The 72,089-nt window shown below is 37.9% G+C and overlaps 1 protein-coding gene across 3 annotated transcripts; it reads right to left on the reverse strand.

Moving 5' to 3' along the window:
* Positions 1 to 7,651: 7,651 nt before the first annotated feature.
* ABHD5 (abhydrolase domain containing 5, lysophosphatidic acid acyltransferase) lies at positions 7,652 to 33,131 on the reverse strand. Of its 3 annotated transcripts, none has more exons than XM_079115859.1 (7): positions 32,984 to 33,131; positions 23,056 to 23,141; positions 20,048 to 20,420; positions 11,627 to 11,781; positions 10,683 to 10,794; positions 8,634 to 8,820; positions 7,652 to 8,009 (listed from the first exon to the last, which is right to left on the reverse strand). In XM_079115859.1, the coding sequence occupies exons 1-7, from the start codon at positions 33,127 to 33,129 to the stop codon at positions 7,920 to 7,922; spliced, it is 1,149 nt and encodes a 382-aa protein (XP_078971985.1). In that variant the 5' UTR covers positions 33,130 to 33,131; the 3' UTR covers positions 7,652 to 7,919. The 3 variants fall into 3 exon arrangements, with proteins under 3 accessions (XP_078971985.1, XP_078971986.1, XP_078971987.1); XM_079115860.1 differs by lacking the exon at positions 32,984 to 33,131 and adding an exon at positions 28,158 to 28,255; XM_079115861.1 differs by lacking the exon at positions 8,634 to 8,820.
* Positions 33,132 to 72,089: the final 38,958 nt, after the last annotated feature.

Genomic DNA, 72,089 nt, shown 5'->3' on the forward strand with positions numbered 1-72,089 from the left:
TCTCAACATTTGTTTTCATTGCTATTAACTTTTGGTTATAAAAACACCCCCAGAAGGCTGGGGATATAACTCAGTTGGTAGAGTGCTTGCCTTGCAAGCACAAGGCCCTGGGTTCAATCCCAAGCACTGCCCAAAAAAAAAAAAAAGACAAAAAACAAACAAACAAACAAACAAAACACCCCCAGGTTAAAAATTAAGAAATAGTACATAATGAACACAACACACATAGCAACAAGGTTTCTAGGGCACTTAACCCTGGCCCTGTTCCTGATGACTCATGTGTTTCTGGGTCTACCAAGGAGGAACTAGAACAGGACATGTAGCTTTTCACACCTGTTTCTATGACCCATGTCCAGGATCAGATATTGCAAACCAGACTGAGAACTCTCTACCCTTATATCTGTCAATGAAGTGATCCTTCTCTCAGAGAATATAATATTTTATAAGAAAAAAGGAGACTCAGGTTAATCTAAATTTGCAAACAATTAAAAGGCACTCATGGAAACCTTTTAAGCCGTATGTAAATATACAGAAATATTTTTAAGGATTAAAATATGTGCTGGAGTAAAATTTCTTACCCATGTAATTTAGAAAATAATTGGTAAGAATGTTTTTAAATTTTAGCTGGGTATGGTAGCACACACCTGAAATCCCAGTGGCTTGGAAGACAGAGGCAGGAGGATCCCAAATTCAAAGTCAGCCTCAGCAATTTAGTGAGACTCTCAGCAACTTAGTGAGGCCCTATGCAATTTGGTGAGACCTTGTCTTAAAATAAAAAATAAGCCAGGCATAGTGGCACATGCCTGTAATCCCAGCAACTCAGGAGGTTGAGGCCAGAGGATCTGAAGTTCAAAGCTAACCTCAGCAATATAGCAAGGACCTAAGCAACTTAACAAGACTCTGTCTCAAAATAAAAAGGGCTGGGGATGTGGCTCAGTGGTTAAGCACCCCTAGGTTCAATCCCCAGTACCAATAAACAAACAAACAAACAAACAAAAAATAAAAATAATAAAATAAAAAAGGACCAGGAATGTAGCTCAGTGGTAAAGCACCTCTGGGTTCCATTTCCAGTACCCCCTCCCCAAGTTTTAAAACTGGGAGTTAATCTAATTGAGTATAAAGCCAGGTTATAACCAGGAAATCAGCAAATAAATTCTAGCCAGTTCTAACTTAATGTTACAATGAAAGAAAATTTTAAATTTTGAGGGGAAATTTAAGAGAAAATAGCAGGAGTGATATGGTAGATGCATATGACATGGAAACAGATATAAAAAGAGATAGAGCATATTATAAAGATACAGAGAAATACATTCTGTAATTCTGGTGCCCCTTTCAATAAGTTTAAGCAAAAAAGGACAAATGAAGAGGGTAGATTTGTGCTGAGACTGTTTCTGAGTTACCGGGAGTAGGATCAGATCAGTTATAACTTCATAGCTCACTTTTCAATAATGAAATCACTGAGACTGACAGCTTTCCATAATTGAACCTCTGTCCCTCTCTGCCTAATCTGGACCTGCATATCCACCCACAGATGGCAGCACAGTCAGTAAGATCCTTCAGTTATTTTCTTACATATTTTATACTAACTAGGATTTTTTTTCTATTTTAGTTGGTTTTTATTAAAACATAGTGAATGCATAAGGCTCCAAAGTTTACAAAAGCTTTTACAACAGAATTGTCCCTCTCCAATGCTAACCGTTAACAAACTCATGTACATATTTATCCTCCCCCAAATGCCTATACATATATATGAGCATATGTGTATATTTAGGAAACTTCAGACACATATTCTGTATGCATGTATATCCTTACGTGTCTGTATATGAAATATTCTGCATTTTAGTATTTTTTCTTAGAGATGTTGGAAACTTTCCAGATAGCCACTTACAGATCTACCTTGTTTGTAAGGTTGCATAATATTCCACTCTATGAATGAACCATAATTTAATCAATCACATTTTGTTCCAGATTTGTAATATTACAATGTTGTGAAATGAACCTTGTTTTTGCAAGCTGATGCTGATGTATTTGTGGGATAGAATCTTGGAAACAAAATTGCTGTGTCAAGTGGTATGCACCACAAACAACTCTGTTACATATTGCTAAATGATGCCAGTCCCATCAACAGGAAATAGGGGCTCCTTTTACCCCTACTCTTGTTTATGCAGCACCCCAGCCTGCTCTTCTGCAGTATCACTTCCTCTTCTTTCTGCTGGGATATTTATAAGGTTCCCCCTTCCATCTAGTTCCCATTTTCTGCTTTTTTTTTAATCCCTAAAAAATGTTGTGCATATTGGCATTCTTCGATCTCTCTTCTCATTCTCTTTTATTCTGTAAATTCCTATTATGGAAATTTTTAATTTTATTTTTGGGGTACCAGGAATTGAACCCAGGGGCACTTAATCACTGAACCACATCCCCAGCCCTTTTTATATTTCATTTAGAGACAGGGCCTTGCTAAATTGTTGAGGCTGGCTTTGAACTCATGATCCTCCTGCCTCAGCCTCCTGAGATGCTGGGATATAAGCCTGTGCCATCGCCCTGGCAATAGAAATTCTTAAACATGCATCAAAGTAGACACATGTTAAGCCCCTATGTGTCTATCCCCCAGCATCAGTAGAACTGCTCATTTTATCTATTTCCTGCCCATGGCCTTTTCCCCTCTGGGTCATTTCCAGGTAAATTCCAGTCATAATTTCAACTACATATACTTCACTATGTATCTCTAAGAAGTAAGGGCTTAAAAAACAAAAAGCCATTATGCCATTATTTCACCTAAAAAAATTAAGAATTCTCAGTTTCATCTTATACTAGTCCATCTTAAACTTTTCTTTCAAAAATGTCATTTGGTTTCCTTCAAATGAGGATCCAAACAAGGTCCTTTAAGTTACGTTGATCTTGGAATTCCATCATCACGTTTATTTTACACCTTCAATTTGCTGAAGACCTCGAATTATTTGTTCTGTGAAAGTTCCCATCTTCTGGAGTTATGATGTTATTGAACGCATTCCTAAATCTCTGGTGTTTTTACAAAGTAGTTAGATGTAGTGGCTTGACTAAAATTTGTGTTCAAATTTGGGGCAAACATTCTTCCTGGCTAGTGTTAGGTTTTTGGTCGTACAGCATATCAGGACAACTGATGTCTGCTTGCTCCTCTTGCTAAGATTCATTCCTGGGTTCAACTGTTACCAAAATGAGTCCAGTAAAATGGTTTCCCTCAACTTTTCACCTAATATTTTTAGCAGCCTAGATCCATTATTTCATTAGAGGTGGAAAAATGATATTTTCCTAATCCTATCATTTCTCTGGTACTTATGATTCGTTTGTTCTGAAACGGGGTCTCGCTATGTTGCTCAGACTGGCCTCAACTTGTGGGCTCAAGCGATTCTCCCACCTCAGCCTCCTGAGTAGCTGGGACTACAGGCACATACCAAAATGTCCAGCTTAGTTAGGATTCTTACATGAAGAACTTTTCTTATCAGGTTAAACCTGATAAAAAAAAAACAAAGTCAGAATAAATACTTTCTTTTTTCCAATTAGCAATTTTAAAACATCGAATTGGTATCCTAATTGCTCCCAAAGGTGAGCACTATCAGTTAGCTCATGGGTCCTTCTGATGTGATCTTCCTCTCTTCCTTGTTTCTCACACTTGTCACCTTCCCATTCCTTTTGGTGGGATGCTGTAGGTGCTAGGGTGGGCCTTCCTACTGGAATGGAATTGCTTCCAGGCTTTTTCAGTGGACATTTGCTTGCTTTTCAGGAAAAGAAAAAGAAATTACAGGGTTTTACTTGCATTTCAATTCAAATACAAAATTACAGGTTTCTTGTTTTGTTTTTTGTATTATACTGTATTGTATTGAATTGATTATATTCTTGAATCTCTTCAGTCTCTTGATTCCACTGACATAGTCAATACTTGCTTTATCATATAGACTCTCACACACAATATCAGAATCACAATATTGTTGCTAAAAAGAAAACTATTGAATGAAGTTTAAGATTTCTTTGTGGTTCTTTGGTGTGTAGGATATACTTCCTGAGGAATGTACAGGTCAAATGCTGGAATTTAAAGTCGCTTGACATATTTGTCTGCATGTGGCTATACCACCACCTTGATAGTTAAATGTTTTAAGAGTTACTTTAAAATTTTTTTTTTAAATGAACACAAAACATTGACAGAATCCTGAAGTAAAAGATATACAGCTCTAGTTATCATCCTTGTCCATTTCCCTGCCAGTACTACCAAGGAAATTGTTTTATTAGTTATTGGTGTAACTAAAACTTCCATTGATAGGAGCAAAAAATGCAGTTGCTTTTTCTTTTCCCATTTATTACTCCCTTTCTGATACAACAGGTAGCAGGCCATGTCCTGGTCTGTTTTTCATTTCCTATCTTCTGGGAATCAGTCCTCACTTCTGTTTACAGGTGTGCCATATTCCCCTGTATGGACATAGAGTGATGCTTCCATCAATCCCCTCTCAATGGGGATGTGGGTGGCTTCCATTCTTCAGCAGTTATCAACAGTGCTTCATATTCTTACAAGTTCACATGGATTTTTCAAACTCCCAGGTTGAAGGATAAACTCATTTTTAATTTTGTTAGTTATTAAAAAAATTCCACCTACAGGGATTTATATTTTTCCGAGTGCCTGTTTTCCACATCGCACTAATAGAATGTATCATCTAACTTGGTTTTCCCCAGTCTGACAAGAAATAGTGTCTTGGTAGTTTTGATTTGCATTTCTCTTATGATGTACATCCTCAGATATTTAAAGGTCATCTGCAGCACCTTATTTTCTGCCTACTGTCTATTTGTAGCTTTTGTTCATTCTTCCATGTTCTTTCCAAAGTACAGAAATTCCTTATACATGGCTAAAATTAGTCTTTTGTGATGTTGTGAATACTTTAGTCAGTTTATTAAATAATAATTTAATTTGCTTATTTTGGACATCTAAAAACTGTTTTAGTTAAAGATAGGAACTTTTAACTGTTTCTAAAATTTCAGTCTTAGGAGAGTCTCTCCCACTTTCAGATCAAATTCATCCATGTTTTTTCATCTGGTAAAGACGTTTTCATTCTTACAGTAGGGTCAGTGATCCATTCTGATTTTATTCTTATGTACAACATGAGAAATGCATTCAATTTTGTTTTTTCCCCACACAGTTAGCCACATTTGCCTCGACACCATTTTTAAGTGTTTCCCTCCACCACTGAGATGCTTCCTTTATCCAATACTAAATTCCTAGACTTTCCCTAATTGTTTACAAAATGTTATAATATCTAATAGGGTTGTCCCTATTTTTCCATTGTGCTTTTCTAGGTTTCTTCTGGCTATTCTTGTTCTTTCTTTCCAATATTTTGGTATAGGACAAAAACTTCTTATTCTGGTGTGGCCTTTAAATACATATATTAAAAAAGAAGACATGAAGACATTTCAAAAGGGTTCTCTAAATAATATTCTGAAACCAAGCCTAGATAGCTTATTTTTTTTTAATTGGTTTTAGGAGAATAAGAAAAAAAACCCAGAAACGGTCTTAACAAAATGTGTGCACATGCAAAAAACCACATATAGCGGCCGTGACACCTGCACACCAGAGTAGCCATCCCTCAGGATAACAGTGTTTACAGAACACTCACTGGATCCAAGGTCCTGTGATAATTATTATAAATGGAATGGCCCATGCTAAACACTCAAGAAAATATACAACTGTCTTATTCCAACTACCACAGTAAAATTTATTCTATGAAATAAAGTACAATGTGCATAACTTAGCAAAGATCAAATAGAGATTTTTTTAAAAAGGAAAACGATTGGTACCCACAGTATTTTAAAGATTCTAGGATTGTAACCTTCTCTGACAGTACAATCTTCACAGAGTTAGATATACCGGACCCCAAGGTTTTCAAATGAAGAAAATTTAAAGTCAGTAGCAAACTTCACCTGATACTTAGATATATTTTTCCTGAATCACTTGGCATGTCTCTAGCCAGAAACCCCACTTTGTAAGGGAACCAGGGACCTTTCCTTCAAGGTGTGGGACCAAGGTTCCTGGACAAAAACCTATTAGAGAAATTGGCATTCACCTGGCAAAGGATAATTAGAAGAGATTAGCATGTCAATCAAAATACACAAATATTACTCAAGTTATTTGTACTACTGTCAGATTTGAGTTTGGCTATCTGAGCTATTGATTAAAAAGTGAAGGCTCCTTTTGTTCTTAAGGCAGAAAAAAATATCCTGGCTCTCATGTTGTCATGCTGAACTAACCTAGCTAAACTGCCGAATGAGATGAATGGTTTCTTGGGAAGCTGTTTCCCATCTTCTGTGTAATACTTTTATAGGAGAATAATATTGAAAATATAATTTTCAGTCCTTCTGGTAGTCTATCAACAGTATACAATCTTACATTTCCTGACAACTACAAATTCCCTAATTAACCATTTACAAAATACAATAACTCAAACCATTATTTGCTCTAGAGTTCACTGTTTTTATTTACACAGCCTGCCTTTCTCCTCCACAAGCAATGTTAGCAAAACATAAGGCAAAGATGCCTTGCTGGTGACAATTATATTCAATTTTCTTTTGTTGAGGGTTTTCTCGGCAGTTAGTTACCACATGGAACTTTTTCACAGTTTCAAAGTTTTCCTCATTTTAAAACTGCAAGAAGGTGCTACACTTGGTGCTAGTCACTGTCAAAGAGTACAATCAACATTATAGAATTTTTGTAATATAAATTCAAGTATGCATGATTAATCAACACAATACTCAATAAAAAACAAACCCAAGTGCGAGCTCATTTTTGGTGCCATGAGACAACAGCACCACCCATTTTCTATTTTAGTGGTAAAAATGCAATCCAGTTTTAGCACCCATCTAAAGAGTCATGAAAATGTTCATGAAAATACGATATGACTTGGCTTACTGGAAGGAAACAATTCTAAAATCCCCCGAAGTGAGGAAATCTGTTCTAGTTGCTGCACCTTGGTTCTGGGAAAAGGATAACATTAACAGGAGAGGAAAGGGTTGGATTTTTGGTTAAGGTTTTTCACTATTTGAATCCCTTAAGCATTAATGTCATTCTTCCTTCGAAGTATAGAACTGTGCTATACATAGAAGTTAACAGGAGTTATGCTGTTACAGATTGCATCACATTTAAAATGCTGAACATGGGTTTGCAGCTTTAAATATAAAAGAGAAAAACCAGAAAAATTAATGCTAGTGATTGAATCCCATCCTTTTAACTAAAAACCTATTTTGTCACTTCATTTAATCTTTAGAAAATCATTATTACAGGTATTTTTCTGTGCTAGGGATTGAACCCAGGGCTTCCTGCATATCAGGCAAGCTCTCTACCACTGAGCTACAAACCCAGCTCTTGTCACTCCATTTAAAATCAGGTGAAGGATTCTAAACAATTGACAAACTTTTACGTAAAAATAAACTGAATTTGAATTAACTTTAAGTTAGTAGATGTGGTAAATACAATCAGACAAAGAATATCAAGTGCACTTCTATAGTACATAACAAAACAGACCCAGAAATCACTTCTTTGAATTTGTAATATAGACTGCATTATAAAAAGTACCTGACTAGCAAAGTTAGGTAAAAAATGAAAAAAAATCTTAGTTGAAAAATTACAGATTTTCAGTACAGAGGGATAAATAACCTTTTATTTAAAACCATTAAATTTAGAGTCTCTTATGTATTTCAATTTTGTGTAGGAGAAAGGAGAGCCAATTCTTCTAGAAGGCACTAAATGGTTTAAATGTGCAAATGACTTCAAAAAGAAATGTGCAAGATGCAGTCAAGGAGACTGCCTGGTTCTTGGGTTGCATTCTTCAATCTTCACGGTACTGTGGATTATTGCTCAAGAATTTTATCAGTCACCAGGTGTTCTTACAAGGACTTCAGTGTGCTCAGTCCACCAAGCTGCAGATCTCCTTTACTTTCTGGTTGAACTCTTCTGGTTGATCTGCATATACATAATGCCCAGCCCCAAGAATAGCCTGGGGAAAGAAAAGCAGTCATGGTCAGTGTGTAGAAGCATTTAATAAAACACAATGATATATAATCAAAGAAGCTTAAAAATAAAAGTGAGAGCCACTATATTAAAAAAAAAATAAGATAAAAGAGTAAGAAAGACTGAGCTATGGTAACTATCAAGTATTGATATCAAAAAGATTTAAGAGTAAGTAGGAAAATCTACTGAACCTTAATAAAATTTTAATATCTACCCTCTCTACCTAAAAAAAACAAAAAACAAAAACCCAAAAAAAAACCCCCAACCCCATTCTCAGTTGACCACTAATGAATGAGCTGACAGAGAAACTGAATAAATGGAGAATGTGCTGTCTTGAGGGTGGAAGTTAGCTGAGATGCTACTTGACCAGTGTTTATTTTAGTCTCTCTATAGAGCCGAGAAAGCCCCTCAGAAAGGTAATTCGCTGTTGGGACATGAAGATCTGTGTGGCTCAAACCCTGCCTCCTTCACACGTGAGATCAGGTCTCTGTCTAAGACTGTAGGTATAGCTTGGTTGTGAAATCATGACAACACAAAAATCTCACTTTAAGGGAGATCATAAGAGGAATTTCACCTCCAATGGTAAACAAAAACCAAGCCACACACTTACTATGGTCTTCACATATGAATGTGGTCGTAATGACTGAATGCTGGTGCCAGAATTGCCATCTATGCAGGATCGGGCGCCGAAGATCACTGAAACTGGAATGTCAGGGTGCATTTTACCAATTCGCTGAAGCATTGGCCTTTTTGCCCATCCATAGGGAATAGTCATATTCTTGAAAGCTGTTTCACCACTTTAAGGGGAAAGAGAAAATCACATTGCTTAACTTTTGGAGATGAATATGCATCACAGTCTCACCTCTATCAAAGCACACCCACATTTAGCTTCTCCAGCATTTAATAAAAATCTTAGCTTAAGTAGAATTTACTAATTAGGAAGAAATATCACAGTTAAATGAAGAACATATTCTTGCAAATTCCAATGATCGGTCCATTTCTGCATTCTTTTTTTTTTTTTTTCTTTTTTAAACCAGAGATTGAACTCAGATATGCTAAACCACTGAGCCACATCCCCAGTCATTTTTTATATTTTGTTTAGAGACAGGGTCTTGCTGATTGCTTAGGGACTTGCCAAATTGCTGAGACTGATTTTAAACTCACAACCTGCCTGCCTCAGCCTCCCAAGTCTCTGGGATTACAGGCATGCACCACCACGCCTGGCCATTTCTGTCATTCTGGAAGGACTAGGCATCATTCTGAATTGCCTTTTACAAACCAAGCTGCATTAGAAGAAAAACAATGAATGAGGACTACACAAGCATAAGTAATCATGAAATGAGAAGTGTAGAGTAAAACACCAAGACCACACAGGAAAATGGATCAATGTTCCTGGAACAGCCCCCTAAAAACTGCTGTAACAACTCAATAAAGTGTGCAGACCTAAATCACCAGACCTGATTGCCCAAAAACTCAATCCCTTGAGGATCTCAAACCTCCAGCCTCCCTCACTGTTAGCAGAAAACTTCTAACCTTCTTTACTGAGAAGATGGAAGCTACAACTATAACTAGCAGTAGCTGCCAAGAGCATTTTACCAATTCTGTTCAATTTACCTCAATCTGTTCAATAAAGTAGGTGGACATATTTTTTTCCGAGGGAGATAAAAAAGGAGGATAAAAAGGGAAGGAGGATGTCTCTGCATTGAACCTCCCAGTCTTGTATCCAGGTCTTAGTTTTAGAAAAAAAAAAAAAAATACTAGAAACTGCTTGAAGTATTTGAACTGTTTGAGATAAATCCCAGAATTGCTGAATCAGTCTTCAAAACAGGTTCCCCAATAATTCTGGTGCACAACAAAGCACAAGAATTGCAGCTCTTCACTCCGTATGCCACTCTAAAAACTCTAGGGCTTTGTCCTCCTACCTGTCCCCTATCTTTCGATTACCTTCTCCACTGGTACCCTGCACCCAACATCCTTAAGTCATATGTTCTAAAAAGATGTCTGGCCTCCTTGCTTTCTCTGGCTACTATGCACACACTTGTATATTTCCTCTCATCTCTTTCAACATATGTGCAGAATCCCTCCTCCACTCCGCCCAACCCTCACTCAGTCCTCACCAACTGCAGCTGTGTTTCTCATGCTGATATTCAGATGTTAAGAGTTGCTCAGTAAAAGAATGGTGCAATCATCAAGTGAACTTGAAAACTGCTGCAAAGCATTTCCCATGTACTTGGGAGGTCCAACACCCTCAGGTATAGTAAAGGTTCTAAGAAGATCCATAGTGCAGAAGACAATTTACTTTTGTTTAAACAGCACCCCTTTGTTTTGGTGAAACATTTATACTCTTTGGGAAATATTGCTTTGTGTGCTTTCTGAACTCACAATCCAATTACCTCCTACAGATTCTTAAGATTGAGACTTCCTCAACTTATGCAAGAAAGCACTTTAGGGGAAGAAAGTACATCTTCGTTTTTTTTTTTAATATCCTATCAGAACTCAGAACAATGTTTTATATAGTGGGCACTCTATTAATATATGAGTAATTAAGAAGTATTAGACATTTGTCCTTTTAAATTTATTTAACTGACAAAAATCTGAACTCACATATTTAAAAAAAAAACGTTTGCATAAACACAGCAAATTTAGAATTGAACCTTACCTTGGAGTCTGTACATTACAGTGGTAGATGTATTCTGTCACAGTATCATCTTCAAACATTGAAGAATACTTCCGTTTAAAATCAGGCCTTAACCGCTGAACTAGACTTAAACCTATTAAATAAGAAATAAAAACATGTATATTTTAAATTATAACTTACACGCTAAATAATACCAAAAATTTTAATGCTTGCTCACATAATAAGTATTTAAGTATTGTGTGTATACACATCTACATGTATTCAAATATACATTTTAGATGTAAAAAAAGCACACATCCTGGCAGTTGTTCTCCTCAATTTCCCTACGGAAGGTTTAAAATAAGAATTAAAGAGTGCAGTATATTGACTTAGAGATGCACTTTAGGAGCTCAAAAACATATATGTTAGTTTCCTAGGACTTGTTTTTGCAGGAAAATGAATTATCTGAACATGACCAATGAACAGAGCCATTGGTACATAAGATTAACTTAATAATTTGTATCCCCTCGATGACTACAACACACTAGCATTTGCATGAGGTCAACTGGGATACATAAATATTTATGTGGGAAAATAAACTCAGAGCTTCTGTTTGGGACAATGCAACACTCTCTGCTCAGGTCATTCCTGATGCCCCACAGCCCCTCTTGAGGAGTGAGGCAGGGGCAAGGCCTCCAGAGAAAGAGGTTGAAGAGCCGATGTCTCTTCCAGCCACAATTTTTCATTCTGGGGCCCTAGCCCCTGGCTAGTTTATCTTTCTGTATCACCACCCACTCTTGAAGGTTTCGCTTCTTTACTGGTTCTTCCTTCCTATCTCTGAAGGAATTATACCATTCCACCAATAATTTTATGGTGCAGTCGATATTCTACATCACCTCTGCCACCCCCAACTACAAGCAAGGGGCACCTGCCTCGTCTACTGTTAATCTGTCAACATTTTGCTTTCCTAGAACATGAGGACTCACCAAAGGGCCCTGCAATCCTGAGTCCAGCTAAAGGGTTAAAGGGGGTCAATGCTGCTCCCAAGGCTCTGATCCAAACTGGAATTGGTCTGTCTTGATCAGCGAGGTCTGGTCGCTCAGGAAAACCCCAAGGCTCCACTAAGATGAGATGACTAACCCTTTTGAAGAAAGAACAGACAAACTCATTTGGCAAATTTACTCTAAGCCTCTTAAAGAATTAACAATTTATACAATAAACGTAGAATGGATCACTTTCAAAAACATTCATGTTAAAGAGAAGACTGATTGCTAAACTCCTAAGACTCAGCAGGATTTGAGAGGTGTATGGTAGAGAGAGGACTTAATTTTAAAATATCTACAAGTAGATAACAAAAGATGTGTGAAAGCAGGGTACAAAATTATTTTTTGAGAAAAGAGATCACCTGTCCAGGCTACATTCTGGCAGATGATACAGATCAATAACCACGCAGAAAAAAATCAAATGATTCCATAGATCTTGACACTGCAGAAATGACTAAAGATCAGTATCACACTATAATAAAATAGCCTCAGATACCAATGATAATCTCCTATGAATCAATCTTCTAACAATTTTAAGAAAAGTTAGGAGTTAAGGTGTGTTCAAAAGAACTTAAAGTGAACTTTCTCACAAATATAAGAATGATGTTACATGAACTAAAAATGTGTCCTTTAGTTTTGAAGTCTAGAATCTTGTGAAAAGGAACAATCTATCTACTCTACTTGTGACACCATGACATACTGGCATTACATTCTGTTCCTAATCCTTTCCCAAATTTCTTTTTTACACAACAGATGTATTAATTTCAACTTCATATAAAATTATCTCATTAATAGTTTTAATTTTTCCATCTTATGAAACTTGTTCCCATTGAAGAAAAACCAGAACTATCAGAGTACTTCCATGTGGCTGTCATGCTTCTACACATCATACAGATTCTAAACTGAGCGCAAAGGTCTTCTGATGCAATACAATGTTCCACTGTAACCAAAAAGCCAATGAATGTCTGCCAAAATTTCTCAAGTATGAATCCATAATGATTCTAAAGTCCTTTTCCTAAGTCATAAGTGAAAATGAAAGGTAAAGAAACTAAAACGTGTATAGATGGCATTATTCCTTATATCAAATCTTTTATTATTTTGTCGGTGCTTATAAGGATCAGATAATGAGTTTTTTACTTTGATTGCATTTTTTCAAATGGAAAGTTTTAAAACAGACTCAGCACAGAGCTCAATGGGTCCTTGGTGAATACTTGGTCCAATCTTTCATCACAGATGGGAAGGAAGCTGAGACATATCATCATGACCTGCCTCAGGATACAAAGCTAGTTAAGGTAGAACTGGGGCTAAAACCATTTTCCCATTCCAGCATACAAACAGATGGCAACAAATTTACTAAGCAGACTTTTTCTACTAAAAATATCCTAAGTACCATATAGCTAAAGGCAAAGCTTAACTTACAAACTCTAGGCCAGCTCTAGCAGGGGACTCAAGATTTCAAAGTATTGAGAAGATTTATGGAATACAATTATGAATCTGAGTGGAGATACAAGAAATGAGAGAGTTCCATATATTTAGTGTGCTTTTACAGCCTAAAAGGTTTTTTGTTTGTTTGTTTGTTTGTGGTACTGGGGACTGAGTTCAGTGGTGCTCTATCATTGAGCTATACCCCCAATTCTTTTAATTTTATATTTTGGGACACGGTTTAGCTAAGTTGCCCAGGTGTGCCTCTAACTTGTGATTCTTATGTCTCAATCTCCTGAGTAGCTAGGATTATAAGCATGTGCCACCAGTTTACAGCCTTAAAATTTTATGAGAATATTTTCTACTAATATATAGGAAAGAGGTTGGAAGTGAGTTTTTCTTTTTATGATAAAGACTGTCTTATATTTTGGCCACCTCCCAAATTTATTTTATTATACCACACACTGATATTCAGGAGGGGGAAGCATCCCAGAGGGGCAAATGGAATTGATAAACAGCCACTTAGCTGAAAGAAGCAAGGATTCATATTAGGAAATAGCCAGTATTAGTCATCATTGAATTATCTCCTAAAAAAGATGAACTCTTTATTAAACATACCCTACCCTAAAAGATTAAGTTTTTGTTACAAATTTGTTAAGGGATTCTGTCCAGTCTTTTCTATGCTCTTTCTGGCCTACTGACCCAAGAAGTAGGACGACAGAGGAAAACTTGAGGGAGGAAAGTCTCATTTTCCTCTAGACAAATGATATTTCTGTTTTTGCTTTACTTTTTGCTTCCCTTGCTTAATATAATCTTCAAAATATCACCCCTATGTAAAAATGTCAGTTTAATAAAGTACGCAAACCACACATATACTAGGGCAAATAATCTCTTTTTGTTTTTGGAAAGGAGTAAATTGGCCCAAGAATTGTTGAATTCTGTGTCTTCAGAACCTAGCATGGTGCTTTAGCACATGGCAGATGCTCAGTCAATGTGGATTACTATGCTTTCCCATATTTCCTTTTGCTCCTTATCCATAACAATATACACATCTTTATAATTATAGAGTAAGCCTAGGAGTTGGTTCAGCCTGGATTGATCTGGTTCCCCAGATGACATTAGAACATTACTGGTGGTATTTGTTTTATTAATCTCACAGGCCATTACTTATTTGTGGTTAATAAAATCCATTTAGAAGGTAAAGAACCAGTCTGGTATTTTTTTTTTAAATAAAACTGTATTATCTGGAATAGAAAAGAATAACAGCATAAGTATTGTCCCATAAAATTTTTGTTTACACACACACACACAATATGTACTGAGGGTTGTGGTCAAAATGTTTAAAAATAATTTTTAAAAACTCTACAACTACAATCTAAACTATACTTACTTTCCTGTTATCTGCTTTGACTACAAGTAAAAGACCTCACAAAATAATTGATTTTTTTATTGAAAGATTTTTAAATAAGATAGACCATACAAAGCACTTAGATTGGTGGCAATCAAATAAGTATCCAGTAAATGTAAACTAGTTATAGTAGCAAAAATAGAAAAAACTACTATAGTAAAATTTATTCCAGGGGGCACAAGAAGACAGTGGCCAGCCTGGTGAGCAACAAGTCACTTGACCTCATTGTTCAGGAAAGCCTGATCGCAGGTTTTGGCTCACGCTTATTATGTACTGGACAGAGTTCCCAGGCTGTCTTCTCCTTTACCTGCTCCTAATGAAAAGATTAAGTCCTCACTTGATAAGAGTTACTTGGTTTTAATGCACACCTAAACTATGATAATTATCCATACCCTATACTCTAATATTCTACAGAGGACACCCTGATGGGATTGTTAGTTCACATTTAGGGTAAAGAATGGATCTAATAAGACAGGGTATGTGAGTCATCCTATCTAGACATCTTGGTCAAGAACTAGAGACCGAGTTAAACTACAGGAAAAACAATGAACCAGCAGGGCAGGAAAGAGAACAACCCATCCCTTTTGAAACACAGAAAGGCATTCTTCTCAATATTAGTCACTAGGGTTTTGCCTTGAGTTCGAAGATGATGAGCAAGTTATAGCTTTAACGACAAAGCTGTGGATAATGCCTGCACCAAAACACTGGGATGAGATTTGATTTTGTCTAAATGCTAACAAGGGTATATACACCTGAACTTCAAGAAATTCAACAGCCAACTGGACATAATGTGACAAAACCAATTAATTCCCAAACCGACTAATGGAACAAGGAAAGGAACAGGAAATAATCAGAAAGAACTCAAGTCAGTGCACGAAGGCAGCATTCTCAAAGAGAAGTTAGCCCAGATATCCCCACGGGCTCTACTCCACTGGGGGTAGGGCGACAGGGAAGGTCTGCAGAGATCGACCTAAGTTCCTCCAACACCAGGTCAAATGGAACAGCTTTTCTTCTCAAGAGGACCCAGCAAGAATTGCTAGCCCAGGTCTGCATAATCAGGAGGCAGAGCCAGGCCACATCAATGGGAAACTATTCAAGATAAAATTATCTGAAAACCTTTCATTAGTGAATAATAGTTATAACCTACTCATTTTAACTTCAGACTGGATCTCTGCTAAACATTTTCTAAGTTAAAAGTTTCTATAATCTCCTTTTCCCTAGTTTATAACAAATCCCTATAAAACACCAACAGTCTTTGTATGAGGTCCTAAGCAGCAGGAGTAGGAAGAAAGGGAAAAGGAAAAAAGGAAAGAAAAGTGATGGTTATCTTTGGCTACTACTGTTGATTTACTCTACTCTCTTATGAAGCAGGTTTTACCAAATCGCAGCCCAAAACACCTCATACAGAGAGTGGCCCTACTGTTTGTGACCAGCACATTAATCTGATAATGAAATTACAGATGGCATCTCTAGTTATTAGACATTGTAGCAAGACAAATGAGATGAACTAAGATTGTTTTGGGGTAGGAGCATGGGTGTGTGCCCTCATTTGGAGTCACTTCCTAAGCAACTCATAACTTCTCTGCCCATCAGTCACACTGGCCTTTGCAGAATAATTCAGGTATCTGCCTAGTATAAGCCTTCTGGAATTTGTCACATTGCCTAGAATATTGCCACCCAATTTCCCCTTGAGACTTCAGATCAGGCAGTACTTCTGCAGAGAACCACTGCTGGACCTCAAGAGCAGGTCAGGTTCACGACACTGCCCACCTCCCTACACAGCACTCATTGCAGCTGTTATTGCTACTATGTGGATGTTTAATGCACATCTCTTTCCCAGCATATGGTAAACCTTATGGTAAACACACATTGGGATTCTGGGCTTTGTTCCCTTGTGCTCACTAGCCACTCCACCACATAGCATAATACCTGGCATATGCCTGATGGATGAATAAATGAAAGACAAGATGAAACACAGAGATATTCTTTTAATTAGATACGATTAATACCATCTATTATAAAAAGATAGATGTGACTTAAAGCAACATTTTTTGGGGGGGGGGTTCTGGAGATTACACCCAGGGATGCTTAACTACTGAGCCACATCCCTAACCCTTTTTATTTTTAATTTTGCTAAGGGTCTTGCTAAGTTGCTAAATTGCCTAGTGCTTTGTTAAACTGCTAAGGCTGACTTTGAACTAGGGATCCTCCTCCCTCAGCTTCCTGAGTTGCTGGGATTATAGGCATGCACTATTGCACCCAGCAAAACAAATGTGTAATATGAATGGAGCTCAGCTAACTCTTCAGACATTTTCTTTTTAAAGAAAAAGAATTGAAGCAAAATGGCTCAAAACACAAAATCACTCAACACTATTTAAACACAGCCAACCTGCTGGAATATTAGAGTATTTCATTCATGAAAGAACCATCAGGTACTTCTATATAAAGTATCATAAGTGCTTAATACTCAGTTTTTTTGTTTTGATACTGGGGATTGGATTCAGGGGCACTCAACCACTGAGTCACATCTCCAGCTCTATTTTTTATTTTATTTAGAGACAGGGGCTCACTGAGTTGCTTAGCACCTTGCTTTTTCTGGGGTTGGCTTTGAACTAGCAATCCTCCTGCCTCAGTCTCCTGAGTTGCTGGGATTACAGGTGTGCTCTACCATAATCAGCAATACTCAGTTTTTAATCGGCATCAAGAATCTTGGGGGAATATGGGATCATTATGCAAGTGAGGCTATAAAACACACAGAGGCACTTAGCTGCTCATATAAATGAGCCACCCACATTGAGCTAATGCACTCAAATAATCAGTAAATATTGATTAGTTTTATTTGCTCTCTATCGTAAGAATCCTTTTTCTGATATTCAACTGCATTTTCTGATCATATTAATTGTACAAATAAGTGGATTTCACTGTGATATTCCCATGCATGCATATATTATTCTTCGACAGAATTCATCTCCCTACTGCTCTTTCTCCTCCTTCCCTTTACCCTGGCTCCCATCATAATAATTCCTCCTAAGCAAACACAGTAAACTAGGTTTTTTCACTCTTCTGTTCAAACTGTCCTTTAAAAACAAAGAATGAAAGAATGGGTTGCCCATAAAAGATAAGGAGGGGAACAGGTATGGATTGGGACACTAAATGTCAACAATGAAAATAATGTTGCCTTTTTCCCCCTCCATGCATGGAACAACAGAAATTAAGATGTCCTTTTACCTAAAAGAAAAAAAATAAAGGTTATTATATTTGTCATATCTGAAAAGTCTAAAAATAAAGTATAATGTCTCAAAGTTCACTGGGAAAGGGAAAGGAAGAATAGGAATGAGAGGAAGAAGAATGGAAGAGGGGGTCGGGGAGGAAGGGAGAGGGAGAGAAGGAGAGAGACAGACACAAAAAAGGCACCATGAACAAAAGAAGTTATCTGAATTTCACTGACCTCCAAACCCCTTTCCCTCCTCTCCCTCAGATCTTTCTGGAAACTCAAAGATTCATTTTAATCTTATGACAGCATAATAAAAAAGCTACCTGGACCAAGAAAAAGTGGGATGAGACATTTAGAGTAGTTGGTTCTGCACTTGCTTTGTTGATACAAAGTCAACTGCTTGATAACAGTAGAGAGATTGTGTGTGTGCTAGAGAAGCAGTCAACTGTGTACTCAGTAGTGGGGCCAACCTGAAGGAACACCAAATGCTTAACCCCACTTCCAGGTTAACTTGAACACATACACTCGTAGTAATCATGATTGGGATAGAGGATGTCACTATTTTGAAATTAACTTGTGTTTAATAATTTAAGTTTTATGCAGTTAAGGATATTGTCTGGAATGTCCAACACACTCTAATTGAGTATAATATTTTGGTGGCAACCACAGGAATTTAGACATGCTAATTATTCTAAGCATTGTCACATCTATTCCTACTACTTAGTGGTTCTTGTTCCTCACACAGTACTCAAGTTTTATTTCTAGCATTAAGTACAACAATCCAAAAATCATTTTCTAAAATGTAGTCAGTCTAATGCAGGGATCACTGGCCTTGATTTAGATACCTGTAGCTATTCTTCTTTTAATGATGGTTTTAAAGTGTTCACTCTGTTCTGGAGCCCTGCAGTCTCCCTATTTCAAAAGAGCATTTCATAACTGCACAAGAAAATCTTAACAAATGATCTAATCAGTAGATTACTATGAAAGGCCAGGATTCTAAGAATTAATGACCAGTGTCTGAACTCTCCACAGATACCACATGACAAATACTACAAGAGACATAACAAACACCTAATAAAAAACAAAGGAAGACCAACTCCCACAAAAAGCTCTGCTGTCTTATACCAGGAAATCATTCACTTCCTTCTCCTTTCCAAAAACACAGCGAGGTATCTATCACTAAGACAGAATTAGAGAATAAGCCCAAAATGCTAACTAGGAGAACAACTGTGTTTCTTTTGAAAGAGAACAGAGCTGCCAGTTGACAAGACTATTACTACCTAGCATATACAGAACTCTAATCTCTCCACCAGGTATTATTGCTGAAGTTTAGATAATGCATCTGGGGAGAAAAAGTATCTCTGCCAAGAGGAAGAAAACTTTGGCACACAGGGCTGCTGCCCAGCATGCCAAATGCTGTGTAGAACGACACACCTGGAATTATGCAATAGGGTGGCCTCATACGAAGTGCATATAGGCACTGTGAAAATGACTATCATCCCATGTTTCACTCACAGATCTCAATGTCAAAGTCTGTTGCAATTCTACATTTAAAAATTAAAATAAATGGAAAAATACATTGGCAATATACAAAAATACTGCTATTCATTTTTTTGTTTCTTTCCAAAAGATAAGCAAAACAATGATGTTTTTCTTTGATTTTCTTATATCCTAATGCAAATTCCTCTCAGAGTAGCAACATGAATAGGAAATAGCATAAAAAACTAAGGTAAAGAAAGGAAATAATGCTAGAAAAGTTCTGAAGCAAATATTCATTAATTCAATGACTGCAATACAGTTCTATAATGAGAAAGGTCAGGGAATTATATAATCAAAAACCATGCCAGATACCCTATGAAGGAAACTAAAGTTTAGAGGTTATATGATTTGCTCCAGTCACAAAGATAGCACTAGTTCCTAGATCTTCAAATTCTAACCTTGTGGTTCCCATTACAATTTACTATAATTCAGAAATGGTTAAGAAAAGCCTGCTAGATCCACAGGCCTAATAATGATAATAATACCAGAATAATTTTGACTTGTGGCTTAAAAATTATACACTAAATTTTATACATTTCTAAATAACAACTATAAAGTCCTTTATCAAACTTACTAATGTATAGCTTGTATACCAGGAAGTCTGATGTCATTATTTCAACTACTAAACTGGCCATTGGTTGTGGATATTTGGCCTATAGGGTCCTTCAAGAGAATGTCCATCTTGAAAGGCTTGGACAACAATAATCATCAAACATGGAAACCAGAGACCAGCACTTGGAAATCAAGGTTATGATCCATCTCTTCTGTCACCACCACTTACCTTGATGGGTACTTTAGTGAGTAAGCAGCAGCCAAGAACCCACCCAGGTTGTGTCCAAGCAGGATCATTTTGTCCAATCCTAAGGCACATCTCCATTCTTCAATAGAATCCACAAACTGGTTCTCCACTTCCTCTGCATCACTGTCAAACCTGGGTCTACTACTTCGTCCAAAGCCCAAGAGGTCAAAAGCATAGACTGGTCTATCAGTGCAAAGATCTCCAAAATTTAGTGCCCACAGTCCAAGACCTCCGCCAAAACCATGGAGGAGAACAAGTGGAGTCTTATTTGAAATACTGTGAGAGAACTTCAGTGTCCATATTCTATTTCCATTAGATATACGAACAGGTTCCTTTTTGTAAGTGCAGGGGACACCTAATGAAAACATAAGAGAAATTCTGCTTAGTTTCATCTCTTCTAAGAAGGAGATACTCAAAGCAATAAAAAAATTAGTAATCTAGAAACCATATGGTATTTAACCATATGATTTTAGCCTTTACTCTTTCAGCCCTAAAAAAGAAAGAAGACATATTTTATTGAAACAAGTAATTCTAAATGATCAGACAAGCCCCAAGATCTGTGGTCAGTTTTTGGCAAATCACATTACCTCCTGAATTCTTTCTACTCTATCATATAAGGGTATTCCATGCAAAGAACTTGGTGGTCACTGAGCCCATTATTTTTAGGATACTAGCTTAGCAGACAATAATAAAAGAATTCCACCTTGAATTTGTAGAACACTTGATGGATTAAGCATTGAATGTTGAAGTCAGGTTTGAAGGAATCATGAAAAGATTCATGAATTTAGAGAATGATTAAAGATGTCCATTAGCTGGGAGGGTGGCTCACACCTGTAATCCCAGCTACTCTGGAGACTAAGGCAGAAAGACTCAATGTTTGAGGTCAGCCTAGCCAATTTAGTGAGACAAAAAGTCAAAAAGGGCTAGACGCAGCTCAGTGGTAGATATACCCAGTTCTGTTATTTAAAAAAAAAAAAAAAAGATATCCATATTAAACACAAAGCTGAAATTTTAAGTCATTCAATGCTTTGTAGAAAAATGGTGACAGGGTATGTATGGTAGGAACTCCTTAGCATGAGGCACCAGGCAACCTGAGTTCAAGTCTAGCATGGTCCAGAAAATGTAAATAATTATGATTTTACAGATCAAAACTCTTACTTTTGTTCAATGCCACAAGACTAAAGACCATGAACACCCTCTAAAGTTAACTATACTTGAAACTAAATCTGAGATTCATTTACATTAAATTAGCAACTTTATACCACTTATTTGTGTGTATTTGTCTATAGTGGACAAAACAAGAAGAACTGGGTATTTCTGCTCTTTAATCAAACAAATAGTTTCAGGTTTTGTATTCACAGAGCAGTGGCAAAGAAGAAATCCAGCATTCATTCAGAATATTCCCAACTCCCATGACCCTAAGGGGTGGGTGCCACTAATTTAGATAATGAGGTGATCTGGCATTAGTACCCAACCCAATCACTTCATCATTTTGAACACAGTTGCCTGAGTATTCCCATAAAAATGATCTGTAATGTCTAGCAGACAGCTTGTCCTACTGCATTAGTTGCTTGCTTTCATGTCTGATACTGGAGCAGGGACCAATTCTCATTCCTACTAGCACCCCTAGTACTAGGAATAGGGAATCAATGTTTGTTAAATGCATGATTGAATGTTTACCACCCTTTTTTTAACCTCCTTACAACAATTCCTTATTTTTATAAACCATAATGACAACTTTCACAGTTTTGTAGAAACATATGGAGTAAGTAGAAATTAATTTTTATGTTAAAAAATCCATGTAAAATGACTAATTATCCTTTCCTAGGTGACTTTAACTAGGCACTGAATCCTCAAATACACATGAAGAAAATTCATTAATGGTAAAGAGGATGAAAAATAGGTGTGAACGAACATCTACACATATGTACAAAATAATCGTGCATATGATTCACATTATGTAATCCAGTCAACAAAACGGAACAATAAATACCAGTACTTAAAACTACACCCCCCCCCCCAAAAAAAAAAAAAACAAAAAAAACAAAAACTACACCCACCTGGGAATGCCTTAACAGAAGTTTGGATAAAATTTCAGTGCTTATAAGAAACAAACAAACAACAACAAAAAGAAAGGTTTCCGTACCAGCATAAACATAGAACTAAAGCATCCTAGAATGCTAGAGCTGTAAGAAACTCTGTGGATCATCCTACCCTCTCTCTTTACAGGTTAAGAAATGAAAAGCTGAGCAAAGTGGCCAGTCCAAGATCCTGAGGCCAGCTGGTGACTGATGTAGGTTATGTAGTTCCAATCTAGTATTTGTTTTACTATACCAGGCTCTGTAACATCTAGAATGTTTTTTGAAGTATATAGGGGTCCTTGAGACCCTCTGAGGAGGTCAAAACTGTTTTCACAATTAATAGCAAATTTTTATTTGCCTTTTCAGTCTCATTCTCTGAGAACAGAGTTTTCCAGAGATCACATGATAAATTATTACCCAAGGGACTGAATGTAGAAGCAGATATGAGAATACAGATGTCTTATGTCGAGCCAGACAGTAAAGAGACTTGCAAACATATAAAACAACATTACTTTCTTCACTACATTTTTGTTTGGAGAGTATCTAATCTTTTTTTTTTTTTTTTTTTTACAAACATGTTACTTATTTTAACTTGCAACAGATTTATTATTATTTTCAAATAAATTAATGAATTAACATTTTCAATTATTCAATTTTAATTTCTGTTATGGTAAATATTGATAACAATAACCTGTAAACAAAGCTGCTTGGGATCCTTACTAATTTAAGAGTTTAAAGTTGAGAATCTCTGGCCCACCATATTTTGGCACTTCATGACACAGAAGAGGAAAAAGTTCTTTTGCCAATAGCTAACACACCACGGAATCTTATCTCCAGTTTCAGGGCAATGCAATATAATAGATCTATTTTAGTAAATAGTTCTGGTAACTTACAAGAAGAAAACCTTACATTTTAACATTTTCTCTTCAGCTTCTTTAAGGTGTGATGTCGATGTAGGGCACCAGGTGGGAAGCCAACCAGTTAGCCATCCTGACCTAGAGAACCAAAAGCAAAATGCAAATGGGTAAGTTCATGGTCTCCTCAACTCCCAACTATTAAACACCCAGAAGAAAAGCAGCAGTGGAACCTATTACCTGTGTGACAGTGAGCTACAAGTGACACGAGTGATTCAACAGGTCTAAAGCACTGTAGGAAGTACTGGGAAACAGATATTCAACTTCAGCCTGTGTACCTACAAGTACATATCAAAGTCCATCTTATCTTCATGGACAGTCAGATTCCAAATAATAAAGTCGAGGCTAAAAATGGGCAGGACAAGAAAAAACAAAAAAGCATTCTTCCTTGAATCCAAGACAGCCTCTTATCAGGAGAGAAATACAAAAAAGTTAAAGTAGATTCATTTGTATGGCAGGTTCACAGCAAGTACAAAAGGCAATTGCCATGGGGGTTGAGAGAAGAGAGCCCTTATTAAAAATCAAAGTTAAAAGAAAGAAGTCCAAATCTCATGAGGAAAAAGTAGTAACATACCCCCAGTATGAATGTAAGGAGATGCCTGCGTAAAATCTGCTTAGGGTAAACTAGTTAACTGTTAATAGAAAAACAAAACAGCTTTGGCTTTTAGTAAACAGTAGATGAAAAAACCACCCAACCATGTTTCAGAAGATAGCCAAAGAAAGAAAACAAGGAAGCAGGTCTGAGGCAACAGGTGAAGAAAGATGCAGAGCGGCTAGAACCTACACACTTTGCTAGGAGAGGGTGAGCCTTCAACTCCTGGCCTGGCAGCAGCAGTTGAATAATCTGAGACCAGGTAAAGCTTCAATAGTCATCTATCTGACAGTTGAAAAGGGTTGGGTACATGTTGGCAAAATAAGAACTTTCTAGTGAAAGAAAAATTAAATAGAAGAGGAAAAGTGACCAACTACTAGAGATTCCAGATGAGAGGTTAAGAGCCTGAAACAAAATCTTGGCAACAGTGATACAACAAGAACATATGGCCAAGGAATGTTTAAAAGCAAAACACACTGGATTTGGTAATTAGTTGGATATAACGGTGTAATAAGGATCCTCAGTATTCTTAGGGTGTCACTATAATGACAGAGAACACATGGATAAGAATAGGTGTGAGCAGAGAAACATGACAAATTTTGGAAAGGCTGATCCAAAACCCAGCTTTTTCTAAGTTGTGAATGTTCATCCTACATCACTTCCTTCCCTGTAGTAATTCTCTGGATATTAATACAATAGGTGCTCAATAAGCAATGCTTGTTGAATGATCAATGTTACAATCTGGTACTCCCAGTATGCCTTATCCCCCTCTCACAGATGTGAAAACACTTGGTCTAAGGGTATACAATTAGTAAATGACACAGTAGAGACTTCAAGGTCAATTCTGAGTGACTCCAAAGCCCTTTTTTTCTCAGGTGATTACTGTCCTTGAACTGTCTTGAGGAGTTGTCCATTATGCACAAGACAAGGTCCACATTCCTTAGGCCAGCACAGATCATTCTTGACAATCCATACTTTCTCAGTACTTCATTACTCCCAAAGCTTCATAATACTACATGTCTCTTTGTCCAGCTCTTACCTCTGCCCAGAATGACTCACCTGTTCTGAGACATCATCCCTGACTCTGATACCAAGGGCAGAGGTTCGGCCCCTGTTACAGATTCAGTTACTAGTGCTATGGTTATTTAAATATTTATCTGCCTACCGCATTGACGGCTAAGTCAATCTGAAAAGTCATCCATTCAGCCCCCGTGCCAAACACATTAACTAGCTGATGGTCATGTAAAGACTTGAGAACTGTGGGTCTCTGGCATAAGAAAATAAGAAATATCAGAAGTGTGAAAAGAAAGGCAGATGGGTTTCATTTCTATAAGCAGAGTACTTAAAGTACCACAGGTTCTTTAACATAAGCTGGCATATGGACAGGGCAAGGACCTGAACCCGCTAAAAAAGAACCAAAAAAAAAAAAAAAGTGTAGCTATTAGGTTTCTGATCACCTTACTTTACATAACGCGCGCGTGCACACACACACACACACACACACACACACACACACAGGGTCAAAGGACAGCACTATAAGTAGTGTACTTCGTCAGGCTTTTATAGCCAAGTAATTATATTATGGCAACAGTATGTACAGAATCGGTCTAAAGAAATGTAACAGTCTCCATTATAATGAGGCTCTAATGTTCTATGCTGTCAGTTTCAAACCTCCTGCAGTAAAATGACAAGATGCAAAGACCTCTAGGCATCCTTTGCAAATGTTACCTGTAACTTATTCTCAATGTATAAATACAATAGAAAACATTACTATTGGTCTATATGTAAACCTATTTACAAATTAGGAAAAAGAGTTGAGGCTCGAGCAATTAATTTCTCAATTTATTCAACAATTTTTCAGTTATTGAACAAAGTGTTTAATAAGCAATTAACATTTTAAAAATCTCATGACCTTCAGTCGTTTTGTTATGTTTTTTAAGTAACCTATCATTGAGCTAAAGCTCCTTTGTCTTTGACCAGTCATTAGGTCTCTGACTGTAACAATATAACTTAGCACCACCAGGAAAATTACTTAAAACCCAATCTCATCAACTTTCTTAAGTAAATATCCCTCAAAATCATCTCTTTGCTGGAGAGAATCAGAGGTCAGTTAAGAAAAAAAAAAAAATGAAATGAACTGTAATCCACTATTGCTCCAATTGACATCATAAACAAGTTGGGGCAAAGAAAACACAACCATAATCTTTGTTTCAGTCTTTTAACAAAATTACATTAAAAAAAAATTCAGACTCTATATCCTAATGATGTACAAGGTACTTGAATTTAAAAAGTTATATACCAGTCTATAACATGGCAATTAGGCCTGCCTTCACAAACTTACCATTTATCCCAAAATGAATTTTCAAAGGATAGGACTATCTGCCCATGAATTCTGCTTCCTAATGATCAGTTCAACTCAGTGTTTGTAAATCTAGTGCATTAATTTAAAAAAATTAGGGCTCTTCAACTACAAGAAGACAGGCAATCTCTCTTCATGTGTTCACAGAAGTCTTTCCATCAAAGCACTTTAAGTGTGTGTGTGTGTTTTGCTAAAGTATATTTAAACTAAAAAATCTATACTTAGCAAAATATAATAAAACATTGTTTTTTTCATCTGTAATGGAACACTTTTCCCCTAAGCCCTGACAATGTTTCTGTCCAGGTTTACTTTAACCAGATTATAGACATTATATAGAAATGTCCTTTACTTCTGTCTTAGAGGTAGTCTGCAGGATATGCCGTATGCATAATTGGCTCAAAGGAACACTTCAAAAGAGTGAAAAGCAAGGATCTATCTTATTCACCTGTTAACTCACTGTCCTTTGTTTAAAACTTCCCACCCCTTATTTTCCCACCTCTGTTGATTCAACCCTCTAAAACGAACCCATCTAACCCTGCCTTCTGTCCTGTGGGTAAGTTAACCTCATTTTCAAAGAGACCCTGCCCCTTTTCACAGAATTTTCTATGCCATTTGATGTTATTCCTCAGTCCCTAGACTGAGCATGTGGAAGACTGGAAGTAAGGACAGAGTCTATCAGATTTCTAGCCATTCTTCTGAGGTCACAAAACTTAAAGTAAAAATTTGCATGGCCCATCTATAAAACAGTGAACTAGACACAGGGCTGCCTCTTAGAAAATAAATAGAAAAGCAAAACCTAACTCCTCTATTTTATTTAAGCAAATAATCAGTAAGCACTATCATCCACTGCAGAGACCCTGATTTCAGGAGATCAAAGTATCCATTGTAATACCAAAAAACAAACGAACAAGCAAACAAACAAAAAAAGTCATTCACCACAGGGACTGCAACTTTCCAAAAGTAAATATCTGTTAACCCCAGGATGGGTTAGGAATGTGTCCCAAAGGATTCCTACACAGCCCCATCAGATGGCCCCAAACTAGTATTACTAGCAAGGCAAAGGACCCAAGCCTTAAAGCATTCAATCAAAAACCAAATAAAAGTATTCTTGCTCCATTACCACTGTAGCTGGAAATAGAGGGGAAAAAAAAATTAATGAGCAGACTTCTGAGTAAGAAAAACTTCAAAAGACCACATTAGAAGAAGCAATTCTAAGGAAAGTCAAATGAGATGTGCTAAACATAATAGAGTGTATTTATCCTGAGTTTGAGAGATGAACATTAGTTTTTCCCTTTAACTTTCTACCTAATCTTCTGTTTTTCAATATTATTAACACTGTACCCCATGCCATGAACATTTAAGTTTCCTGGTAATCCCTGTTTTGTTCTCCAAGACATTTGACTATCTATAGTATTACTAAACCTGCATTGCACAACCTATAAATATTGTGAAATAGTGAGAGAGGTTTCAAAGTATTCTGAAGAAAATATACAGAAGTCTGGTCAATTTCCACACACTCTTGGCCACTCAAAATAACATCTCTAATTAGGTTATAAGTAAAAAGGATTTCATTAGATTATAGTTTTCTTTAAAATAGTCTCCATCCCTAAACTGGTACAGTCAAGAAAAAAACATGTAAGTTTATTATTGCTATCTATAAATTAAACTAAGCAAGCACACTAATTCTCTCATTTAAAGAAACCATGAGGTTTTAATTTTTATTATCAATATACAGATTAACAGAGTTGTTTACATATGTATTCTGAAACAATCCCTCAACCAATAAATAATTGAAAACTTCCAAATTGGAAACTATAACACAACTAAAAGCCTTCTTTCTTGGGAACTGACTTCTTAAACCCTATTCTTGGGAAAGAGAAAAAGACTGTCTCATATAACTACAATTTAAGTGACTAATACACCATTTTATTTTAGATAAATGATACTTAAATGACTCAAGTTATCACTGACCATCATATCAATGTCAACACAGACCCTCTAATTTTAACACATTACTTAAGAGTTTTCCCTCTCCACCCCCACCCCCACTTCTAGTTTATAATTTTTTAAAGACTTGTTGCTGGTGAATCAGTGTTTTAGACAAGCCATGTGCTAGTAAAATCCCTCCCACCCAATTGTTTCCTACCTTCTCTCACACAGCAAAACACACCATTCAAAAGTCAGACCCTTCCATGACCTCACCTTCAAACAAACCTGAAGAAGCGACATGTGTACATTTAAATTCACATTGCTTAACAAGTCAGAGTAACATTTCGTTGTTAGTTCTGAAATATAAACTTATCCATTAGATAATAAATAAAATAACAATTTAAATCCTATGCCTCAAACTGAACAGTTATTTTTAATAAAATCATGTCTCCATTTACTTTAATAACTCACAATCAAGAATGAGGAATTACAAAACCATGCAGTTAGACTAAAACTCTATCAGTTAGTAAAGGCTATTTTAAGACAATATACTGTTTCAGAACAGCTATTATAAATACTATAGTTCAAGTCTTTAAAAACTCCTTCAGAATTTCAAGTGTCTCTGAAATACTTATCCGGTGTTGTTTTCTATTAAGTGGATCACCTCTGGGACTTTACAATCTTTTGTTACAGGACTTTCGTCACAGGACTGAAATTTGCATTTGCTGGCTTGTGATTGACATTTTGGAGAGCAGGCACAACAGTGAGGCATGGGATGGTTCATATAAGGTCAAGAAATAGAATCCTATTCCCATTTGCCCCAGTACAATTTAAGTTCATGATCCTAATTGTTGTCCTCTGAAAATTCAAACTTTTCTGAATATCTTATGATGAAAAAACTTAATTCACACAGCTGCAAAATGTATTATCAACCCCTAGGTTTTTGATCTTAATGTTTGTGTCAGTATAAATTTACAATAGTTGAAGTGCTTAATTTAACAAAAATGTATTGAAGCTTAAAGCCCATTTAGGGTTTATCACTTTTAAGTAAGACAAAACCCTTGTTCTCACTAAGCTGATAAAACAAATATACAAAATCTATACTAGGAAATATTGATATAAGTGCCATAAATAAAGTTTAGAAAAATACCATGGACTTTAGAGAAGGGGCTCACAATCTGTTTTGGGTTAGAACAATGTGAATCAAACCACAGAAAAATGAGAGGGGAACAAGGAACATTTTTAAGAAACCAGAAGGCTAAAGCTTAGCTAGAGTACCGTGCTCAGGGAAGAAGTAAGACTCAAAAGCCAGGTGGGAGCTGCACTGCCTACAAAGAGCTCTATGGTCAGGTTGAGGAGGTATACTAAAGCCACTGTATATGAGGACATATAATAAAGCCACATGGTATGCTACTGTGCTGCAAACAGGACAAGTCCTTTTGGACATGTAGAAGTAATGAATGAAATGAGCTATGCTAAAAGCCATGTTACCAGGCTTGCAATAATCCAGAGGAGGAAATGAGAAAGGTCTGAACCAGGTGGCTCCCAGTGAACAGTGGAACTAGAAAGGAAACACAGTTAGAATCCAGGGGACTTGGTAAGAGATTTGGTATTCAGGGGCAAGGGAAGGGGTGAAGGAGAATCAAACAATAATGTCACCTTTGTGATTCTGGATGATCAGAAGAATGCAATCGCCCTAAATACATAAACAAAACAAAACAATAAACAAAAGAATGTAATTGCCCTGATAAAAGTAGGGAAGTCAAGAGTCTTGCTGGTTTTGTATTATCTAGTTTAAGGGAAGTACTGTATGAGTAAGGTCCTGATCTGAACATGTTAAATTTAATGAATCAGATATAAACATCCAACAGTTAGAAGCAACACTGGAATATAGAAGACAGATCTGTCTCCTCCACAGATGAGACGGTTCACAGAATGAGTAAACAAAGCACAAAGTAAAAACAAAGATGAAGACAGACTCTTGGAGAATCACTACATTTGACTACATTTAGAAAATAGTTAAGAGAACCTAATAAAAGTTGACTGTTCATGGCAGGTAAGACAAGGAGCAAAATGTCATAAGAGGTAGAATGTCTAATGAGAGTTTCAAAAAGAAGTAGCTATCAAGTTTGTATCAAACATTGAAAAGGATCTGAGAAGTGCTGAGAAAAATAAAATGCTAGTGGGAGGTGGCACTGAGGAGTTTCTTGATTTTTGAAGAAGCCAGGTGGCAAGGGTTATAAAAGGGGAGATGGCAGCAAGGTGGAAGGCACAGATTGAAGTAGGTTTTTGTTGTTGTTGTTGTTGTTTTTAAGACAAAAGAAACCCACTCTTCTAGTTCCAACACAAAGAACTGTGTTCAAATTCTGATGGAAATGCAGTATGATGTTTGCAAGCCAACTAAGGCATGGAGTAGAGAGAAAAATCTTTTATTAAATCTTATTTATAGTATTTGATGATTTTCATGGTGTAAATACTCCTACCACAGCCAATTTCAAGTTACTGATGGTAAAATTCCCGAGAATTTAGCAACTGGTTGCTGCAAAACTCTTGAAAATTTAGCAATAGCTTACTGGTACAAATCAACTCCAGTACATCGCTGCAAACCACCCATTTTATAGTCTATTCTGCAAATGAGCTATTTTGTGACAACTTTCCTCTAACTTCACTGATATTTAATCATTCTCTGAGATAACCTTATAGCCATTCACAGAAGTCTTTCCCACTCTTGCTACATTTCACTTTCTCAACTGTATTGCAACTGAAAAGGTTTGATGTTGAAAGCAAAATGGCTCCCCAGCAAGCCTATCCTCACTTCAGGTCACAAAGGAAAAGATAAGACTTATATACTTAAAAAAAACTGTCAGATGAGTGTTTTAAAATTCTTTCACTTGTTAATGTTATCTCCCCATCTGTACTGGTCTGTTTTCTGTTGTCCGTAAGATAACATCACAGACAAAGTTATCAGAAAAGAGGTATTTTGGTTCACAATTCAGGAGACACGAGATTAAGAGGCTACATTGGGGTTTAACTTGCCGGCAAAGTCTGAGGTGGCATATGAATCACACTGCAAAAGTCAGGGAGCATTAGAGTATACAGTATGTATATGTGTCTGATCTCTCTCTCTCTTCTTATGAAACTACAAGGACACACATTGGGACCCCACACTAAAGACCTTATCCGATCCTAATCACTTCCCAAAGGCCCTACTTCTAAATATCATAGACTGATTAAGTTTCCACTCTCTTAATATCTCATGATGCAGACAGATTAAATTTCAACATAGCCAAACCAAGGCACCGCCTAAACCCTAAACATCTTAAGTCTAGGGAACTTGACTCAAAACAAGAGTCAAACATTCCATCAGTCCCAATCTAAGTAAGAAGCAGCAGAAATATGGGGAAAATGCCTTAGCAATTTCCAGACAGCTGGGGGGAAAGGGGTCCATCCTAGCCCTCCTACTTGTTGGTGGCAAATTCAACTGCAAAATAGGAACAGGAATACCTAGGACCTTAGGTTTAGTATGACCACACCCAGCAGGAACAGAAACATAGTCTTCTCTGCTCGCTTGGTACAGTTCACCAGAATGGACACTGGACACTGCTCAAGTGTACTTCCAAGAATACCAGGGAGACCCACCTCTATTCAGGGACTATGGCTGGTCAGTCACTAATGATTTTTAATGATGTGCCCTCAATGACCTCCAGCTATCATCAAAGCCATAAACTCCTTTTTCATGGTTGTGCCCTAGACTCTCAAACCCTACAATAACAAGACCAGAAGATTCCACCTGCAAGTAGTCTCATAAAGAGTCAAAAATGTTCCACAAACCTGATAGGAATACAAGGTACCAGACAGGTTCCTACTTGCCACCATGTGACATTCAGCAACTCATCTCGATGTATCAAGGAAGTTCATCAATAAACCAAAACAGTGAACTCTTTCATTATATAAACAAAACTCAGAAGAACAACCTAGTTTCTAATATTTCACAATTTCCCCCTTCTGGAATCTTTCCAAATACCCTCGTCTCCATAATACTTCATATTCTATCATTTAGGTTAGGTTTCCTATTAAAAAAAACTTCCCCACACACATCTGAAGTAAAACTATCGTCAAAATATTTAATTTATAAGAGAAAAGTAGAGAACTTTACTTTCCAACATAAAGTGCCAATCTGGAGAAGCAATCTTTATGGCAATTTAACTTTTCCACCAACTAATTACTCTTCTATTCGCAACTGCATGAAGTTAGTTGCGGATATAAAAGAATATTTAAACTCAGTCTACCTCAATCAGAAAAACTTCACATTTTTTCACCTTCCAGGTTCCTACACGTGCCTCTTTTCAGAGGCAAGGCAAGCGCACGCACACACGCAAACACACTTCTCCCGTAAAGAGTGCAGCTTGGCAGTAAAGGATCTACATTTGAAAGATGAATTTTCACTTTCGAAACTTCCACATCTGAAGGGTTAACCTCTTTCCATAAAGTCTGTAAGTCAGAACTCAGAGCCACACGCCCACCTCCCAGACCCCTTTCCCTCGACACCCCAACTCCCCGCTTCTCTCGGGCTCTCCCTCCCGGGACTCCTGGGGAGGCGCCGCCCCTTTTCCCTCGGGTTCTGGGAAGGAATCACCCGCAGCACTTTCCGTCTCCGTCTAGCCTAGGCGCAGCGCGAACTTCAAGACCCAGCGGCGCTAGGAGGTGGACAGTGACTCCAGGACAGGTGCGTGGACAGCCGGTCACCGCCGTCCATGCCCGGGCAGAGCCAGGTCCCTTTGCGGGTCCGGAAACGCGGCCACCCAACCGCCAGGCTGAGCCACTTACACAACAGCAAGCGGTCCTCGGCGCTGAGGGTCACCTCGGACGCCCCGGGGGCTGGTGCTGACCGCGCCCGCCGGGCAGAGCTGCGCGGGTTTTCACGTCAGGGCACCGCGCGGACGCGCACCGGGCCGGACAAGGCCGCTGCCCGACGTTGCCAAGCTGGGCACAAATCCTGGGCGCTGCCCGAGAATCACGCACCCCTCTGCCGGCCGCACTCACCCCTGGCTGCTGTCTGCGGAGTCCACCTCCTCCTCCTCCGCCGCCATATCCGCAGCGCAAACACCCGGACGCGCCCGGAAGCCGGCTGACAGGCCGACTGCGCCGCCCCGGCCGCAGCCGCTCTTAAGGCCGCTCTGCTCGCGCATGCGCCACTCACCCGCCGGCATGCCCGCGCTTGCGCGTGCCCGGGGGCCTCGCCCCCGCCCACCAGCTGCGCATGCGTTTTCCAGTCCGACGCGCTGGGGCAGTCAACCTGGGGGAACTGGTGAGACTCACCCGACAGAGTTAGGTAGTAACTCATTCGAATAATGAGTACATTCGTAGGTCACCCGGTGGCACTGATTGTTAGGAGCAGCATACTGTGCAAGCACCTGGTAGTCTGGGGATTGAGGTGCATCCCTTCCCTGAAAGAATCCTTTTCTTGTGTTTGGTCTTGCGTCAGAGGGTCCCGGCTGGTGGGTGGTCCCCCGGAAAGGATGACTCACAGCACCCTTCACCAGTGGCTCTGGGTGCTGGTGTTACAGTAGTGACCCAAACCAGCAACCCCCACCGCAGGCTTTAAATACACAGGAGGGATGGAAGGAACTTAGGAGTTTAGGAACTTAGGGTTCCTGAAGGAGAAAATCGCCAATGTAAATGTCAACATTTTTTACCTATTTTGAAGCCTAAATAGCTTTCAGATACAAATTACTTTTATAATTATACCATTCCCAACCATTTATCCATTTGTGTTTAGTGTGGGCGTACTATGTGCCCACTCCTTTCTAGGTGCTGGGAAAGGACGGGTTAAATAGAACTCCTGCCTTCACAGAGCCTAGACTACCATTTATTTAAAACTCAGTTCATCACATTCTATCTTAGTCCATTCTGTGCTACTATAAAATAATACCTGAGCCTGAGTCATTTATAATAAACCTCACAATTCTAGAGACTGTGAGAAAAAGGCAGTGGCATGTGATGAGGACCTTACTGCTTTATCTCCTTTTTCTCTCTTAAGATCCCCCTTGTAAATCTGATGTGTCTGTCACCCATCAGGCATTCACATTCTCAGTCTTGTATAATTGTTACAGCTTTTAAAAGGACACTGTTGAATATTCTTCCAACTACACTTAAAGTTCCTCAAAGATAGTGGTGTGTTCTGTGATTTAAAGGGGTGGGTGGAGTCACTCATAACCTATTGAGCATAGTAATAATTAATAAATATTTCTTACTGTATTTGATCCAATTCACAAAATATTTTAGGGATGATCAGAACATATAAAAACACTTACAGGAATTCATGGCATTGTCAGACTTGTAATATGTCTGCAGAAACCAGCCCTCTACAACCTCCAGCTCTCAGGGCATATCTGGACAGGGAGACTCTAGCCTAGTTGGGGATTCTACTGTATGGAACACAGTCCCAGCCCAGTGGTACTCAACCTAGCAACACGACCCTAGGATGTGACAGCAGTTCATATGGCACTTTCAGAAAGTTGGGCTGGCTAGCATGCACTCTCAGAGGTCTTTGAGGACCTGGAACTCACTTTCATAGATGTATCTGGCTACTACACAATTTAAAAAAGAGATTATTGATCCAATGCTGGAGTTTATCCATAAACTCACAGAACTTTGCACAGGGCTATAGGCTTTGATGATCTCCCCCAACTCTGGAGGTACTATTGGCTTAGGCTTCACCTTGATGCCAATAAAAGAACTGTCTTTGACTATGGCAAGAATACCAAGCTGGAATTAGCCATCCACATAGCCACTGGGTGTAGGCAGCAGCATTGAGCCTGAACCCCATCCTAACTACCACGCCATGTCTTCTTCAAAGACAAGAAAGATAACCATCTGTCACTTGAGGGCACCACCAAAACCAATCTCAACCACTGCCCAGGCCACAACTTTTCCATCATTACTTCCCTGCACTTTGGTGATGCCCTGAAAGTATATCTCCCAGAGTTTAAGGCAAACCTGTTCCCCTACCTCCAAATCACTTCCTTTTGGTGACCTACTAGGCAGTTAGCAGTGCTTATGTTGGGAGATCATCAATAGCTACTTTGCATTTTCCAATTAGATGATCAGGACACCAGTCAAAGAAATTATGTAACCTGCTCTGCATGTTCTACCCTAAGACTATGACTGAAAGTATGAATACTGTCATTGTATAAGCAAGATCAAATATACTATAGAGGTTGATGACTAATGCCCCACTGGTTTCAAGGTTAGTTTTAATTTCTAGCCTCTCACCAGTGGTTCCTGTGGGGAAAATGCTGAGCAACATCACAGGGACCAGGGATCTTTACCACAGGTCTGCCAAGTAAGCACTCGCAAACCAGGAAGGGGGTGAGGGCATGGAAAAGGGGAAATATTCTAAGACCCTCGATAATTGCTCTATAAAAATTTATAAAGAAGTGGTATATAATTAAATATGGTGAAAAAGCAAGTGTGGCCAGGAGATAATAGGAAGGAGACAGGATGGTAATGGAAAGTGATAGCTTGATTAGGGGAAGGGCCTGCACTAGTCACCTGTAAGACCTTGAAAAGCAGTCATAGAACCAGAACTTCTCAGACTCTAATCTCCATTGAAACTTATATGGATCTTGTTTAATTTGCAGATTCTGACTGTAGATCTGGGATGGGAGTCTCTGTTTCTAACCAGCTCCCAGAATGCCCGTGTTCCTGCTGCCAGCTCATGGACTATATGAACTCTAGGGCAGCCCTGTCCACTAGAAACGTCTGCAGTAATGAAAATGTTCTGGACCCACACCATCCAATACAGTTGCCTTTAGCCACATGTGACTATGGAGCATTTGACTGATTTTTTTTCCATTTTCATTTTAATTAAAATTTAAAAGCTACTTGTGCTTATGACTATCAAGTCTGACATTAAGTCCAGATCCCACAGTCTTCATCTGTAAAAATGAGTTTGAGACTAGACAATAACCAGATTCCCTTATACCATTATGCCGTTCCAAGTTGTTGTCAAAGATGTGTATGGGATGGGTGTTGAGCGATCCACCATGATTTGTGGAGGAAGAAGGGGAGTATGGTTCCCTAGGAGTTGGGTTCTAGAACTGAGTGGTAGAGCTATCCCCCAGAGTCAATAAACTGACTAGCCACTGAGTATTAATCAAACTCTCAAAACTATTCAGAAGGCTTTGTTCAGCCAGACATAACCCCCAGGCTGTAAAGGAAAAGAGTGATTAACTTTGCCATATTCAAATTCGAAACATCTGTGTGAAAAAGCACAATAAAACACAGTGAAAGATAAGAAACAGACAACTATTTTGGACATGGTAAGAAACCCAGGTTTTATATCTTCAGTACATAAAGAAAACAATAAGAACAAAATAGAAAATAGGTTAAAAAATTAGAAGAAAATAGCCTCAAGACATAAGCAGCCACAAAATGCTCAGACTCAGTGGTGATTGGGGAAATGCAGATTCAGATCATGATGACATCCATGAAAATAAAAAGGCTAAATATTGGCAAGGATTTGGACCAGTGGGGAATGTTTCTATCCAGTTTGTGGGAGTGCAAATTGGTACAGCCATTTGGAGTGGTTTTGGAGTTATCTGCTTAAAAATGTAAAATTAATGAATGTAACCCCTGGCCCCAAAATTTAACTTCTGGAGTTCTAGTCTTTCTCATGTCCACATAAAGATATAAAATCTTTGCTTCAGTATTCTAAAGGAGAAAAGAAATTAGTTAAGAAGGCCCGTGATTATGCCGGTGTTTGAATAAGTCCTTGCACCATCGTTATATAAAATACTATGGCAGTAATTAAGAAAATCTTACTAATGTGGAAGTACTCCAAAGCATACTGATATGTAGAAAAAGAAGAATCCAAATCTGATCCAAAAGTTGGTTCTTCAAGATTAACAGAATCAACAAAGTCCTAGATAACTGATGAAGGGGAAAAAAGAGAAAACATAAACTAACATTATCAGGAGTGGAAAAATAGATCACTACAGATTTTGCCCACATTAAAAATAAAGTTAGGCAAAGTCAGGCGCAGTGATGCACAATCATAATCCCAGTGTCTGAGGCTGAGGCAGGAGGACTGCAAGTTGGCAATTTAGCAAGACCTTGTCTCAAAATAAAACATAAAAAGAGTTCAGTAGTAGAGCCAGTAATCCTGCCCCCCTTGTGTGTGTTTGTGTGTGTGTGTATATACACACACACATATATATGTAAGCAATATTACAGATAACTTTTATTCAGTGAACTCAACAATGTACATGAAACAGACAAAATACTTAGAAAGCAAAACTTACCAAAACTGTCAAGATGAAACAATCTGGATAACTTGATATTTATCTTTAAAAATTGAATATGTAGTGTAAAACACTTCCCACAAAGAGAACTATTTGTTCAAATAATGAATTGCCCCCTATGGTAGAGTAAGTAAGTCACAAGTTCTTCACTACTCCTCACATCATTTGAAGTCTACTTTTTCTTCTCTTGAACTTGATCTTGCGATTTGTTTTGATCAGAAGCCTGTGGCAGAAGTGGTGCTGTGTAATTTCTAAGGCTGGAATTGAAGAGATCTGTAGCTTCAATGTTTGCCAATTCATATACTTCCTCTTGAAAGTCAGCCTCTATAGTAAAAGTCTGACTCCCTGAGTACACCATGCAGTGAGGAAGCTTGCTAGCAAAGTGAAGACCATCTGCGGAGCTCTGAGGTCCCAGACCTGTGAGTGAAGCTTTTGTAGAATTTCCAGACAACCCACCCCACCACTTGAATGCAGCTGAGTGGATGACCCCAACCAACACCATGTGAATGAAAGTACTGGTAGAGATGGCCTTGAATTCCTGACCCTCAGAATTGTGAGAAAATGAAGTGGTGACTGTTTCAAACCACTCTATTTTGAGGTGGTTTATTACATAGCAATATAACATCAAATCGTCCTCATACCTTGTATTGATAGACTTTTACCTCATGCTATGGTTTGAGTGTGTCCCCGAAACTTCATGTTCTGGAAACTTAATCCCCAATGTGGCAGTGTTAGAAGGTGGAGCATTAAGGGGTGTTGAGGTCAGAAGGGCTCCAGCCAACCTCATGAATGGATTAACATCATTATCACAGAGGTGAATTAGTTATCTCAGGAGTGGGTTTGTTATAAAAATCAAGTTCAACTCCCATTTTCCCCCTTCTAACTCACTCTTTCACTCATGAGATACCTTCTTTTATGTTATGATGCAGTGAGAAGACCCTCACCCAATGTGGCCCCTCAATCTGGAACTTTCTAGCCTCTAGAATCATGAGCCAAATCAATTTCTATTCACTATAAATTATCCAGACAGTTGTACTCTGTTATAGCAGCATAAAATGGACTAAGACATTCCACCAATGTATACTGCCATTACTTTATGTAATAAATTATTTAGTTAATTAAATTTTTACAAGTAGTGTTTTTTGTTTTTGTTTTGTGATGCTGGGGATTGAACACAGGGCCTTGGGCACGTGAGGCAGGCACTCTACCAACTGAGCTATATCCCCAGCCTAAAAGTAGGGTTTTTTTTTTTTTTAAGTTCTTATTTTGAGTTAATTAGATATGCATATGCAGCTTAAGAAAAGTGCAGTGAGATGGGCTGAGGTTGTGGCTTAGTGGTAGAGCGCTTGCCTAGCACGTGCAGGGTACTGGATTCGATTCTCAGCACCACATACAAACAAATAAAGGTCTATTGACAACTAAAAAAAATTAAAAAAAAAAATAGTGAAGTGAGAGATCCTATGTACCCTTTACCAGTTTCCCCTTGTAGTAATGTCTTGCAAAACCATAGTACAATGTCACAACCAGGCTATTAACATTGAAGCAATAAAGATATGGAAGATTTCCATCACCCCAAGAATCCCTCATGTTTCCCTTTGATGGCCACACCCTCTCATCTCTTGCACACACACCCTTAACCTCTTGCAACCACTAATCTGTTCCTATAATTTTGTTATTTCAAGAATGTTATATTAATTGGATCATGCAGTATTATCAACTTTTGGGAAGTAACCTTTGAGATTAATGTTTTTCAGCAAAATTCCTGGAGATTCCTTTCCATTGCTAAGTACTATTCCACAGTTGTATGTACCAATATTTAACCATTCACATGTTAAAGAGTGTCTGAATTATTTCCAGTTTTCAGATATTGCAAATAAAGCTGCCATAAGCATTAGTGTATAGGTTTTTGGTTGAACCTTTTAAAACTTCTCTGGGATAAATGCCAAGAAGTGCAGTTGCTGGATCATATAGTACTTGCTTGTTTTAATAATAATAAAAAAACTTTCAAACTATGTTTCAGACTGTGTCATTTTATACACCCACCAGCAAAGTGTGATTGATGAAGTTTCTCTACATCCTCACTAACTTTTGGTGGTGTCTCTATTCTTTTGTTTAATTTTAGCCATTCTCATAGATCTGTAGTGAAATGCCATTACAGTTTTACTTTGTATTTCCCCAGTGGCTAATGATGTTGTCGTGTTTCTTTTCACATGCTTATTTGCTATCTGTATATTCTCTTCAATGAAATATATGTTGCTGTATTTTGCCCTCCTGTAGAGTTTTGAGAATTCTTTATATTCTGTAGATGTCAGTCCTTTTTCAGATTCATGGTTTGCAAATTTCTGCCACCTGTAGTTTGTTTTTTATACTTTTCACATAGGCTTCTGCAGAGTAAAAGTTTTTTATGAAATCTGTTGTATTGACTTTTTGATGGACTGTGCTTTTGATGTCAAGTCTGAAACCTCTTTGCCTAACCTGAGGTCCCAAAGATTTTCTTCTGTTTTTTCCCCCCTAAAGCTGCATGAGTTTGTTTGTTAAAATTAAGTCCATGATCCATGTTGAGTTAATTTTTGTGTAAGGTGAAAATTTTGGTTGAAGTTTGTTTACTTTTTTGCCTGCTAAATATTATTAAGTTCCAGCACCATTTGTTAAAATTATAAATAGTTTTAAAATAGTTTTAAATGTGTTATTACATAGCCTCTTAGGATCATAAAAGATATGTTATGTAAAAAGGTGATAGGTATTTTTTAGGGTAAGGAGACATTGTGGTAGACACTGAGAGTTGGTACTCAAATTCCCCTCAAAGGAAGGATTTATTTACCCAAATATAATTCACTGGATGAACTTCCAAATGTTAGTTCCACCAGGGAACATCTGCTAGCGAGAGCAGCCTCATCAAGGTCATGACCTTCTGGAGATAGCTCACATCTAATAATGAATGGAAGCAGGGACAAAAAGGACCAGCCATTTCGGCCCAAAGTGGAACAATTCTGCTGAGCCATCTCTGTTTCGGTCCAAAGTGGAATAATTCTGCTGAGCCATCTCTGCTCCATATTCCCTGTGGCTGAGGCTGTTGAGTCTACATTACAGCTCACCTTCTCCCTCCATCTGATCCCACTTTCTCCCCTCCTTCCACAGGTGTTGATCTCAAGGGTACTTCTGAACATTAAACTCTGTCTCAGAGAATACTTTCTGGAGAACCCAAACTTAGACGCTTTTTTGTGTTTTCATTTAATGTTAAGTGTAATGTACAAAGCTGCTCTCCCTGCCCTTTCCGTTGCAGCCATTTCCCCACCTCCCAACTACTGTCAGTTTGTGAATATCCTAGCTAGCTATTGGTTCATCAGTCAGCTTGCAAGTATCTTTCTCCATTATTGGTCCCCTGTTAGCCCAGCAGAATTCAACTGCTTCAGGGTAGCTCCTCCACCATCTTTTCTCCTACACACATCCTACACACTTGCTTTCTTTCTCCTCCTCGCTTTCCGCTCTCTCTAGCACACACCCTTTCTCTTTCCCTTTCTCGTCCTCTCATTTTCTCTCTTACCCTGCCAGGAGACACTTTGTTTGCTTAATAAACTCCCTTATGTGATTTCCCGTGTCTGGCGTGGTTTTCGTGGGATTTCTTACATTAAGTATGATATGTGGTTTAAGTATTGAGAATGATGAGAAGTTCGTAACTTGATATTTTTATACGACTACTAGGAGTCCATCACCTCTGAAAAACTTTCATCAGAAACTCTCCTTTCACAATACATCACTACAAGAGAAGAGAGCTAGCTGAAAGGGGAAAGGGCAGGTGTGGGTGGCAGGATGAAAATGCACAAGCATGAAAATGCAGTGACAGAGAGTGAGAGCTGCCACAAGCTGTCCCCTCCTCTACTGCCATGGTATGCAGTGGTTCCAATGCTAGAAAGGTAAATTTGTGGGTGAATATCCCCAAACCAATATATCAGGACCAAATCTCCTCATCAACATTGATCAGGAATCAGTTGAGACCTTGAACATAATCCCTGTTGGTAAGCTTTCTGTCACTGTGATAAAATGTCTGAGATACTCAGCTTATAAGGAGGAGAGATTTATTTTGGCTTTTGATTTCAGAGGTTCCAGTTCATGGTCCTTGACTTTATAACTTTGACCCTGTGGTGACACAGTACATCATGGTGGGGGTACATGTTGGAGAAGGTCAGTTCACCTCATGGTGTTAGGGAAGCATGGTAGGGGGAAGGGGCTGGGTTCCAGTATCTCTCAAGAGTATACCTCCAGTGACCTAATTTGCTTTCACTTTGGCCCACCTCCTAAAGGTTCCACCACCTCCCAGTAATCCCACAGGCTGGTGATTAAGTCTTTAGTTTGTGAAACTTGGGGAGACATTTAGGATGCAAACCATAACGATCCCCAATTATACCAGCTTTAATCCTGTATTCTTTGGATGATCTTCATGACTACTAGGGAAACCCAGATTAAAATGAGAGGGACTCCACAGAAGTTACTGTTCAGTTTAAAGCTCCAGTGTCGCTGGAGTTGGGGGCAGGGAAGAGAAAGAAAAGGAAGAGGCCAGAGGGGCTAGCATTCCATATCTTGCCATGCCCCTGGTCCCAGGAAATTTGAAGTCATGATGATTTAGGGAGAGAATTTGAACAACATTCTTTTCCTCTGCCTTCCATTCCATTGGATATAATAGAAGAGACCTGGCTTTTTATTTTCAGTAGAATCAATGTTTTAGAAAGATTTTTTCACCACATTGCATTTCTCTTAATTTCGTTTTTCTTCTTTTTTTTTCTGATAAGTGCATGCTGAAATAATAGGCATCCTAATAAATCAAGAAAAGTATTGCCCTCCAAAATGTTGACTTTGAAAATGTCAGTTGCTTTCTGTATTTGAGCTTCCAGGAGCAAGGCCCAACTATGCAGTCATTATTTATGCTATTGAACATCAGTAGCAGGGGCAGCTTTGTATAGTTGCAGAAAGTGTTCATACCCATAATTTCCTCTGACATTAATGTTGCCTGTTTATTCGCCCCCTCACCATTTTGAAAATGCATCCTTCAGTTTAATACAGCTTACTGAATATCTGTTTAGTCCGTTTGTGGCAGAAAACAAACAGCAATTGGTGTCTTGGCTCTATTACATTTCCTGACAAGTGGAAAATAATGTGTTTGTGATGTAATAAATACTTGGTTCTAAGTAATTCAGCAAATTGGCTTATTTAACTTTAGCTCTGCAGGGATGCACAGAGGGAACAATTTTCACTCATCATTGATTCCCCACTGAACTGTGCTGATTGGGCCCACAGCTGTAAGAACTTTGTGGTGCTATGAGTGAATGAGAAGTTAGTGAAAATGCTGTTCTAAGTTGGTGAGATCTAGTCATGATCATATTGTTTATGTAGCAAAAGCTGGCTTTTGTTCATTCAAGAGAACCAATTGTTAAATATTTAGTAACTTTGTGAACTGGATGTTAAACCTTGAACTTTGAAATCAGGAGTATTTATACCTCAGAAGTTGTCAATCATTTCAAACCAGAGCTCTTTTCTTTTTGAGTGCTGATTTGTGAATACACCATTATGTGCTCTATGTCAACGTAGGAGTCACAAAGGCAATGGCAAGCAAAGAACTTAAGGTTCCACAGAGAGGATTGAGAAGCACAGATTGGGGATGCAGCTTAGTGGTAGAGCAGGCTCTGGGTTGAATCCCCAGCACTGAGGGTGGGTGCAGTGGGGTTGGGGGTGAATAGCACAAGCAAACTAAAAATAAAATAATGGAGGACAAAAGAAACATCTTTTCATAAAGGTGCACCGATGCAGATAAGCATTTGAAAGACACCTCAGCATTAGGCCACACAATAATAATTTGCAGAATTATTATTGCAAGCTTTGTCTTCTTTTTTTTTCCTTGAAGTACACATCACCAGTCATAATGGTTATCCCAAAGCAAACACACCCGCATAAGCGCCATTCAGGTTATTAAGTAAATTTTGAAGTAGAAAAGGAGACTGGAGGAATGTACTGGAGCAGGCAGTCTAGGCAGGCATGCAACAGGAAGGTGACTTGTGACTCCAGAACAGATATCTGACCTTCAAGCATTTCAGTTACACAAGAGGCCCAGCTTTGGCTTTTCACTTTTTTTTTTTTTTTAAATCAGATGCTGCAAATCAATTTACGAAGACTTTTTAGCTGTGCTGATGAATATACATCTTATAGCTAAATTTAGGGCTTTTATTTTAAACGTTTTCTCCTTTGAGATTTGAAGGTGTTGCTTAGCTACCCTCTCCTTTTCTTAGTGTAGTCTCTGACTTAATGTACTTTCTTCAACTGCAGGTTCTAGAAATAGGCTGTTATCAAATATCTTTCCTCAGGCTCAGTAGCATATACAGTATGTATATTACTATTTGTTACTTTTGTATTATTAACTCTTTAGTCTCCTAATACTATCCATTTAAACCACCATGTATGTACATTTATTTGTGTATTCTTTTCTTGGGGGAAAGGTGTGTATACAAAGCGATAATTTTGGTGACCATTAACATATATCATTGTACTCAGTTGACTACCATTTTTATTATAAAAATTAATTTTAAATATAAGGCCCTAAAACAAAAATTATATAATAGCATGAAATTATGCTCAAATGATTTTCCAAAGTAATTAAACTTCCAGTAGTAAGCCCATCCTAAACCCCTAGTTTCTCTTCTCTGAGTTCTCCAGAACTTCAGTTCCCTACAGACCATGGAGGGACATGAGTGTCCTTGTCAGCAGGCTGCAATTTGTTATATATTCATTAGTGTGCTTACTGACTGTCACTGGGATTAGTCCTGCCCTTACATGAAGTATAATAATTCCTAGGGAATATAGATGTGTCCTCTACCTCCTATGTAAGTCCTAAAAATACTTAGAAATTGTGTTGTAACCCATACACCGCAGGGACCAAATAAATACTTTTTATTGACCAAGTTATAGCTCAAGGAATTTCAAAAGCTACCCAATCAAGCCCATTGACCTTTATATCATCCTCAATATTATTTTCTACAAATAGGAACAGAGAATGAACATTTGAACAATAGTACAGAGAAAAGATGGCAAGAGCTAAGGGGCCATATCTGACTCTTTGATTTAGTGTGCCATATGCCCTATCATGACTATGGCAACTGTCCCATGATGTGGTGGCGTCTTCATAAAGGTGATCTCGTCTGTGCCCCACTCAAACCTGTTGCTAAGGCACACTCCAGGAGTCGTGCTTCTAGTGGTGGTAATGGATGTGTCTTTGCAGTTCAGATAAGAAGAGTTAGCAATGTGGCAATGAACTGGACAAGACTAATTTTGAGTTTGGAGCCATAACCATTTAGCTCTCAGCCATAGATATACTTTTGAGCAAAATGCAAGTGCCACCAGCAGGAGACTTTGTCTGCATTGCCAATCAGGCCATCCAAATAATCCTGTAACCAATGAGTTAGAACAGAGACCTCAGCTATCAACTAAATCTGTAAATCAATTATACACGTGGGTGATTCAAACATAAGAATATCCAATCTACTCTTTTTGTTCTGTATCACTTATCCTGAAGTTTAAATCAGAAGGATTATTTTTCATCCTCATTGAAACCAACTTGGCCCTAGTCATGTAAACAACAGATAAAAAACATCAGACCAAAGTCAAATGAAAACAAAAACAAAAACTAATTAACGCTTTTAACCATAAATCTCCCAATATATTAGGAAACTAAGAATGATCTCCATATTTAGGCCAATGAGTTTTATTTTAAAATAAACTAAAAAGACTTCTGGCTTCCAGTCCAACATGAAAGAGTTTAGAAGGCATCATTCTATCTTAACAAGTAAGTAGCTAAACAACTGAAATAAATGACAACTCTTCTCAAATCCCTCAGAAAAATGTGGTCACAGGGCAAATTGCTTCCCCAATAATTGGTTCTGTGAAAAGATCAATAAAACCAGTAAGCCTCTTGCCAGACTAAGAAACAAAAAGAAGAAGATAAAGATGACTAATATCAATGGGGGGGAGGGAAGGGTTAGTGTTAGGGTTAGAGTTAGGGTTAGGGAGGGGGGCAAGTATGGAGGAAGGAAGTACTGTATAGAGGGAAAAGAGGGGTGGGAGGGGTGGGGCGAAGGGAAAAATAACAGAATGAATCAAACAACATTACTCTATGTAAATTTATGATTACACAAATGGTATGCCTTTACGCCATGTACAAACAGAGAAACAACATGTATCCCATTTGTTTACAATAAAAAAAATGACTAATATCAGACATGAGAGGGGACATCAATATAAATCCCATGAACATTAAAAGGATAATAAAGGAATATTATGAATAGCTCTATACCCACAATTTTGATAATTCGACTGAAGTAGACTAATCCTTTGAAAAAACTGCCAAAATTCACAAAAGAAGAAATAGTTTGAATATACCTAAATTTATTAAAGAAATTGAGTCAGTAATTAATAACCTTCTGAAACAGAAAGCACCAGACGTTAGATGGGTTCACTGGTGAACTCTCCCAGACATTTAAGAGATTATATCAGTTCTCTACAATCTCTTCCAAAAGATAGAAACAGAGGAAATACTCTTAACTTTGTCTGTAAGACCGGCATTATCCCAAAACCAAAACCAAACAAAGACATTATAAGAAAAGAAAAAAATGTACACCAGTATCACTCATTAACATATGTGCAAAAACTCACAAAATTTAGCCAATTGAATTCCATGATATATAAAAAGAATTTTGCACCATGACTAGAAGGGATTTATCCCAAGTATGATGGCTTGTTGAACATTTAAAAAAATAAATTAGGTGCTGGGGCTGTGGCTTGGTGGCAGAGCACTTGCCTAGCATGTGTGGGGCATTGTGTTCCATCCTTATCACCACATAATAATGAAACAAAATAAGGTCATGCTGGCCATCTATGACTACAAAAAAAATTTTTTTAAAGAAAAAAACCTATTAGTATAATCTACCACATTAACAGACTTAAGAAGAAAAATCACATGATCATATCAATAGGTATAGAAAAAGCAATTGACAAAAATCCACCACTCGTTCATAATTTTTAAAACTCAGAAAACTAGGAATAAAGGAGAATGTCTTCATTGTGTCAAAAAAACATCTACAGAGCTGGGGTTGTGGCTCAGTGGTAGAGCACTTGTCTAGCATGTGTGAGGCACTGGGTTTAATTCTCAGCATCACATATAAAGAAATAAATAAAGGTTAATCAACAACTGAAATAATTTTTTAAAAATCTACATAAAACCTACAGATCCAAGCTGGGGTTGTGGCTTAGTGGTAGAGTGCTTGCCTAGCCATGTGTGAGGCACTGGGTTTGATCCTCAGTACCATATTAAAATAAATAAATAAAATAAAGGCATTGTACCCATCTACAACTAAAATAAATATTTTTTAAAAAACCTACAGATTCTGTCATAGTGATTAGAAACTCAAAGCTTTTCCATTAATATTGAGAATAAGACAACAATGTCTCACCATTCCTTCCTGACATTGTATGGAGCACCTAGCTAATACAGTAAGACAAGAAAAGGAAATAGTAACTATACTGATTGGAAAGAAAGAAATGAAACTGACTTTGTTTGCAGATTTCTATGTAGAAAAAAAAATTAAAGAATCAATAACAAAATCAACAAAAAATTCCTAGAACTAAGCAGTTGTACCAGGTCAGTATACAAGAGTCAATTGCTTTCGTATATGCCAGCAATGAACAAACAGAATTTAAAAATTAAAAACAAATTACCATTTCCATTAGCACTACCCCAAGATTAAATACTTAGGTACAAATCTGAGAAAATATGTGTATGACCCACATGAGGAAAACTACAAAACTCTAATAAAGTATGTCAATGAATAACTAAATAAATGGAGAAATAGTCCATGCTCATAGACAAGAAGACTCAGTATTATCAAAATGTCAATTTTTCCTAACTTAATCGGTAGTCAATACAACAATCAAAATTCCAGTAAGTCATTTTGTGAATATCAACAAGTAGATTCTAAAGCTTTTAGGGAGAGACAAAGGACCCCAGAAAGTCAATTCAATATTGAAGGAAAAGAACAGAGTTGGAGGACTGACTCTACCTGAATTCAAGACTTACTATGAAAGAGGTATAAGATAGTATGCCATTGAGAAAAATAGATCAATGGAACTCTGTTAGAGGGATCAGAAGTAAACTCATATAAATATAGTCAACTGATCTTTAACAAAAGAGAAAGGGAAAATACAATAGAAGATAGCTTTTTCAAGAAATGGTGCAGGAGCAACTGGATGTCCCCAAGCCAAGAAACAAACAAACCTAGACACAGATCTTACACTTTTCACAAAAGTTAACTCAAAAAGAATTGTAGACCTAGATATGAAACACAAAATTATAAAATAGCCAAAAGCCTAGATGACCTTATGTTTGGCAATGACAATTAGATACAACACCAAATGCACAATCTATGAAAGAAATAATTGATAAGCTAAACTTCATTAAAATCTAAAACCTCACCTTCTCTCCCCCCAAATAGGAACTATGAGTGGCAATGGATGTGTTAATTAATTTGTGATAATCATTATAGAGTTATATGTACATGTAATCATCACATTGTATACCTTGATTACATACAATTTTGCCAATTAAATATTTAAATTTTTAAAAAAGATGAGTAGATAATATCACTAACCACCTTTCCTGAGTTTCCCTATGGGCTAAGTACCATATTGGGCTCTCTATAATCACATTCTCCCAAAACCTGGAGAGATTAACAAGACCTGTTTTGTAATTCAGGACTGCCTGATTTCTGTTTAGAAAATGAGGAAATGTGAAGCCTAAAAGTCACACGAATAGTAATTGCTGGATTTTGGGTTTAGAATCAGGTTTTTCATCCTCATGTTTCTTCCCTTCCATAGGATCCACTACATTTGGGATTCCAAGCATAGTAATATCACAGGTGAAATGTGTGATTTTGTATTAAAATATATTTGGGGAAACTAAAAGTACATGCAAACAAACACATGTACCTCCTTTGGAATAGAGAATGAAAGTAATTGAATTTTTTAGCATTTTTAAAAAATAAAAATTCTACAACAAATAAGTCAAAGTTTCTGCTCTGCAAAACATAGTATCAAGAGAATAAGAAAACAAGAAAAATATTTGCAAAAGATGTAATTCCAAACATACACATGCATACAAACCCCAACCCCTCTTAAACCTCAACAAGAAAGAAAATAAACAACCTAAGTTAAAAATGGGCAAAAGATATTAGCAGATATCTCACCAAAGAAGACATGCAGATGGTAAGTAAGCTCTTGAAAAGATATCCAATGTCATGTCATTAAGGCATTTAAAATTAAAATAAGATCCCGCTGCAAACTTACTGGAATGGTTAAAATCCAAAACACTGACATCAACATGTCCTAGTGGGGATATGGAGCGACAGGAACTGTCATTCTTTGTCCGTGGGGATACAAAATGGTACAGTGACTTTGGAAGACAATTTGATAGCGTCTTGCAAAGTTAAGCATACTCTTCTCTACAATCCAGCAAGCATGCTCCTTGGTATTTACCCAAATTAATGCAAAACATGTTCGCATAAAAACTTGCACATGGATGTTTATAGCAGCCTTATTCTTGATTTTCAAAACTAGAAGCGGCTAAGATGTCTTTACATATGTGAATGGTTAAACTATGGTATATCCAGACAATTGAATATTATTCTGCAATAAATGAAATGAGCTATGGGACCATGAAAACACATGGAGGAAACTTAATTGCATATAACTAAGTGAAAGAAGCCAATATGAAAAGACCATAAACTGCATGGTTCCAACTATGTGACATTCTGGCAAAAGCCAAACTATCAAAATAGTGAAAAGATCAGCAGTTGTGAGAGGTTACAGGAGAGGGAGAGATGAACAAGCAGAACAAGAGAATTTATAAGGTGGCGAATCTATTCTGTATGATTCTGCAATGATAGATACATGTTGTTAAGCTTAGTCAAAATCCATAGAATGTACAAGACTAAGACCCTAATGTAAACTATGGACTTTGGAAAAGGATGTGTCAGTGTGGGTTCATTGCTGTAGAAAACATACCAGAGTGGTGCAAGATACCAGTGGTGGGGGAGTTGTGCATGTGTGGGGACAGGAGGTATTCGGGAACTCACTGAACTTACCACTCAGTGTTGCTGTAGACTCAAAATTTCTGTAAAAATAGTTTATTAATTAAAGGCTAACTTAATATTTGCTCTATGGTTGTGCTATGGTTTGAATGTCTCCAAAATTCATGTTGAAATTTTATCTCTGGTGCAGTGGTATTAAGAAATAGGGCCTTAAAAATATAACTAGATCATGAGGTGGAATGGGATTGGTGCCTTTATAAAAGGCTCAAAGGAGTTTCTTTGTCCCTTTTTCTCCCTTCTGTTATGTGAGGGTGCAGCAAGGTGCCACCTCAGAAGCAGAAAGCAGCCCTCTTCAGACATGGAATCTGCTGGCACCCAGACCTTGACTTTCCACCTTTCAGAACTGTGAAAAATAAATTTCTAGTATTTATTAATTACCCAGCCTGAAATATTTTGTTATATCAGCAAGCATGGACTAAGAAACGTAGTGTGTGTGTGTGTGTGTGTGTGTGTGTGTGTGTGTGTCTGTGTGTGTGTGTGTGTGTCTCTCTCTCTCTCTCTCTATATATATATATATAAATGTATATATGTATGCATGTATATATGTATATATTTAAAAATACATATTTATGTATCAATCATACATATGATTGATAAATATAGTGAGATTTGTCTTCTTTCTTTTCTTGAATATAGTCAGTGTGATTTAATCATCTTTATTTGTCTGAAGACAAATGAAAAGGAAGCAATTATCACTCTGAATAAAATACATAGAATACTGACTAAAATCCAAAACAAGAAATAATTAGGTCACTTTAATGAATTTTTAACAACTTACAGAAAAGTAATTATGGGGTTTAGTTAACAATTCAATTCTCCAGATCCAGAATGAACTGTTTCATACTCTGAGTAACTGTAGTTCTTAATCTTTTCCAACCATTTGAATCATCACTGCAAGTTAGCTTTTATTCAAGTGGAAGAATTTTTTCTCTTGGGGGAAAGAAAACAAAGGGACATTAGATATTCTCTTTTGAATTATTCTTTAGAATTTGAAATACAGTTTTAATTCTAAAACCAATGTTTGCATTTTGAATAGCATACAAATCAGGGTTTAGATTAAAATTCCTAAATATATGACTTAAATATTACACTAAATTTAATGTTCCTTCACATGTAGATGACTTAAAATTATATTAATATCATTTTTATCATCTGTGTATGCTATTGCTTCTTTGGAGTTATTAGAACAAAAATATATTGGGACTGGGGATATAACTCAGGGTAAAGTACTTGCCTAGCATGGGTGAGGCCCTGGGTTTGATTCTCAACACTGCAAAAACAAAAATGTACTGGAAACATAAATCAGTCAAGCAACCAATCAATTAATATAGAACACTGAGATGACCTTTTTATAATTGCCTAAACATCCTCAAGTAGGGCAATGTAAAACTAAACATTTCAGACAACCATCAGTCTTCCATGTTGTATATGCTGAGAGCACCACCCAACTTTATTAATAAATGATGATTTGAATAACATTACTTTCACACTAGTTAATTGAATTCTCAGAGTTGAAGCTATGGTCAACCAATAAATCCTGAGTGTTTTACTAGTAACTCACACTATTCTTGAGCAGAAGCAGTTATGTTTTTATAGAATTCTTGACAGAGAGGGGAAGGTCAATGAAAAGGAGTCATAGACCCATAAATGAAGAGAAGCTTACTGAACTCTGCAATAAGTTACCTTAAAAATCGCCATGCTGGATGACCAAGATTTTTTGAAGGATGGAAAGAAAGGTGGAAGGAAGGAAATTGCCCTTCACCCTCATTTAAAATTTTTAAATTAAAATACATATAGAAAATTACACTGCACATAAATATCCAGTGAAATCCTTTATTGTAAAGTGAACATTTATGTAACCACATAAATTAACCACGGATAAATAAAACCACAGATCATGAAATGGACCATTCTAGGGCCCAAAACCTCCTTATACCCCTTCTCACTCACTACCCATCAAAGATAACTCCTTTCTTAACTTTTAATACCATAGTTTAGTTTTGCCTAGTATTGAACGTTACACAAGCAGACCATGAAGAATGTAAGCTTTGGCGTCTGGCTTCCTTCATATAATATTCATCCTTTTGAATGCAGTGTCCTAGATGTTCAGTCATTGCTGTAGAATATCCCATTATCCAAAGATACCACAGTGAATTGGTCCATGCTACTGCTCATTCTTCAATGACTTGCTCTGTGACCTTTGATCTGTTTGAATAGTTTTTTTATATAAGCTTATGAGTCTCCTTGTGCTTTGATGACCTAGCCATTCCCATGAACTTGAAAATAAGATTCTGGGAGTATAGTTCAGTGGTAGAGTATTTGCCTACCATGTGCAAGACCCTGGGTTTGATCGTTAGCACTGCAAAAAAAATCAAAAACAAAACCAAAAATCTCCCTTTATTTAAGATATTAGTTTTGATAGTTCAATTTTTCTATGTGTTAGTCAGCTTCTGTTACTATAACAAATACTTGAGATAATCACCTTATAAAGAGGAAAGGTTTATTTTGCTCACTTTTGGGAATTTCAGTCTATGGTATCTTGGTTCCATGACTTTTGGGCCTGTGGTTAGGCAGCAAATCATGGCAGAGAGAACAGAACAGAGAGAACAGAAGAGGAAGGAAAAGGAAGAGTCCCATTATTCTTTTCAAGGGGATTCTCCAGTGACTGGAAGTTCATCCCCTGGATCCTGCCTCTTAAAGATTCTACCACCTCCCACTAGTGTCAAGCTGGGGCTAAGCCTTTAATACATGGACCTTTGGGGGACATTTCATGTCCAAGCTATAGCACGCTATGGAGGCAATTTTAAGATAAATATTTCCAATATAATTTGTAGTATCGAAGTTATTTCAAAATTTCCCAAGGACTGTTTAAATAGATGTTTTATGTTCTTATGATGGGTTTTACCCGATGGATAGGGGATTAGCAGGCAAAAGAGAAAGAATAAAATACAAGCTTAAGGTACATACAAAATACTTATTTGTAACCCTAGAAGGAAACATCAAGCCACCTAGATTCAATACACATCTTATAGGAATGAACTAAGAACTTTATATTTTTTTGAGATCTTTTACAACTTCCAACATAATAAATAAAAGCATAACCATAGTTTTTTTCAAAGATGGAATTGGTGAGGCATGGAAGGTCTCTGTATCAGTTCAGCTGTTTGACTTCAAACTATTTTAACTCTCTCTGGTTATCTTAAGCAAACTGAACATACCCCAAAAGATATGAGGGGTGACAGAATGAACGGGAGGCTGGATAGTGGGGCCAGAACAGGTACCATTCTGAGACAAAGAACGTCAGACCCTCAGAAGACATCTCATAGCAGGAAGATGGGCAGGGGCCACCATTCAGATGGAATCAAACTAATCTCCAGTCTCTTTATTCCTCAAGATTCACATTTCAAAGAGGGAGCAGAGTTGTTTTGCGTTGGGTCACCTGCCTTTCCCTGAGCTTGCAGAGGGGCTGATGGAAGGAGGAGAACTTTAGTGGCAGTTCCAGAAGACACTCTCCAGTGATTTAAAGACAGAACTAATAAAGGGAAAGATAGCAAGGGAAATGAATGCAAGGAAGCCCCAAACCGATGGAAATGGAAGCTGCGGCTTTACATAGGTAGTTTGGGAAATGCACAATCTATGTCATCATTGCCCCTGCCTTCTTCAGATTTATGGACTGTTGAGAGCATTACTATTTCCTGACTGTATTCCAGAGCATCTCTGTCCTGATTTAAAAAAAAAAAAAAAAAAAAAGGAAGAAAGAAAGAAAGAACCATGCAAGAAGCTGATGGAGTTCTTTGGAGAAGGAAACTTTAATGATTATTGCCACATTCCTTCAATTAAGTTACATCTAACCATTGGAATTGAAAGACTCGTTTATTTTTGGATGAAGAGTATATTCTAAGGTTTTTAGTCATAAAAATTTCTGGTAAAAAAAAATGGAAAGTAAGGCTTAGCATTACCTGGTAGAGTAAAAAACCACTTTTTAAAAAAATTGGGATCATTATGTAACATTAAAAAAAAAATCCATCTTTTCTTACTGTGTATACATGATTGTTAGAAAATTTTCTACTTTAAATAGAAAGTTACAGAGTCTGTGATCCCTTTGCTTCTTGGAATTAATCCGAAATGTGTATTTTGCTTCCTGCAAAAAATAGAAAACTGAGATTTGTAAACATACCGACATAAAGAAGAAAGTCCAAGGGCTGTGGCCCATGCAATGAAGTCAGAGGTGGGGCCAGGTTTTTGCCAGCCCAGTGCACTGGTTATAACAGGTATCTATTCTGATTGTCGCTGCCTCTTCTGACCATCACTCCTACTTGTGGGAATCCGTTGATCTTGACCATCTTTTCTTCCAGCCCATCTTCTGGCTCTGTCATAGTTAGAGGCAGGGGAAGGGAAGAGCAGAAAGAAAAAGACAAAGATCTTTTCACCTGGCTGGTGTCATTTGTGCTCACAGACCTCTCTCTCTCTCTCTCTGGCTGCCTGTCATGCCTTCCATTATGGCAAGTATCTAATTGTGGCTCTTTCCTGAGAAGCATAGTTTTCTGGAGACCTCAATCCAGGGTCCTCCATGACACAATTTCTTGATGTAATATTAACTTTTGGTTAAAGTTAGTGCAAAGAAAGATATAATTCTTTTACACACTCAATCTCACCTACTCTTTGAAATTTCTCCCCATTCATAGTGTCTGCTTGAAATGTCCAGGAGTGACTCATTTGAAATGTCCTTGTTACTTCTGACACACTTTCAGCCCCAGAGAGGTAGAATCAGAAGAAAGACAGGAAGCAGTGCTGCACCAGCCAGCTCTAGTCTGGGCTGTGGGAGGGAAGAAGTGATTTGAATCAGATATGACATTAAATTTTGACCTGGATTGGACTAAGTGATAATCACTAAAAGTCACTGGTCCAAAATATGATATGCTCTGGATGTTACTGAGGGCCGGACAAGGAAAATTGAACACAGAATTGTTGAAGGAGTGATTGAAAACTTAAAAAAAAAAAGTGTTTTCCATGTTTACAACTCTGTGGGTTGACTTCAATAACCTGTTTGCACAAAGCTGAATAAAAAGAAATTTCTGTTCTTAAGGGATTTGTCATCTCACCTTCACCCAAGTGACTTTGCCAAGGGCTGCCATTCACCCCTGTGTTAATTTCTCTGCTGGATAAGGAAAAAAATAAAACCCATCATCTTTTCTTAAGACATTTTATTTCTATCTTTCACAGAATTTTTGAAATAAATCACAAATCTGCCACATGTACCACATGAACAGTGCCCCTTTCAATATGGTACAAACTGTACTTGCACTGCAAAATTAAACACATCAGCTGTTCGTAGAGGATGTTTTTAAAGTTTCCTGGTACGTCTTCTGGCATAAACTTATATATCATTTTGTCTTGTTCATTTAATCATTTTGTATAGGGTTTTCTTCTGCACAAGATTATAAGCCCTGTAAAAGTAAGGACAACATAGGACACACAGCAGACACTTATTAATGATTTGTAGACGTGGATTGGGCAGAAACTGAATAAAAATTTTTTGAAAGCTGTTATGAATGGTGTTTTTAACCTAAACTTCATTCAAATTTCTCATCCATCATTTCACCTAATTTTACTGTCCTCCCCAGAACACACTTAAAAACAGCTTTTGTACAAGTAACAGCACATTAATTGAAAGGAGCATATGCTTGCTGGCACATCAGAGAGACAAAAATAAATGATGTGATGAGCTCTTTATTATTCATTCTATCAAAAGGCGCTGCCTCAAGGAGGATGCTATTGTGCTCCTTGTGAAAGAAAATTAACACAGGTATTTGCTATTATAAATGTAACTTCCATGAGTGTGTTTGAGGCTGTTGACTTCTTTCAAAGACAGTAAATTGCTCATTTGTTACATTAATGCTAATACCATGCACAACTTACATAGGAAATAAAAGAAGCTGAATTAACACAGTCAGAGCACAGCAGCTGGTTTAAGACAATTATTTAGGGATATGGGGAAATGCTCAAAACCCTAAAACCTGGAAAGTAATGATCCAATACTTTGATTTTTGCCTGTGTATTTTTCCCTAAGCCCCATTTTAATCTCTACCCAGAAATCCTTTCGTGACAGAATGCCTTTTATTGAAGTTGTTTTTTAATTTTTTGCAAGATTATTCTTTATGGTTCACCGCCCACCCCCCCGCATCAAGTTACTGTGTAGTCTTTTAAAGTTTGATTTCCTCTTGCTTCTTTTTCTAACCACCCCAAAAAGACTCCAAACTTGAGATATTTAATTACTTTGTTCCATGGTTTTCCTCATTTTTTTCAGATCATTTTCCTTTCAACTACCTGCTATTTTTCTTATCTTGTATCCTTAAATCCTTTTACCACCTGAGATATTTCTAAAACTGAATAGGACATTTTACCCAGGTTCTATTGTATTTGATAAAATCAACATCCTCTCACCATTTAACTCCGCTATTCTTGTGACAGTGTCAGCCCCAGGAAGATATGCATCTATGTGGGTTAGTCAGCTTTGTGTTACTGTAACAAAATACCTGAGATACCAACTTAAAAAGAGGAAATATTTGGGGTTACAGTTTCAGAAGCTTCCATTCATGGTCAGTTGGCCTGTTGCTTTTGGGCCTGAGGTGGGGAAGTATATCATGGTGGGAGCGTGTGGCAGGGGAACCTGCTTACTTCATGTTAGCCAGAAGCAAAGAGAGAGACAGGAAGTGGGTGAGGTACCAATATTCCCTTCCAGGGCAAGTCCCTGATGATCTAACCTTTTCCCACAAAGCTCCATCTCATAAATGTTCCATCATCTTCTAATAGTACCAACCAGAGGATCAAATCTTTGACACACAGGACTTTGGGAGATATTCCAGATTCAAACCATGGAAGATTTTGATTGGGGACATTTCATATAAATCAAATAATACAATATGTGGCCTTTTGTGTCTAGCTTCTTTCACTTAGAATTTATCTATGATGTTTATTTAATTTTCATTCTTTTGCAATGCTGGGAATCAAACCCAGGGCTTCATGCATGCTAGGCAAGTGCTCTACCACTGAGCTACATCCCCAGCCCTAATCTTTATAATATTGATTATTTATCAATACTTGATTCCTTTTTATGGCCAAGTAATATTCCATTGCATGACCATATCAGTTTTTATTTGTTTGTTTATCAGTTATTAGTGGACATTTGGATTGTTGGATGTAAACATATGCTTTTGGTCCCCTTGGGTATGTACCAAGGAGTGGAATTTCTGGACATTCTATGTTGAACATTTTGGAGAAGAGCAAAAACTTTTTGCAAAGGAGGTAAAGGATTTTTTAAAGTAGTTTCTGAAGGATTATTGCTAATTCTTCTTTAAAGATTTGATAGCATTCTCCAGTGATGCCTTCTGGGTATGGAATTTTCTTTGTGGGAAATTTAAAAAATTAATAATTTAGTTTCTTTACAAGTTATAGATATAATCAGTTTTAATGTCTTCTTAGGTTAGTTTTTATCCTTCTAGTAATTTTTCCATTTCATCTACATTATCAAAAAATTTTGCCACATGATTGTTTATAATATTTCCTTATTGTTGTTTATTTTTAAAAGACCCCTTTTTCATTACTGAGGTAGTTTGAGTCCTTTCTTTTTCTCTTGGTCATTCTAGTTAATGTTTGTCAATTTTTTTTATATTTTCAAAGAACTAACTTTTGCTTTCTTTTTAAATTCTGTATTGTTTCTCTATTCTGTTTCATACTAAAAATAGTTATTATTTATTTCCTTCTGTTTGCTTTTGGTATAGTTTGTTCATCTATTTCTAATGTCTTAAGGAAGAAAGTTAAGTTACTGATAGAAAATCTTTCTTCTTTTTTCATATAGGCATCTACAACTATGAATTTCAGTCTAAGCATTTATTCCATAAATTTTGCTATTTAGTATGTTTTGTTTAAATTCATGTCAAGAAATTTCCAATTTCCCTTGAGATTTTTTTTTCTTTTATGCATTGGTTATTTAGGAGTATGTGGCTTCATTTCTACACATTTGAGAATTTACCAAATTTTCTTCTATTATTGAGTTCTAGTTTCATTCCATTGTTGTCAGAGAATGTTTTAAATTATTTTAAATATATAAATATATTTCATTTTATGACCTGAAACAAAGTAAATGTTGGAGAATGTTCTAATCACACATAGAAAGCATGCATTGCTATTATTGGTTGGAATGTTCATTTGATATTCACTGGGTCTCTTTGGTTTACAGTGCTGCTCAAGTCTTCTATTTCCTTGTAGCTCTTCTAATTATACTATTATTGCATTATGCTAAAAGTGGGTATTAAAGTCTCTAAGTATTATCATTGAATTCTGTCTCTCTCTCTCTTTCTCCCCGCGCCCCCCACCAATTCTGCATGTTGTAGCTCCAGGGTTAACTGCATGTATTTTTATAATTGATATATTGTCCTGAGAGTTCAAACCTTTTCATTGTAATATGTCCTCCTTTTTAACTAGTAACAATTTTTTTATTAAAATTTATTGACCGATATTGATATAGCCTCTCCAACTCCCTTTGGGTAGTTTTTGCATGGTATTTACTTTTCCATCCTTTAAAAACCTAGCTGTGTATTTGAATTTAGTTGACTGTTGATTTTCAAGACTACCATGGAGTTAGGGAAGGGGGCATGGGATTAGGGCAGATAAAAATTATACAAGTCTCACTTATTGCAATTCAACTGTTTTTTCTAAAATAAGCACTCTCTAGATGGCTACAAGCCTTTAATTAGTTTCCGGAGTTTGATTTTAACAGTTTTTGCCAGTGATTCGTTGTTTTTATGGGGGGAGATATTTTTCAGAGATCTCTTCCTCATCGTTTGTGGAGACAGAACAGATTATGCCTTCTTTTCTTCCCCCTTTTCCCCTTCCTCCCTCCCTCCCTCCTTCTCTTTCTTTCTTTCTTTCTTTCTTTCTTTCTTTCTTTCTTTCTTTCTTTCTTTCTTTCTCTCTCTCTCTCTCTCTCTCTCTCTCTCTCTCTCTCTCTCTCTCTCTCTCTCTCTCTCTCTCTTTCTTTCTTTCTTTCTTTCTTTCATGGGGACTCACTGAGTTGCCCAGGCTGACCTGGCTTTGAACTCATGATTCTCTTATCAGAGTCCCAAATAGCTGGAACCAGGGGCATGCACTACCACACCAACTGGTTATGCATTGTTGTTCCTTAACTTTTCAGCCTGAGTCTCTACCCTTGAGGCAGTTCAGATGAGCTTAAACTCAAGGAAGACAAATATCTGGAGGTGGGAAACTTCATTTTTTGCCATTGGTGTGAGAGGAGGTGGCTCCATTGAAACAGGAACCAGGTAAGTTCATGCCTCAGTTCCAGTAGCTGTTGGCATGGTATAAATAACTGCTTTGAAGTTAACTTTACTCTTCTATAAAATGGAGATAATGTTGTTTATGTCACAGATTGCTTTATGTGAGAGTTAAACAAATGATCTCATATAAAAGGAGAAAGGTAGTGTAAACTGAAAAGGAAGCAACAAATATTTTTTTCTAATCTACTTGATGTAGAATAGGCACTAAGTAAATATGCATAGAATAAATAAATAGCCACAGTAACTGACTCCTAATAGCACAAGAGCTAAGATCATAGGTTCTGGTCCTAGACAGTCTGAAGTCAGATTCCACCTCTGTCACCAATATCTGTGTGGTTGGGAGAATTAGTTACTCTTTCTACCATCTGCTTTCATTTTGCTCAGTCACTGAGTGTGCTCTGATCTCCTATTCTTTCCCCTCCTGACTACTGTGGCCTAACCCACGAGCTGTCCCATGTTAGGTGTTTGAGGGAGGGTGAGACAGTTCTCCCCTGTACACACTCAGTGAATTCACAGCATTCATTCAACAAGTGTCTTGAAACTTGAGCTTCAAACTAGCTTTTCCCTCAACCCTAGGGAGCTCTTTCTGCTGCCCCTTAACTTACATGCAGCTACAGTGAGATACCTTGCTTAGTGTTTTCAGGCTAAATTTTATAGTTACGTAAATAAAATAAAAAACTTTATTTTGTAGGGAGCCCAGAGGAGGGTAAGTTCCTGGGGACTTGGGCAGGTAAGGGAAGACCCACCAGAAGAGATAGATTCAGCCTAGCTCTGAAAAGTGCAGAGGAGGATGAGGACCTTTAATGGTAGAAGCAGTGGCTAAGGCCACTGCTAATCACTTTCATTAATACTAATCGTTGTTTATGCTAATCACTGTTGTTTATGTTGATCACTATTGTTCATGCTAATCACTTTTGTTTATGCTAATCACTATTGTTGATCTTTAAAAAAAGGTCACATGGAGATTTTCCAAAAAATACTGTTTATTTGAGAACATTGGAGCCCTGAAATGGGAATGGTAGAGGAACGCAATAGGAATAGGTGTGCTAGCAAATGATGGGCATATTCAAAGAGGTTGAGGCCAGGGGAAGTCTTAAAGGCCACAATGAGGAGGATTATATCAGATATTTTGAAATGATAATCCTTGGTCACATTGATTAAAGACAAGATTGGTGTAAGTTCAAGATCGAGTTGCTGGGAAGATATCCTTCTGGAAGCATCTTTTGTGTAAGTTTGCAGTGGCCTCTGGGCAAACCTGCAATTCTGGCAGTCTTTTGTGATGATAACTATGATGCAATCATGTGTAAAAATCCTTCCTTCATAGTCTCCCAGCTTTATTTGCTTTATTTTTTTTTTATTTTTTGGTTGCGGGGAGCAGGTAAGGTTGCTAGGAATAACTCCATTTCGATTCTGGCAACTTTCACATTTCTTTCACACAGATCATATATTAAACTTGTTTAATCCATAGCTATGAATTCCGAGTTATTATTATCCCTACCTAACAAATAAAGAAACCAAGATCCAGAAAAGTTCAGTCTATCTATGTTACACTGCTGATGAATAATTGCATCAGGATTCTAAACTCTGCAATCTGTTATCTTCCAGAGCCCAAGGGGATATAGCTCAAAAGTAATTGGCATTCAGCATTGAATTCTGGATAATCTCATGTGATGATTATGTGTCAATGTCTCTGGGTTAAGGGATATCCAGAGAGCTGGTAAACATTATTTCTTGGTGTTTCTGGGAGGGTGTTTCTGGAAGTGGTTAACATTTGACTCAGGGGACACCATTGTGAGTGGGCATCATCCCATCTGTTGAGAGTCCACATGCGGGGGGCGGGGGGTGGAGGCAGAGGAAGGACAAATTCACTCTTCCTGAGCCAGGACATCCATCTTCTCCTGCCGTTGGTCACCAGAGCTCCCAGTTCTCAAGCCTTCAGGCTCTGGGACTTACACCAGCATGCCTGCCTCTTCCCTGACTCCCAACACATGGCACCAGCTTCCCCAGTTCTCCAGCTTGCAGACAGCAGCTTTTTACTCAGCTTCCATAATAAACTCCCTCTTATTTTCTCTCTCTCTCTCTCTCTCTCTCTCTCCCTGTGATGTTGGTTCTGTTTCTCTGAAGAAACCTGACTAATCTCTTGACTGGACCCACTAGTCAAAGGAATGACACTTGAATGGCAAAAATGGCAGACATCGGCAGCTGGAAGGTGCAGAGGAACTGACTCCTGTGGGAAGACAGGGTTCCTTCCCTTTTTCCCACGGCTCAGGACCAGCCCTTACCTTCCAGACCTCGTACCCAGTCCCATGGGGTCAGGGGTGGGGCTCTGCACTACTTGAAAGGAAGGACATTGTGTACCTGGCACAAATTTCTCCTTTCAGAACTAAACTGGAGGTAAATCCTCATATCGGTGCATGAAAAGAAAGGGGTGCTCTCCGACCTATCGAACTATGGTTTTGTGAACAGTATTCTTCAGGGGCGGGACACAGTTTCCTCTCTGAAAACCTCCCTGGAAGTTGGATTCGATGACTTCTAAGGCCCTTTCCACCATATCATTGCCATCTGAATCTTTCATTCAAAGAAAAACTAAGAATCTGTGTTACACCTGCTGTGAGATAAGGGTGGAAGAAGGGCAGGAAAGGTGCCAGGAGGAGCACTCTCTTTGCCTGCTGTCCCCTCCTCCCCCTGCACAAGATAGGAGACTAGGAAGAAGTCCTTCTTAGAAGCACGGGAGATAGAACTCCTGGAACTGTTTCTTTTTACTTTACATCATGGCGAAGCAATTCAAATTGCCTTCAAAGGTCAATATTCACTAAAATAAAGCTGGTTATAACTTTGAACATGACTCAGCAGAAAAATAATGAATTTCCCATGGAAGCTTTCCACTGGTCAATTAAGCAACTTGTAACAGGCAGAGACACTTAGATAATGTTTTCAGAGCTTCTGGAAAGCTAAGTACAGACATAATTATAAATATGCTTAGGAAGTAGCACTAGGGGCTTAACTGTAAGTAGCAGAAATGGGTTTTTGGTTTTGGGGTTTTGTGTGTTTGTTTGTTTTACTTTACAAATATACCAGAGTCACACATGCATGTTTGACTTTAAAATAATCACTCCACAGGGAATACCTGCTCAAAAGAATCTAGGAATGCTTTTAATGGAATTGTCTTCAGAGACAGAAGATACTCTTTAATGTACTTTTGGAGAAGTTCAACCTTAAACCTTTGAAGATGTGCTTGATTTTTTTAAAAAACCACCACAAACTGACCAGAGCCTTGCATAATGAATAAGGAGGCTAATCAAGATGAATAATGAATTATCGAGAATCACTTTGGAATTTTAAGTGAGATGTAGCATTGTTGCCTGATTTTGGCTTTGCCCTGTAGATTCTGTAGTCTGGGGTATTGTGGATTAGAACCATATCACGTACCTTTTGATGGATGGATCTGTTGGTATCTGTGAGGGCCTTGCAGGAGAAATACTGTGTGATCGAAGGACAAGAGGGCATACCTGAGAAAGGTTTAGGAGGGGTTATTTACAGAGGTGGGCAAGTAAAGGATACAGCAGGGTACCTAGGAGGCTGGCACCAATGGGAAGTTGTTCTACTTAGCCTGAAAGGACAAAGAGGAAGAAGGGCCTGTCAGAAGCCAGAAAGGGCTGACCCACGGAAAAGTTGTGGAGAACCCCTACCAAAATGATACCCAGCCTCTCTTCTCTCAGCCTCCAGTTTCCTGGTAGTGCCTCCCCAGGTGAACCCAACCAGAAGCCAGGGGCGAAACTATCAAGTGATGTGGTCCACAGAGGTCAGCCTCCTGGAACAGAACAGGCTAGAACAGGCAGACCTTGAATCTGGAGAGGCGGGTGGGAGACAGCACACGTACACCTCTGTGTGCCCTGTTCCTCTCTTTTCCAAGTAGGAGAGAGAGCAGTCATCTCCATAGGACAGAGACTGTGTCTTTTCATTGATATCATTTCTCCTGAGGTGATTGCTGCTTTATTTCAAGTTAATGTCTAAAAATAAATCTCTATTCCTGTCTGAGAAAAAGTTGGGCTTTTTAATAAATGGTGTCGGGACAAATAGAAAACCATCTGGAAAAGGATGAAGGGAATCTACACCTTGCTCTGAAATAACAGACCAGCAATCCAAACAGAAAATATGAAATCAAAGAAGCATTTCACAGGTGAATTTCTTTGCAACCTGAGAGCGAGGGAAGCCTTTCAAAAATCCAGGAACACAAATGAGAAATAACTGATAAACTTTACTACCTGAAGCAAATGAAATGTCTTAAGCAAAGTCAAAAGACAAATGGCAAATAAGGAAAGGACATTTGTGAATTATCTCACCGACAGGGCAAATACACAAAGTGCCCTTAAAAATAAAGAATAGAACAAACACTGAATAGAAATATAGGCAGAAGTCAGGAACAGACATAAATCTGAGAACAGAAAGAAAAAGAAATAGAAAGCTCTCCTAACATATATGGAATGATGCTCAATTTCCCTGACAATAAGAGAAATACAAACTAGAATTCTCCAGGATACAAAAGTGTGATAACATCCACTATTAAGAGCAGACGTGCAAAATGGAACAAACGTTATGGAAGGGGATTTGGCAAAATTACATATGCATTAATCTTTGACCCAGCAGCCTCATTGCTAGGAATCCACCTGAAAACACATCTCCATAAATAGACAGTTATTTGCACAAAGTGATGTAACACAGCATTGTTTGTAGTAGCCAAAGATTAGAAACAACCTAAACACCCACCAACAGGCCAGGCAGCAAATAACCTGCAGGACACACACAAATTGGAGACCAGGCAGTCATGAAAAGAAGAAAATGTCTGTGAACTAAAATAATCTCCAGAACACAGTTTTAGAGTTAAAGTGCTAGTATGCAGCAGTACATAGAATGTTCTATATTTTGTGTTTAAAGGGGGGAAAAAAAAGGAGGAATAGGAATACATTTAGGTATTTGCTTATATTTGCAAAAAGAAGCAATAAAAATAGTTGCCTATAGGAGATGGAGGAAATGAAATGAAGGGAGAGGGTTGGAAGTGAAACTTCTGCCAGTTTGGTTACCTTTTGTACAGTTTTCAACTTTGGCACCATGTAAATGTTTTTACATGTTCAACAAAATTAAAATAAAAAGATAAAAATAAAATCCTAAAATGGGAAACAAATTGGGACAAATGAGCCTAACTTTATTTCAAAAGTGGGAACAACAGCGACACAGAGAAAAGAATTATTTCAGTATTCTCATTATGTACCCATAGTGGGATATGAACTAAGGATGAATAAAGAGAAAGAAATCTTAAACTTTACTCAGTTATTTATTGTTAATATAGTACTATAATTCTGAACTAGGAGAAAATAGATATGTAATTCTGAATTAGGAGAAAAGAATCGTTACCCTATTATAATTCAAGGTTTTCAGTGTGAGAGAAAAGAGATCCAAAACAAATATTAAATGGAAGTTAAAATGGGAAACTATAAGGTTAAATTTGAATTGAGAAAACCTACGTGAAACCATCTTTTTAAAGGGTATTTGCTTTTCCTAGCTCTATCCACTGAAAGGACTTAGAAGCATACCTTAGTACTGAGTATGCCTTGCCCCCAGATTTTGGTACCTACCACATTTCATGATATAGCTATCACCACCACATTAATGTATATTCATAAGCATTCTGTGCATACTAATCATGTGCCAAAGATGATTTGGTAATAAATGATTTTTAAGTATTACTGGCACAATTTTTTTTAAAAAAGCTTCACATAATGGTTGCACCTCACTTTTTTGCAAAAGAAATTGACATAAAATCTTCAACAATTATGCAGTGAGATACAATACCATTCCTTACTAGCAAGAAAAATGTCTTTATTTTTAGAAGATGCATGCTGAAATAATTTAGGAATGAAATGGCACAAGTTTACAAATTATTTTCAAATGATTCTGCTGTGTGTGTGTGTGTGTGTGGATGTGGGTTATGGGTGGGCAGGAAGGAGCTAATTATTACGCCAAGAAATATCTTTTCCTGCACCTGACATGATCTTAAGCCGAAGAACCAACTTGAGCTACCCACACTCCCTTGTCATCATGGCCTCCATTCTGAAGATAAAACCTAGAACACTCATGAAAAGTTTTAAATGACTAAATTGCCTGTCCCTCAGACTCAGAAATCCTAAAAATAAATTATGCCATGTGTGTTCTAATTTTCTGCTTAAAGCTTTTGAAATCTTTTCAATTCAGATATTTTCAATAGGATACAAGGTTCTTTAACCTCTTACTCAAAGGCGCTTATTGAAAAGCCATTTCCCAGAGCTTTCTTTCATTTTCTCTGGCTGCAATAGGTAGAGAGCTTGCATTAGCAGTTAAGCTGGCGTTGTGACCGGGGATGTTGCACAAGGGTCTTTACTTTGGAATTGGGAAATGCAGGTTCTCACTGGGGTTCCACCACTAACTAATGTAGTTTTGGCAAGTCACGCCTTTGGGGATCTTAGTTTTTCAACTACCAAATGTAGGTGTTAGATCTGATTTTCTGCCACCATAAATGATGGTCTGGAACATTTTCCAAGTAGGATGACATGTCTGCCAACAACAGGAACAGCAAGGGAGAGACAGGAGTAAGTACTCATTGGAATATGAGGAAGCACACAGAGTAGAAAAGGAACCCCTAATCTGGATAAATTGTTGACATCAATCCCGTATCAGATTCTTCAAACATGTTAAAATGAATAAAGGCAACACATGGGTCCTCAATTAGAAGGACAATATTGTGAGCTGAGGGTGGTGGTGCGTACCTATAGTCCCAGCAACTCAGGAGACTGAGACAGGTAGATCACAATTTTAAGACCAGTCTAGGAAGCTCAGCCAGACACCTGTCTCCAAATAAAAATGCAAAGGACTGGAGATATAATTTAGTGGTAGAGTGCCTGCTTAGCAAGTTCAATCTCCAGTAACTTAAAAATAAAAAACAATATTTGGGTAATTTTATTTATAATTATCCCTACTTTTAGCAATTAAATTGTTTCAGTTATTATTAAAATATTATGTTATGGCTGTCTTATAAATAAACGATTGTTTTTCAATCTAGAAAGAAAAATATGGATTCTGCATGGGTTTCAGTTAGCTACATCTCCCTGTGGCTGTGACTCCTGTGGACTCCTGTGGACTGCCATGTCGGAGTTGACTGAGTATAATACACCTCAGAGTTTGGTTTAACATGCTTCCAAATAACTAACCACAGCAATGTTATTGAAACACAGAAAATCCTCTGTTTACTCGCATGACTGGGAAATTAGACAATCAACCGTGACCATCTATCAAAAGTCTTAGAATTCAAAATGCACTAAGCATGAAATCCTATTGAAAACCATTTCATTCCCTTAATTATTCATTAGGTTCCTCAGAGTCTGACAGACTTTCAAGGTCATTATTTTGGACATTATCATCATAATGTGGCAATAAAAAATGTATTTTAAAAGAGTTCTGTTCAGTAGAATACTATAGTAAAAGAATTTGCTGCTTTATTTGGGTGTTTGTGTATCTATCCTACTATGTGGTGAGAAAATGGGAATATTGGAAATGAACCTTCTAGAATCTTTCTGGTACCTGGGACAGGTTGCAGTCTGCAAAAATTCCTGTGGTGAAGTCTGATGGGAGAGGGAAACCGCTGATTAAGGTAAGGTTGAGGGAGGTAAGTGAACAGGTTCCAGGCAGAGATGGCAAGTTCTACACACTACAGGTGATGCTCTGCTCCTTAGCCAGTTTTTTTTTTTTTTTTTTTTAATTCAACCGACATTGACCAGGTACCTTCTTTTTATTTATTTATTTATTTATTTATTTATTTATTTATTTATTTATTTATTTATTTATTTCTGCTGGCTTGAAAACATTGCATGGAGTTCTTTGAGTGGAGTAGCTTCAGGTAAATCTGTCCATGGTATAAGCGAGGGGAGGAGATAATTTTTGAATCATTTCTTCCCCATCTTCTCAGAGCACACAATCAATAACAAAACGTCCTGTGAAACGGAAACCCTTTGAATATAAATGCAGCTAATAACCAACAATTTTTTTTTTTCTTCAGTACTGGGGATTGACTCCAGGAACATTCTACCATTGAGTTGCACCCCTAGCCCCTTTTTTAATTTTTCATTTTGAAACAAGGTCTCACTCAGTTGCCCAAGCTGGCCTCAAACTTGAGACCCTCCTGCCTCAGTCTCCTGAGTTGCCAGGACAACAGGTGTTTTAGTTAGCTTTTTCACTGCCACGATTAAAGGACCTGACCAGAACAATGTTAGAAGAGGAAAGGTTTATTTAAGGGCTCACGGTTTCCGAGTTCTCAGTCCACAGAAATCTAGCACCATTCCTCAGGCTGAATATCATGGTGGGAAAGGGTGGTAGAGGGATGCAACTCACATGTTAAACAGGAAGCAGAGAGAGAGAGTCTCCACTCTCAAATTACAGAATACATACCCCATAGTCCGGACCCAAGACCCACCTCCTCCAGCCACACCCTACCACTTCAGTACCACTCAGTTAATCCCTATCAGGGGATTAGATCACTGATTGTGTTAAGACTCTCACAACCCAATCATTGTCCTCTGAAATCTTTTTGCATTGTCTCCCATGTAAGCTTTTGGGAGATACATCACCTTCAAACCATAACAATAGTTGTGCACTGCGGTACCTGGCCTGACATGTTTAAATATCAATTCCTCCAGCAAAGTCTTGTGAAGTGGTTCATCTTGGAGTAATTGCTCAGAAACTCTGCTTTCAGATCCCCTTTGTAATTTCTCTCCTTGCCACGCCCCTTCTTTCCTCCCCCCACCCCACTACTATAGTCCAGTGCTCGGGACTCAGCTCTCTTTGGCTAAGGACACTCCTGTGAGTTCAGCTGGTTGTGTTGATTTGACAAATATTGTTGCAGAAGTTCTCTGGATGAGCTGGAGTGCCATCCATAGGTGACAAGGTACTGGCCTATCAGATTCTACTTCCTGAAAAAGCAGAATTTTCTTCTCATCACAAATCAATCCCTCCACTTATTTGAGACATTATTGTGCATTATGATATGTGTTCTAAACATTAGTGCTAGCAGTGTCCTGTGAGCACTAATAAGGGTATGAATGTGGCCCCTCTGGATGTGAGAGCAAGCCAGCTTAGTCATCTGCTCTGTGGGCTCCATGCATTGCAGTGATTTAAAATGTCAAATTCTTTGTCGTTCCCTTCAAAAGATGAAGCCTAATTCTCCTCCCCTTGAGTGCAGGCCCGACTTAGTGACTTACTTCTAACAAGTAGAACAAAGCAGAAATGCTTGGTGTGCCACTTTGGAGATTAGGTGATTCAAAGACATTACAGCTTCCAGCTTGCTCTCTTTCTGAGTTCTCCCTCTGCAGGAAGCCCGTTACCCTGTCATGAGGATGCGTGGTGGCCCTATGGAGAGATCTGCGTGGTAGGGAACCGAGGCCATCTGCCAGCAGTCCTGTGAGTGAGTTGCCTTGGAATCATATCCTCCAGCCTTCAGATGATGCGGCTCCCAGTGACAGCTTCACTACAGCCTCAGGAGAGGTTCTGAGCTGAAGCATCCTGCTAAGCCAGTCTCACTCTCCTGACTCTGAGAAGCTGTGCAAGATAATAAACATTTGTGGTTTTAAGCCTGCTACCTCTGGGAGGAATTTGTTAAACAGCAAAAAATAATATGTGCACGGATCCGAAGTAGTTGCTGAGTCACCTTGCTCACCCTTCCACTGGAGGGCACTATTGTGCAATCACACAGACCTGGGAAGCCGAAAGTCGCCCTGCAGAGGTAGAGTAAGTCCCACACAGAGCATAGTGGGAATCAGGCCCTGGGCTACTGTTTTAACAAATCAATCCGGCTGCTCTCAGGACACTTGAAAATTAAGTAAATTGACCTTTTAAATATACAATTCAATTTTAATAAGCATTTCATTTATCATGAATGCTAAGATAGGAAAAAAGATTTGTTGCAATGTCCCATTCACATTCCCTTGAGCAGATTGAATAACCAACATTACATGTGTCAATTGCTTTGATTTTGATAACTAAAAATCCCATTAAAGGAGAACTCATAATCCAAACTCTCTAATTTATTAACATTGTAAAAAAAAAAAAAACTAAAAAACTTCTTTCTTTAACTTTTTGGAAATCATGATCAAAGAAGATTAATATAAATTGCATCATTTCAACAAAGATCTATTTCTTGCTTACAAAAATTAGTCATCTCTCAATTTGTTACTTTTTTTTTATAGTAGTTGGAGGTTATCCTAATAAATGTGTAGTTTATAGTGTGGTTAGTCAATGATTATTTAACTATTTCAATTTGGAGAAGGTATGTTTTCTTTTTTTTTAAAATGTCTTTAGATGTTGATGGATGTTTATTTTATTCATTTATTTATATGTGGTACTGAGAATTGAACCCAGTGCCTCACACATACTAGGCAAGTGCTCTACCTCTGAGCCACAACCCCAGCCGGAAAGGGATGTTTTCATCAAAAATAATTTAAAGCTTGAGTTGCAAAAACAAACAAAAAAAATCATTAATAACTTTTTAACTTAATCAAATAAAGTGTATTAATTTAATCTGCTTGTATTGTTTAAAAAGAAGATAAATATAATGTATCTTTTCTTTATGCTTTATTAAAAAAATCCACAGAAAAACTTGATGGAATTCCATTTTAAAAATTTTACAATTATTCATTCATTGTATGCTGCCCATGATATTCCTGTCCATATTGTATTCAGAACACTAGAATGTTCTAGAAGGCAAAGTGGCAACTCTTGGATTTATCATCTAATGATGGTGGCTTTTTTTTTTTTTTTTCTCTGTAATTTGTTGAACATAGGAGGAAAAAAGTGAGACGTAAGAGAGGCACTTGAATCAGCTGGTCCAGTCAGTTTCGTTTTTATAAAATGGGATTTCTGGGAGTCATTCTCCATCTCTTGACTCGCAAAGTGCTTCAAGCACAAGAAGAAACCACTCAGCACAGGTGCAGTGTCCCTGCCCTACTGTCCCCCTGTCTGTTAGGTGAGAGCAAAACGCCTTTTATGTCTTGGCCTCTCATTTTTTTTCTTAACTTTGCCTCTAATTTCTCTACGATTTGACCTTTTTCCTAAGTTTATTATTTTTAATTTATTTTTGCAGTGCTGGGGTTGGAACCCAGGGCTTCATGCATGCTAGGCAGGTACTTCACCACTGAGTCACACCCCTATCCCAGATTCTGTTATTAATTAGGGCCTTCCCAGTGGCTCACGGAGGAACCAGTGGTGCACGAGCCCTACTACCCGCAGACAGGGCCAGCAGGAGTGCCTCCCTCAGCCAGCAGCTCTCTCACTGATTCAGCAGGAGGCTGAGGTTTGTCCCCACTGGCTCCTGGAGTCCCAGCGGAGTCAACTCCAGACACTCCTGTTTGACACCACTGATTTCCTGTCGGCCTTCTTCACTCCTCAACTTGTATTGCCCAGATAAACTGTTTGCACTCAGGGGCTGCTTTGGTGGGAACTCACACTTAGACCATCCTTTCTTATGTTTTTGTCTATTCCTTAAAGATTCACCAAATAAAAACATTTGCCTCTCACACTGGACTACTCAAAACAAAACAACAACAAAAACCAAAACAACAACAACAACAAAAAATAAACAAAGGCATCAGAGTTTACCAAATGATAGGAGTGAAAGAAACCAAATCTCCAATGTCAGATCAAGTCAAAGACCTTTAAAACATTACCCTTATCTTTTATGGAAAATGGTGTGGAGATTCCTCAAAAAATAAAAAGTAGGACTACCATATGATCCTGCAATTCTACTACTGTATATATGTTCAAAGGAGATTAAAGTGTTATATTTATTGTCTAAAAAAAAATCACAATTTGGGAGCCAAGGGTGTAGCTCAGTGGTAGAATGTATGCCTAGCATGTGCAAAGCTCTGGGTTCAATCTCCAGCACACTGCACATGCACTCTCTCTCTCTCACACACACACAAACACACATCCACAGAAATCACAATTTGTTTTCATCTGTGAAATTTTATTTGAAAATACTTAAATAGTTGAGTTACATCTAGAGAGCATTTTGGAAGGAGTCAGATGGAAGGATTTTTATTTACGTCCAGGATACATGAAAGAGTACGTGAAGCCTGGTAACTTCAATAACTACTGTTCAACAATTAATTTTCCAGAACTTTCAGAGTTCAAAGCAATAACTTTTGACATGAGTGCTGATAATCTGACCGAAGGGCTTGAAGATTAGGGTGCCCCAGTTAGGCTCAGCAGGTTTTGCTCCCTGAGAGAAGATGCCAGTAACAAGGTGTCCTACGGGATGAGCAGGTTGTTACACGCGGGTTCAGAATCCCTGTTGTCTTGCAGCAAGGCCAAAGATCTGGCTGCTGCACATTGGTGGTAGCAGTACATCTGAGGCCTTCCTCCATCAACAGCTCCTCCATCTCACGCTTCCTTCCTCGCTCACCTCCCTTCTGCCTCAGCTCCGAAGGGTGCTCCTTGTGTCTTTGGACGATGCTTTGTCTTCCTGCCTCTAGCATCTTCCCCTGTCTTTCCCCTTCCTGGACTGTCTGTCTAGTCCCCAACCCTCCGGCCCCAACTTCACTCACACGTGCCACGGAGCCACGTCTTCTCCTTTCTTCTTTTTCCATTTTTTAGTGTCCTTTACAGATTAATAAGTGGTTCTTGCTGATTGCAGATATGTAAGGCTGTTTGATAATATTCAGCAACATTGCAGTAATGGTCATTTTCCTGCCTGGTTTATAGCCGCCAGTCATTACCAGGAGTTACTTCTGTGAGACTGCATTTAAGCATCCATCTTTTCAAGGTTATGGGTGGTAACCTGGGCATATTTCTCTCGGAGGACCTTGACTCCTTGAGTCATTTTTGCCTCAGTTTTGGGACCTTTGGTAATAACACTCTACGTTAAATGACACATTGGCAGGCCAAATGTGGCTTTCAATTCAAGATGTGTTCTTGAAACGTAGCCACACGTCTAATGAATCTTTCATATTTGGGTGATTTTTCTCACAAAGCCCTCTTCAAGAAAGCAGACTTTAATATTTCTCCTCTTCTAGACCTTCTTTTTTCTTTTTTGTTTGAATAACTTCTAATACTTCTGCTTCTCCCTGGACAGAGGGACTTCCCATTTTCCCAACTTCTCTCTCTCTCTTTTTTAAAGTTGTATATTAACACAATATCTTTTAATTAATTAACCAGTTAATTAATTTGTCCTTAGATATACATGACAGTAGAGTGTATTCTGGCATATTGTACATACATGGAGTGTAACTTACTCTAATTAGGATCCTAG

The sequence above is a fragment of the Sciurus vulgaris genome (genome assembly GCF_902686455.1).
Source record: "Sciurus vulgaris genome assembly, chromosome: 16".
Taxonomy (NCBI): Eukaryota; Metazoa; Chordata; class Mammalia; order Rodentia; family Sciuridae; genus Sciurus; species Sciurus vulgaris.

Coding starts and splice junctions, on each gene's coding strand:
- ABHD5 (XM_079115859.1), bottom strand. CDS start 33,129: ATGCGCGAGCAGAGCGGCCTTAAGAGCGGCTGCGGCCGGGGCGGCGCA. Junction 23,142..32,983: donor TCCGCAGACAGCAGCCAGGG/GTGAGTGCGGCC, acceptor TTGGTTCTCTAG/GTCAGGATGGCTAACTGGTT. Junction 20,421..23,055: donor TGAAGAGAAAATGTTAAAAT/GTAAGGTTTTCT, acceptor TGTTTTCATTAG/GTGTCCCCTGCACTTACAAA.